Consider the following 72,089-nt stretch of genomic DNA (forward strand, 5'->3'; position numbering starts at 1 on the left):
ATCTGGAGCAATATGGGGTGTCATATTCCATCCTTTAGCTTTATATTCTGCCAGCAGAGCAGCAATACTGATAAATGCACTTCCGACTATATCTTTTGCATATGTAAGCAGTCGAGGAAGCGTTGCTTGATGTGCTTCTTTCAGTGAATATATCGGTGGTAACCGATGTGTTTCAGTTATGCTCGTGCATAGTAAGTTTTGCAACACTAAATGCAACCCGTCACATCTCCTGGAAATTAAACACCGTGCTTATTTGTGTGGGAGTTTGGCACACAAACCGCATACAAGCTTACATTCTTTCATTTCAAAATCCGAGTCAACTGCATCATCGGCAAACCAAAAAAAAGCCAATTTCGGGTCGATGGTGCACGTAGCGCCATCTTATGAATATCCGGAGAACATGGAAGAGAGGTGTGTGGGGCTTGAGCGGCTCATTTGAAAATGATTACGTGTCTTCCACGTTCGTCAGATATTCATCTCCTGGCGCCACCATTATCACATACACGAAAGCGGAGTCTTCAGCCTCCGATGCTCCAGCCGACGGGATTTTCGAATTGTCACCGAATCAGGTAAATACATCATCCAAACGCGTGTTCAAAACACAGACGGTTGCGTGCCATCTGTGTGCGCGATTTCAACTTGAATTACCTAGAGGTATAACCGACAGAAGCATTATTTCGCATTTAGCTTTGCAGCGCTTCTCAACCGCGAGCATAACTGAAGCTCATGGCTGACCACAAAAAATGTTGACTGACAACCGCACACCAGGCGACGCTTCCTTGATCGTTTACATGTGCAAAATGCTTAGTTGGAAGTGCATTAATCGACGTCGCTACTCCGCTCGCAATGTGTGAAGCTAAATGATGTAATATGGCACGAACTATGGCTCCAAATATATATGTATGTAGCAAAACTTCTAAGCCCTCTAAGACAATTTCAAAACATGCATCCACCACCATTAAATGAGGATAATCTGGGATATGGCTGCAAAGCATCGATGCAGTGCATTCCAATTCGACCCCGACAATCAGGAACTCGAATTCACTCCTGCTTACTATTTCAAATATATTGTTTTACACTATCAATTTAGCCGTGGCCTTTATCCTCGACCGTGTAAAGGCCTCTCAAAGGCGGAAGAAAGGCTTCTTTTCCGCCTATCCCAAGGAAGCGGGATTGAATCCCAGCCTCGACGGCTGTGTTTCGTTGGAGGCGAAACGGAGTGGCGTCCGTGTGCTGTGCGATGTCAGCGCACGTTAAAGAACCCCAGGTGGTCGAAATTTCCGGAGTCCTCCACTACGGCTGTAGCCTGAGTCACTTTGGGACGTTAAACCCTACAAACCAATCAACTAATACTTTGCTGTGCCAGGCACCTCTTGGACATTTTGGCCTTTTTTTCAAGGGAAACTGTCTACCTTGTGCGGAGAAGTCTTCGAATATCTACCACATAATGTGGACCTGCCTCCAACCCTGCTATCCTCTCTTACCGCAAAACACACACACACAAACGCGCGCGCACAGCAAGCACTCCCCGCACCTAGACGCGCTGCTCTCGGAATAAAGATTCCAATTAGCCTGGTGATTCAACATCATGGTCCAGAATTCGGCTTTTCCATAAACTAAATACACCCATGAACATTAAATAATCACGAGTCACATCGCAGTTCTTCAGAACAGGCAAAACGCTAATACTATTGCGTAATTTCAACGTCTCTTTCTGTAGCGTTTCTGTAATATGTCCCAAAAAAAAACGCACTCGGCTTAACCAGGGAGCAATTCGTCGGCCTTGGCACAAATATCTGCTCGGCGTAAAGCAAAGCCTTCACAAGTAGCGTTGATATGTGCACTTTAAAGAACAACGTTTTTGCAGCAGACTGAATGCACATTCGCTTAACGAGCTTTAAGAAGCGTTAAGAAACTCCTGATCATCTTGTCGATTCAAAGGTATGGAAACAGGCTCAGTATGAGCCTCGGTCATCTACCTTCTGAATAGGCTATACAGGTAATCCAAAGAAAACTTGCAGTCAGAAATTGAATCTGTCTCCAACTTCGCTAAGAAATCCACATAGATTCCCTTTAAGTGCCTGTCTATTGTTAGCAGATCCAGGCAGGGTTGGTCGTATTCATGGTTATCTAGCCTAAGTTTTCTTTTTTAGTTCACCAATCCCCCCTTGAACAGGTTGAATCTTTTTTGCTGGCCAGGATGGCCACTAACTCCCACATCTTTATAACGCATCGGTTTTTTGCAGCCAGATCTGAGATTATCCTGTCAGGGGGACGCTTGAGTATGTACATGGGAAGGGATGAAACTATTATTATTCGGCGATATTCTTGGCATTCTCCGAAATGACTTCAAGCCTAGGCTCTTCTATTACCGTTTTAAAAGTAGCAACATATGACTTAATAATGACCGTCACACTGCGGACTTGCTTTGTTTAGACTGACTGGAATTATTTAAGCCCTTAACATCAACAGCGACTACTGTTAGCACGCATAGTGTCAAGCCAGTTGTGGTAACTGGCTAGAAAGTAGGTTGTTGCTTTCTTGTTTTTACGTTTGTGTTATAACGTTATGTTTCTCTGTTCTCTGTGTGTCGCCTTCCATCGCCTTCCCGTCTTCTAGTGGTCGTGCCAAAGAGATGAACCTGAAATTTACCAGCCAATAACAGTGGCTACTGGAGCGCTGAGCTTCGGAATAGGTAGCTATACACTAGATGTACATATTTGACTAATACATTAGCTCTCACTCATTCACACACATTCGCGATTACAACTGCGTCCCAGCGTGTTTGTTTACCTAGCTTTTGTAATGACTAGATGTAGGCTGCTCGTTGTCGCGGAATAAAATGGAAGCTCAGCTACCAATACCAAAACTATCGACCTCTTTTGGCACCGGTTGCACCTTTATTTGTTCAAAAACTACAACTGGGGTGCAAGAAGCGCCGTGGATGGTAATTCCTCCTGCCTGGGCCGGATACCAACAAGCGGCGCCGACAGCTGCCGACTGTGCTCGTCGGACAGGGTCACATCAACGCTTCCCGCTCATTGTGAATGTGCACGCGCTTTGTGTTATAAGCAGTCATCGATTTAGTGTCACTACTGCCAGAACTACACTCGATGGCCACATGCGACCGCTAAAGCTTGTGAATGCGCGCTCTGCAAACGCAGAAACTCTAGGCCTGTACCCCACGTACTCGCACTAGGCCTACTTGTCACCGAAAGGGCCAGTAGTTCGGCGCCTGTTAACATTTCTGGCTGACGAGAAGAGGGAACATATAAAGCGTAGCTGCTTGTTTTCTCATTTCTGACCCGGTTAAGCTACAAACAAGCGCAGCGGTTCAAGCCGTTAACTCATTGGGTGTCACGTTCTCGGTCCGATCCGACCAAAACAGATCGGGCGACCGTTCGCTGATCAGTTCTGAAAGGCGTAGCGGAGCCCAAAACCTCACACTGTAGTTATATGCGACCATTGGCCATGTAGGTGCCGTCACCAATGTATAAAGCAACAGACCAGTACCTCCATAACCTAAGGAACTTAAACGTGCAGCTCACTGACTGTGACCGTGCCTTATTCTGAAGAAAATTTGTCTTGCTCTATATCGCGTTCATGCGGTAACATCTTCATCAAGCACTTCGGCATAAGGGACAATCACAGTGTCAGTCGTCCACAAAAGAAAAAGAGAAGGGTCCTTTGATATTGCACCCTGCATTCAGATGACGCTCCGAAGTGTAGTCTCTTGTGATTCACACGTGCAATTCAAAATGGCGGTCGTTCTCAGTGGAAGGAGATTATCGATCCCGATTTTTATCGCGTTTTTTGTAAACACTATGGGTGCACTTTGGCAGCCTAAAGTGCACAAGGCGAAAGCCTTTGCCGCACCACTTGAACTGCCAATGACTGCCACATGGCCTTGCTTTCATTCCAGGTGGATCATTGCGCCGTCGCAAACGCTTTCGTTCCGCATGTCATTGCTCGCCTTGGTCCCAGGAGACGTCTGGAGCTGCGGGTAGTGCATTCATTCATTGATATTTCACCGTTTGGTGCTGAGGGAAACTGTCTTCCTGCGCTTGTCCGAACCGCTACCGTTGTCAAATGGGTAGGGGAACTGACACCCGAAAGCGCCGTGCCACAGAGTCTCACATACCTCATCAACCCATCCTCATTCGTTCAACACTTCCAGCTGCCCCCCCTTCCCCGCCATTTCCAAGTAGGGTTTGGAGAGCATTGTTTTTTCAAGGTGAGGGCACTACGCGTTAAAGGGTGCCGCCGCGCCATGTCCTCATAGGAGTGGGCTGTATCAAACGCGACAAACAACAGCCTCAGCGCCATCGTGGCATTGAACCAAAGAGGCGGACTTTCATGATCACACATGTGTCGCCAAGGACGACCGTTCTCTGTAGTGGAATCATACTGACACAGAATGTGTTCCACCAGTAACAAAAAAATCACAGACGGCCGACACCAAATCTGCGGGAACCTCCGCTCGCCGAGAATGCGACGTTCCCGCTGCAAGTGGGGCCAGACCTCCTTCTGCAAGTTTGCAGTTACTTCATGGAGGACTGGAACTCTGCTGCTGTATGCGGCCGTGCAATGTGCCAGCCATACTTGCTACGTGCACTCCACGAGCAGGAAGACTAACTGGTTAACGCTGTGCCTTTCAACGAATTCAGACATCGCACAGTTTGGAACAGTATACCCGGAAGCCGGAAGAAGTCAGCTACATGACGAAGAAGCGCTTCAGGAAGAAGACAGTGCGAAAATATATGCACAGGGTCTGCTCCGCCGCCACAAAACGGACAAGTTGGTCGCAAGCTGGCCCATGTAAACAATAGAGCCTAAATGTGGAGGACTCGCCTGGCAAAGCAATGCATAAAGAATGCTCTGCTTGTTCCAAAACGTCTACCGTAATGTACCGCCCACTAGTCCCAACAATTACAAGATCATACTGGCCGAGGTGAGGAGGAAGAGTTGGAGTGAGGAGCCTGACCAATATCTTGAGGGAAACTGAAACCACATCCACGTCCGCCTCCGGCTTACGAAGACGTTCTGGGCAGGTGGCTGCCTGGGCGCAAAAGGGCGCTGGAGAGCCAGACCGTGTACGCAATGAGAATACGTGCTCTGGCAAAGAGGCGGTGAAGAGTACTCAGAAAACACTAAGTCAGGCTTCGAGTCAGAGGCACATCCGAGCTCAGTGCCGCTTGGGTCCACCTGACGTGCAAGGCCGAGGCTACCATGCCCAAGTCGGGGATGCGTGGCCTCCCCTACTCCTAGGCAGCTTCACCACTGGTATTTAACCTTGTCCGGGACTCCACTCCACAAGCAACGGAAAAGAATCGGTTCCAGGCAGATCTCCGTCCGTGCCGAGAGAGGTGTTACACCGGCAACATAGGTCAGCACCGAGTGCAGGAGGCACCGCGTGCTAGTGGACCGAGCAGTGAGCTGACAGAAAAGCTTCTCGTACTCTCTTGCCCTGGATGCAATTTTCTCATGAGCAAAGAACCAATTTCTGCCTGAAATACCTTCTGAATTGAAGTAAAAACCAAGGAGGCGGGCTTCAGCCTGCACGGGAAGCCAGTGAGCAGGTTGAGGGCTGGATGGTGCATAGCCAAAATAGAGGGTGGCACTCTTCGACCTATTAACTTTAGCCCCACTCGCCTTACAGTACACCTCTATGACATCCAGAACGGAGGAGACAGAAGCCTCATCCGGGACAAAAATTGTTAGGTCATCTGCTTAGGTAATGATGCGAGCTGGCGGAGAGGCTGTTGGGAATAGAAAACGAGCCATCCGACTGTCCCGGGAGAGCCTTTGTAGAAGAAGTTTAAACGCAAGCACATAGAGTGCAGGTGATAGGGGGCATTCCTGCCGAACTCCAAGGCCCAGATCAAAAGCCACTGAGGTGCGACCTAACACAGCGATGGCTTAAACTGGCCTGAAAAATAGAACTCTCACCATGCGCTAGAAATCAGTCTATACCAGCTTCCTCCAGGACTTGAAACAAATATGAATGGCTAACCACATCGAATGCCTTTTTTGATCGAAGGAACAGAGAATACCCGAAATATTTCTATGTTTAGCCCAAAGGAAGAAGTCCCTGAGGGCATAACTGTGGAGTTGTGTGGAGCGAGCCGGAACACAAGCGTTATAATGACCTGTAAGATGTGGTAGGAGCGAAGTTAACCGCGAGGACAGGCACTTAATAATGAGCTTCTAGTCGACATTTAAGAGCGTGATTGGACGCCATGCTCGCAGGTCAGTGCGTCTAGACTCATCCTTACAAAGGAGACTGATCAGTCTATTCCTTTGAGTATCTGAAAGTGTCCCCTAACCCAGGAGTCTGCTCACAGGATGGTGAAAGGCTTTCGGAGCTGCCCCTAAAGCTTAACATAAAATTCAGTAGTTGGGCCGTCGAAACCTTGGCTACGGTATCTATGGAAGGACTTAAGCGCTGCTTCGAGTTCAATCTCATCCAAGGAGCCCCTGAAAAGTAAACTAGATTTTAGGGAGTTTCGAAAAGGAAAGTAGCTGTGCTTGCAACTGGTGCTAAAATAGAAAGAGGAATAGAACTGTCGTGCTGCTTCAAGAACAGAGTCCGGCGTGCTTGCGACGGAACCAGTAACTGAGTATACCAATTTAGTGTGGAAAGTGTCCGCGCGCGCTTAGCGGCATTGAAGGAGTTGCCTTCTGCACCAATGATTCCACACCCACCGCTCAGCGTGCGCCATAATCCTAAGGCTACCCCAGCGCCGTTGGAATGATTTGCGGGGCTAGATGAGCTGCGAGGCAAGCGCTTCAGTGACTCCCAGGTCCACAGAAACAGGCTTAGAAAGCAGGAGGATGACGTCAGAGAGGATGGTAATCTCCTGTCGCTCCTATAGTGGCCACCTCATCCTTGCCGCCCTGAAACAGTTACGCACTTCAGCCTTAATTCTGTCCCATTCTGCACCGTCCAAGTCTGAATTGAAGTTCAGAGACGTGAGAATACCGGAGACATCCTTAACGATTTCCAGGTTCTCTAGAAGCCGCGAGTTCAAGCGCCAAGTCTCCTTCCCGCGAGTGACCAGAGTTTCATTAGTTTAGCGAAGGATGACACACCTGTGATCACTCAACGCGGATGTAACAGACCACATAGAATGCATATCAGGAGTCAGTGTAGGAGAGACATAGAAACGGTCAGCCTGCTCTGAAGGCGCCTCCCGGCCCTAGTCATCCGTGACTGCACTGACAGAAGCACCCTCCAGGCGTCAAGCAGATCTAGCTCCTCCATCAGCTCCTTATGTACAGGGTCGTCCACTTCTAGCTATAACACGGTCACGGCTTTCAAACCAACTTTGCGTCCAACTAAGGCGCGTCACGAAGCAAAGCGATACAAGCACAGAGGGTCCCAGAGCTTGGGCTTTTCATGGCCTGCAATTCAGGCTCATTGCGTGACCGGGTCGTACACAATGGCAATTTGAAAGACGTGGCCTTGTTATAGCTAGAAGTGGACGACCCTGTGCTCCCTGCCTATCCCGCTCCTTAGGCGGAGTGCCACGAGAAGGGAGACGATCCGCCCTGCCGAGGACACAATTAAAGTCATCAAACAGAACTCCTTGGATGGACCTACTAACTGAGTCAAGTCACTTGAAGAATGCACCCTGATCACGACCTTTGTTTGAAGCGTAGACGTTAAATGTACGATTGCCAGAATCAAGATTCACGGGCAGCATGCTACCCCCAGCATCCCTGGAGTCGAGCAAAATCAAGCCGTGGAATCGTTGCATTAAAATAATACCGAGCCCAGGAGAGGCCGACGTGCCGTAGCTCCAATAGAATCCGGTATCAAATTTCCTGTCAAAGGTCCTGATCTGGATAAGAAGAAGGATGTAGGTCTCTTGCAAAACCAAAATATCTGTTTTAGAACAAGCAAGCTGAACGATCTGAGCTTGCTTAGGGTGACGGGACTTACCACGAAAGATGAAGGTAGCTATTGTAAGCGATGCCATCATGAATGGAAAAACAGGTGCGGAATCACTGTGCTGCTTGGGAACCATCCGACTCTCTCACCCCCGTGCAACGATACCCTGACGAAGATGCGCCGTTACAGAACGTACTCAGTCCACCTGCCTGTACAGGTGACGTCAGTATAGCTGTGCGCATGCGCTTCTATGCAGCCACCTGTTGCCGAAGAGCAAGTAGGGTGTGCGCTTGTGCGGGGTAGAGTCACAGCTGGTATTTTTTCAGCCTTTGGATATAATGAACGGACGTTCAGCGCGAGTATTAGCGCTTAAAAGCTTTCACCTTAATAATATGCGCGGCACGCTAGGCACTAAAACTTTGCGATTAGAATCACAAAATATTATTCACAGAAGTATAAAACGGCAATGCATCGAACGACCCTGTCATCGTCCCTTCATGAAATGGGAAGGCACGCTTAGGTATGGGTTGGTATGGGCTTTATTTTAAGGCTTATCATTGGCAGACTGTACAGCGTTTGGAGAAGTGTTAGACGTCTTTATTGCACAACATAAAATGTGAGGTACAAATGATGACGGTTTAATCCTTTTTGCAAATAATCCTCCAACTGGCCGAGCAAATGAATGCTAAATGGGAAGCGGAATGCATTACCCTACCTGAACTCTCCGAAAGGAACGATTGCGTCACAGTTATCCTACAAACAAGAGGAAATTAGGCCACGCATGGAGGTAGAGGGGTATTCAAAATTTCCCAGGCCACAGTGTTCTCAGGAGTATAGTCAGGCAGCTGCGGCCTCTTAAAATCTCACAATACCTGTGAAGGATAGAAGAAGCATTATTCTATTCTCTGAGATAATTGTGATAGCTCTAATGGTACCTCCTCAAGCGCCAGAATATACCGACCAGAAGCAGAAAGTGTGGCCAGGGAACGCTGTACTTCCACAGTACATGAGGTGGGCTGTACGAAATGGTGCGATAAAACAGGAAGTTCTGCCACAGAGGGGCTTCTTCTAGAATTGCATGCTCTCAATGGTAGGGTAATTTTGTCAAAACTGACAAGCGCGCAAATAAAACATTAAAATAAATGTGGCGCGAATGATCAGCGATACGTTTTGGAGCGACAGAACATCGCTTCGAATCGACTTCGTAGGATTTTGTGTGTGCTTTTTTTACAATTTACTATTTACAAAATCCCTGTTTTCCTCTTTGAGAGAAAACTAGTGAGGAGAAAGAAGTTTCAGGATCCTACTTTTTAGAGATCGGAATTACATGTCCCTTTTGTGCATGCCGACAACGGCTCGACAACGGCTGCCGTCACTCACAGTAGCTATTTGCAACCAGCGAGGTCGCTGTCAAAGTTCTCGGATGATGCTTACGCCTCGGCGAGCGCAAAACCGGCTGGAGCTGTCGTACAGGCTTATCCTGCATTGATCGCCGGTCTTGTTGCTGGTAGTTGCAAGGCTGGAAAAAGTTCTAAGATAAAATAATACGACTCAATATTAAAAATAAGAAACAAGAAATAGTTAACTGCACAGAAACAGACTTGAACCTCAAACCTTCGGAGCTCAACTCAAGTGCTTGAACCATTACGTTATGACAATCGCTGAATAACGCTTCGTAATATGATAACTTGCGTAGAGTAACTGCGCTTTTTATGGACATCTATCCCAATTGTTGCAACTGTCATTGGCTTAAACGATAACCCGGTAACAATGCTGAATGTTTTGGCTCGCTGTTAGGGTGTCATCGACGTCCCGCATCCACAATAAGCATTGGAGTCTGCCGATGTATCTCAGAATTTTTTAAATGTTGAATGTTCGCTGAATTGCCGTTGTGTTAGTACGCATGGATCGAGCTATCTCTTGAATGTTCGCCTAAGCCACTGAAGGTGCAAACAGACAAGGAAACTTCGAATGGAGAGCAGCTTGCTTGGTTCATATTGAGGAATATAACACCCACCAAAAGGAAGAAAGGAGCAAAAGAGGCCTTGGTTGAATTTTTATTTTTTTCCACAATGCAGGGTCCCCCCTTGCTTAGCTCCTTACTCGTTAGTCGTGACGGTGGTTCGGCGATTTCAGTGGCCGTACGGTAGTGCCCTTAGCTTCGCTAGCTGCCGAGACTGCCAACAACAGTTTCAGCATTGCGATAGAAAGTGAGATCAGAATCTAGCCTTCTAGGATGCTTTAAGGCTCAGTTAGAAACGCTGGCCCTCGGCCACGTAGGTACTAACGTACGGCGCGGTAGAGTGCCTCTGGGAGGTGATTGTTAGAAGGCAGTGGGAAAATAATTTGCATCTGATATCTGAATAGATTAGACTATTGCAAACCATTGATTTCGCAAGTTATAGAATGATAACTGCGTGAAACGTCTAAAAACTATTTGCTTTCAGAATCCGGTAGCCTCTGCTTCCGCCTAGTGGTTAGCGCGTACAGCAACTAGCAAAAAAATACGAGTTCCACCTGTTCGGTTCAGTTCAGCTGTGAAAACATGTGACTAGTTTCCTGCATATTAAGAAATCAGTATTGATGCCACTTTTAGCCCTCCACTACGACGTGCCTGACATACACCGTTAGGTTGTAAGACAAAATGTTTAATAGCTATGAAAAGCCAGTGCTTTTTCAAGCTCGTATAAACTGAAAGGTTAATGAATGCCGCCACATTACGTCATTTTTGTAATATCTGACAAAGTGTATTTTTTAAACGGTGAATTAAACGAGCAGGATCAATTTCTACGTCACTTGAGATGGCTAAAGCAGGGTATTACTTTTGATCACGCTGTTGGGCATGGCTGCTAGCGGAAAACAGGAGAAGACACTTCTGGCATCATGGTTCTGTGGTGCACCCCTCATGTATAACATTTTAGTCGTAACAAACCGAGCGTTGCAAGAAATGCACAAGTAAGCGGAACGAGTGCACAACCTGCCACCCCCCCCCCCCCCCCCCCACTTGTGTAGAGCGTTAAAGCAGCGAGATTTTCTACATAAAAATCGTCATCTTTTCCCAGCTTTTAGCTTTCAGATTCAATATTCCGCTATACCCAGCGATATAGCCATAGAGGTTGCAAACGTTTTTCATCCATTACATTCTTCTGCGTCGTGGCGCACCAGATACTCTGATCGCCGACAGGGGTACCGCATTTAGAGCTGAAGGTCTGCAGCAGAGTTTTCTTGAGTCATACCGAACAGAGGAAGATGACAACATACCATCCTCGAAGGAACGGATTGACCTAAATGGCTGAAGAATACACTTGCTGACATGCTCTCACTGCACGTCGGCAAGGAGCACAAAAAATGAATGAAGTGCTACCATACATCACATTCGCATACAATACGGTGGTCCAAGAAACAACGAACATGTCGCCTTTCTGATTAGTCCACGGCCTCGAGGTGACCACAATGCTTCACGCTGTGTTTCTACATCTTGGCGATGGTAATTAGAACGATGATGTTCACACCTGTTCACACTCCGAGGAAGCCTGTCAGCTGGTCAGGCTACGAATCCAGAACCAACAAAGCCGAGATGATCGACGCTGTGATGCTCGATATGCAATTGGAGACTGTGGGTGGGTCTGGTTTCCTATGCGCCAATGAGACCTCAGCGAGAAACTCCGGTGCCGATGCTTCAGACCGTACAAGGTGCTAAAACCAGTTGGGGACCTGAACGACGGGGTCGTTTCTGATGCCTTTGAAAAGTCCCGACGCTCCGCGCTCCCTGAGGTGGTGCAAGTGATTGACCGAAACAGCTCAATGTTGTGTGTGTGTGTGTGTGTGTGTGTGTGTGTGTGTGTGTGTGTGTGTGTGTGTGTGTGTGTGTGTGTGTGTGTGTGTGTGTGTGTGTGTGTGTGTGTGTGTGTGTGTGTGTGTGTGTGTGTGTGTGTGTGTGTGTGTGTGTGTGTGTGTGTGTGTGTGTGTGTGTGTGTGTGTGTGTGTGTGTGTGTGTGTGTGTGTGTGTGTGTGTGTGTGTGTGTGTGTGTGTGTGTGTGTGTGTGTGTGTGTGTGTGTGTGTGTGTGTGTGTGTGTGTGTGTGTGTGTGTGTGTGTGTGTGTGTGTGTGTGTGTGTGTGTGTGTGTGTGTGTGTGTGTGTGTGTGTGTGTGTGTGTGTGTGTGTGTGTGTGTGTGTGTGTGTGTGTGTGTGTGTGTGTGTGTGTGTGTGTGTGTGTGTGTGTGTGTGTGTGTGTGTGTGTGTGTGTGTGTGTGTGTGTGTGTGTGTGTGTGTGTGTGTGTGTGTGTGTGTGTGTGTGTGTGTGTGTGTGTGTGTGTGTGTGTGTGTGTGTGTGTGTGTGTGTGTGTGTGTGTGTGTGTGTGTGTGTGTGTGTGTGTGTGTGTGTGTGTGTGTGTGTGTGTGTGTGTGTGTGTGTGTGTGTGTGTGTGTGTGTGTGTGTGTGTGTGTGTGTGTGTGTGTGTGTGTGTGTGTGTGTGTGTGTGTGTGTGTGTGTGTGTGTGTGTGTGTGTGTGTGTGTGTGTGTGTGTGTGTGTGTGTGTGTGTGTGTGTGTGTGTGTGTGTGTGTGTGTGTGTGTGTGTGTGTGTGTGTGTGTGTGTGTGTGTGTGTGTGTGTGTGTGTGTGTGTGTGTGTGTGTGTGTGTGTGTGTGTGTGTGACTTCCGTGTCGTCTCAGCTCAATGCATAACCTCTACTATACGCCCAATATCGGTGGACCTGTCCATGATTCCGCTTGTATAGCCCAGCAACAATAGAGGGCGTTGAGGGAAAATTGAAAAAAAAAGCGAACGTAACAAAAATTTGAAAATAAATGATGACGCATATAGTGTGTCAACATGAGGAACAGCGTTCGGGCTTTCTTTTTACTCTAGGGCAGGTTTGGAAGTGTTCTATATTTTTCCTACTCAAATTCGAACAACCCCGACGGGGGGTGATGTGGCTAGGCCTTTTAAGTGATGTGCCCAAGAATGCGCGATTGAATCCCGCCGGCAACGACCGCTTTTCGATGGAGGCGAAAAGCAAGGCGCCCGTGGTCTATGCGATGTAAGTGCACGTTCAGGAACCCCAGGTGATTGGAATTTTTGGAGCCCTCCACCACGGCGTCTCTTACAACCTGAGTCGCTTTGAGACGTTCAACCCTATAAGGCAAACAAAACTAAATTCCAACAGTTCTGCAAGCTCTTGCACTTTACAATAGTGCATGGTTACCTCAGTGCAGACTTCGCTCAGGTCGCAATCCATATCCACTCGACAAAAATGCACAGGTGTCAACAGGACTTGTAAATTTTCTATTCATCTCATGTATCGCTTTACCAGGGCCTGTAGTTTGACACCCGTTATGCCATAAAAAGCTAAAAGTGTTCTCGCGCATATCCTACCGTTGCATCACGTTTCATATCACACTCGTTGTAGTATCACTACTGCATCTGTCGTGAACGAGGGTGGCATTGATGAAAAGTCTTAAGATCAGATTACACGCGACATGCCTACGAAAGTATGAGACTAACCAGCTGCTGCCGGGGCTCAGCTGGTGGAAAATTGTTCGTGAAATTCGGAAGTCATCCATTCACGCTTCATGAACGACATAAGATAGCATTTTATAGTACATATTCTAGTCAATTTTCTTTCATCTGCAAAATAGTTGCATTATTTTCGTATCGATAAAAGCCACACCACAAATTAAAAAAAAACACTATCCTATCCTTTCCTTCATTTTGGTGGCTTTTGGTTCACTCCACATGCATGTCATACCAAGCCCCTGATTGCCCTGTAATCTTTAAGAAGGATTCCAGGAACGTTGACACAGTCTATCCAGTACTATCCACAACGTGTACAAGGAGGTTTTCAGAGATCTGGAGTGGAAAGAATTCGAGATGCAAGTCGTGTGCAAGAAACCTCAGACATCGGCGAATGGCTGATGACATTGCCTCACTATGCAACTTAGGTTAATTGCGAAGCATGATAGAGGACCTAGATCTGCAAAGAAAAGAGATGGGGCAAACTCTTGATTCCTAAAAAAACTCACGTAATTTTAAACATTCTTGCAACGGAACAGACGTTTACACTAGGCTGCAACCCATTGCAATTGTTGATTGAATGGACCGGCTTAGGGCAGATGGTGGCCGCACACTCAGACCAAAAGAGAGAAATAGCATGCAGATTAAGATTGGGGTGGAGGGTATTTTGCAGTTTCTCAAACATCAGGAATGACAGTTTACCAGAATACTTCATTAGAACAGCGTATGATATTGTGAACCATCCCCCTATTGTGACATTGTGATTTCCCCCTATGAAAAGGGGGAAATCAGCTGGAGAGGATCAGACAACTACAGATTTGCTGAAGGACGGGGGGGATATCGTGCTAGAAAAACTGGCCACCCTGTATACGCAGTGCCTGGTGTTATCGACGGTACCGGAACCATGGAAGAACGTAAACATTATCCTCATTCACAAGAAAGGGGACTCTAAGGACCTCAAAAATTACAGACCCATCAGCTTACTGTCTGTTACGTATAAGGTATTTACTAAGGTAATCACTAATAGGATCAGGACAACCTTAGACTGCAATCAAGCAAAGGATCAAGCAGGGTTTCGGAAACGGTACTCTACTATCGATCATATCCATACCATCAATCAGGTGATAGAAAAATACTCGGAATATAACCAGCCCTTATACGTAGCATTCATTGATTACGAAAAAGCATTTGACTCAGTTGAAACCTCGGCGGTGATGCAGGCATTGCGAAATCAGGGGGTAGACGAGCCGTACGTGAAAGTGCTGGAAGATATATATAGTGGCTGCACAGCAACCATAGTTATGCAAAAAGGGAGTAACAAAATTCCCATAAAGGTGTTAGGCAAGGAGACACGATCTCCCCAGTACTATTCACAGCTTGTTTAGAGGAAGTATTCAGAGACTTGGAATGGGAGCAGTTAGGGATAAGGGTAGATGGAGAATACCTAAGTAATCTGCGATTTGCTGATGACATTGCCTTGCTAAGCAACTCGGAGGATGAACTGCAAATAATGATTGATGACCTAGACAGAAAAAGTAGAAAGGTAGGCTTGAAAATCAATATGCAGAAGACCAAGGTAATGTTCAACAGCCTCGGGAAGGAACAGCAGTTTACATTAGGTAGCGAAATACTGGAAGTAGTAGGCGAATATGTCTACTTAGGACAGGTAGTAACCGCAGATCCGGACCATGAAAAGGAAATAACAAGAAGAATAAGATTGGGATGGAGCGCATTTGGCAATCACTCGCAGATTATGACTAGCAGCTTACCGGTATCGCTCAAGAGGAAAGTATACAACAGTTGCATCTTGCCTGTACTCACCTATGGGGCTGAAACGTGGAGGCTAACCAAGAGAGTTCTACTTAAGTTGAGGACAACCCAGAGGGCTATGGAACGAAAAATGGTAGGGGTAACATTAAGAGATAGAAAGCGTGCAGAATGGGTCAGAGAAATAACTCAAGTTACCGACATTCTAGTGGAAATTAAGAAGAAGAAATGGACATGGGCAGGACATGCAGTGCGAAGAGAGGATAACCGATGGTCGCTGAGGGTAACAAACTGGATTCCAAGGGAAGGAAAGCGTAGCAGGGGGCGGCAGAAAGTTAGGTGGGCGGATGAGACTAAGAAGTTCGCAGGGGTCAAGTGGATGCAGCTAGCACAGAACCGGGTTAAGTGGAGAAATATGGGAGAGGCCTTCGCCCTGCAGTGGGTATAATCAGGCTGATGATGATGATGATGATGATTATGATGACATTGTTATCTTGCCACTAGTTCCAAATGGAAGAAGAAAGTATAGACTAGCGAAGAGACGAACGTGAAGTAAGGGCGATTGTTTATTGATTGAGTTATTCAATATCTTATAGGCTCCCTGGCAATATCTTACAGGCCCCAGTTCGGTGTTTCGATTAAGGGGGTATCAACTGCTAACTTCTAGTGAGCAGAATTAGCCAAAAATGAGGCACCAACGAAACGCATAGACAGTAAAGTTATTTAATATTTAACAACTGAAAAACAATCTAAAAATACAATTCGTTACATCAAAAAAACATGCGGAAGTATAGCACAGGAACAGAAGCGCAACTACCAAACGCCGCGAAAGAATTATGGTATAAAATAACTCGCATAATTAAAATCGAAAAAGGAGGACTGCACAAGAGAAAAAAATCCGCGTCACAAGTTTAACGGAACCAGTCGTAAGACACAGTCACGTGGAAACTTGATGGAAGTACCTCAAAAGCTTGGACATCTGCGAATGACTGCGAAGGCGGAAGAGATATTGAAACGAAAGCGACAAGTATAAAGTTAGGAGAGTTAATGGCATGACGAAATGTCTATGGGCAAGACATGTAATGTGAAATGAAGATGAACAGTGACTTTTAAGGGTGGTGGATAGGAGTTCAAGGGAAGCAAGCCTAGCAGGGGGCGAGTAATAGTCAGGAGGGCGGATGCGGCTACGGCGCTTGCGGAGCTAAAGCGGCCGCTGCAGGAACAGAACAGGGTTAATTGAGGCGGATGACGAAGAGTCATTTGTCGTGCAACAGTGTAGGGGGTAACGCTGATAATGATGAAGACGGCAGTCGTTCAAACTAGGCAGCCTAGACCGCTCTACAAGAACCCATTTATGAACCGTCGCGATAAGCGACTGGTGCACTGCAGCAAACGACGACGAAGACAATAACCGTCAGAATATCCGAAGTCCCCATATATTTGCGAGCACCTCATATCTTTGTAAGCACGCGATTGGTTTATACATAACACATTTGTTAGGCAAGAAGGGGTTGGGTTTTGCACCGATCGTCACGGCCGGCCAGGCAGATGTGATTTCGCGAAATACACAGATATGTCAACGCTACGAAAGTATTACCAAGAACTTGAAAACTACCACCTCTAAGTGCAGAAAATGAGCGTGCAGACAGTGTCATAGCCAAATAGGTCAATACGTTTTTGTTCATTTGTCCAGTATTATATTTAATAAGTCAAGCAATTGAAATTTGATTTTCCGTACACTAGGGATGAAGCTGCGCAGTCAATTCATGTCCGCTTAGTCTTGCATATTGTGAGCAAAACCGTCTGTCTTACACTACATAATTGTTTTTTCAGATATCCTGGAATCGAAAATTTCGAGGTATTCTAGTGACGGAAAGAACACATCTCATCTCGCATCTGCATTCTTGATCATCTGTGAGTTCGATATGGTCCTTGCCTACTGATAAAAGTCGTGGAACGGGTGCACCCTCTTGTTCCAGGATCGGAGCAGGTCTTTCTACAGGGAGAGGCATCTCCCTCACATTTTGTGGCGATTGACACGATTATGAGCACAATTATGCGGCCATGTCACCTACAAACACCGCGAAGCATGGCAGCGAATGTGCTGCTGACAAGTCTGCTGGCGAAGACCTCATGGCTGGCGAACCGAGAGTTTTGCGGTGTCAACGAAAAAGGCCACTTGAAAGTCAAGCGGTTTTGCGCTGACTGTGTTAAGGGACATTGGATTTCATATTCTTCATTTGTCTTATTATTTTTCATCTTGTATCTTTATGCGCGACCAAAGGCACATGTCTTCTGAACAGTTTGAACAGGGGACGCACACAGGACAGGACTCTCACACTGAAATTCATCTAGCGCTGGGGCGCGCCGGTCGTCATCTAATATATTTCACGCGATTTACTAATCTAATGTCATTCTTTATTCATATTTCTCCAGCGGCTGCGCTTTCCCATTGATCATTAGGTAGCGATTATCCCCGAGGATATCATGCTCTGCGTCATTTGCTCCCCTTCGAATATAGCTTGAGAACAAAGCGGCAGATGCCCCTCACATTATTCTCAGCAGCCAATGATTTCGGGAGATTCGCATCGAACCTTCTGGCCCTGCTAGTTCTATATCGATGTCTACAGTGGCAAATGACGGGAATCAACCAAGCTATAATTTTATTTATTTATTTTTATTTACAGCGTGCTGCTAGCTTTAGTTCAGCCTGTCGCAGTTTTGGAAGATTGTATTTTACAAAAAGAATAAGCAAAAAGATGGAACAGAAATTGTAGGTGGCCTTCAGGAAAAAAAAACAAAGCAATAAAAAACACCGAACAATTGAAACTGCTGACTTAAAGATAGTCAATTAACGGAATGTAAAATAAAACACACACCATATTGAAGAACACTCACATCAATGACGAGATTCAAATTAACCGTCCTTACGAATCATAAACAACACAAAACAACCTAGAGATAAATAAAAAAGCATAGTAGACTTGACAATACCATTAGGCAGAGAATTCCAGTCTACAGCCGCTTGGGGAAAGAATGAAAACCTAAACGTATAATTGTTGAACCTATATTCATTTAAATGTTTACAATGTACCTTACGTGTATTGCGTGAAGTCAAAGGGTACAAGAAACGACTGGCGTCCATTTTGAGGTTACCATTTAAAAGGAAGAATATAAACTTAAGGTGCATGAACTTGGCACGAGCACTTATATCGAATGAGACATGATGTTATGTCTTATTGCGTAAGCAATACTAGGCCAGGTTTCAGCCCGTCGCGTAAACCGGGCCAGTAGCCACGTTTGACCTTTAGAGCGACCGCAGATGTGGCCCCTCTTCAAGCCGTCGGGTAAACCCGGTTGGTAGCCACACTGCACCGCAGATGGCGCGTCATTGCCATAGCAACAAGAGCGACCGCAGATGGGGCCACTCTTCGAGCCGTCAGGTAAACCCGGTCAGTAGCCACGCCGTGCCACAGATGGCGCGTCTTTGCCAAACAAGAGCGACCGCAGATGGGCCCCCTTTTCAAGCCGTCGGGTAAGCCCAGTCAGTAGCCACGCCGCGCCGCAGCTACAGCTGCGACGATGCCGTGTGGAGGCGCTGGTGTCGCTGAGGGGGAGGCGCTACGCTCTCGCCAGATATTTCGGAATACGGAGAGCAGGTGGAAACATAGTATAAAAATGCGTGCTCGCTCGCTTTGCCCGACCATTCGACATACTGGCTGATAAACAGAAAGAAGCTACGTCGGCTTGCTGCAGCCAGGAAGCAACAATGGCCTTAAGAGAGGGATGAAAAACACCAATGTAATAATGGATTTAATGCAGTATTGCTTACGCAACTTACCGGGTGTGACTAAAGCTAAGCCCCAGCTAATTGTTATAAATATTTAAGATTCCAGTGATGGTCCGTCGAGATATATGAGGTGACCGAGAGCCACTGAGACAGGTGAAGATGAATGTTTATCTCGGGAGGCTTGAGGCGACGAATATGGTGACTACTTGATTGTGTCGGTGAGGTTTATCCACGTGCATCCAGATTCGCGATAATACAGCACTATGCCCGTCAGGGGAGCATCAGAGTCTGTGTGGAGTTGGGGTAATCGTAGTCAGTAGAAAGAAGATGAGGAAGATGAGAAGGAAAGGCAGGGAGGTTACCCCGTAAAAGAAACCGGTTTGCTCACCTGCACTGGGGAAGGTGTTGAGTGGATATAAAAGTTGTGAGAGAAGGATGGATGATGTTAGTGCAGTCACATCACAAACATGCCACATCACATCACGTCGCAGTCATATATGACGTAACATAACAGCAAACTCATTGTCTTTCGATTATTCCTGTGCTTTTCATAAAGCGGAGCAGTGCCTGGGAGGCCTTCACCGCAGACGATCGCCATGGCCAGGGACCTAAAATCTTAATTTCAGTCAATAGGCGTCCATCTAGATGCTCCAGCGTACGGCACAGACACTGTCTTTCCTCTCTGTATATGGGGTACTCACAAAGACTGTGGCCTATAGAATCTTCGCCCCCCCCCCCCCTCAGTTTGTACATGCAGGGCTGTTTGCCATACCTATCATAAAAAATTATGTGGTTATGAATGCTACACCAAGACACAGGCGGCAAAGCAAAGTTTCTTCGCGTCGGTGTAGGCCAGGTGGAAGCCGGAGCTTCAGGTCAGGGTCCAGGGATTCTAAGCGGCAGTTCGCAAACTGGCCAGAATTCTACAAGGAGATCGCGTGTTCCCTCCCGAGCAAGTGCGCCAAGCCTGGCCGCTGCGTCTGCCCTGGAAAAGGGAATCAAAACACAATCGCCTTCTTGGTGGGCTGTTCGTGCGATCTCGTCCGCCCGAAGATTGCCCGTTATTCCGCTGTGTCCTGGAAGCCATTGGAAGATGATGTCATGTCCTCCAGTATTTGCAGAGCGATGAATATGCCGGTATAACCCGCATTACCGCAACGAGTGGTTCATGGACTCCACGGCGAAGAACCGCCTTTAAGGCTTGCAGCGCTGCTTTTGAATCTGTGAAAACAGACCACCGCTGAGAGCTCTGCTGACTGATATGCCTAATTGCGACACGAAGAGCCGTTAGCTCTGCAGCTGTTGAAGAAGTCAGGCGAATTGTCCTAACTTAATTTCTGAATTAATTCAGGGTATGACCATGGAGCCTGAAGAACTCTCGGAATTCACTGAACCATCGGTGTAGATGTACAAACAATTTGCATGGTGTTCATGGAAATAGTCAAGAGTAATTTGTTTTAGTTCTGTCGGCAATAGCTCGACCTTGTTCCTGATGCCGGGTATTGAAAGAAACACGTGTGGTTTAAGCAGGCTGCATTGTGGAGAGGATGGTCTAGATGCGGGTGTAAACTGAGACGGCAAAATAGCGCGATGCGCATCAATGGTCTCTGTAAACTATGTACGCGGCCTGGTATTAAGAAGACTGGCCGAATGATGACAGAGAACCCGGGAGATGTGTCGGAAATGTGCCCTCAGGGAGTCAACTGTTAGGTAGGTAGATATGAGATACTCCTGTGCATTCAAAATGGTAGCAGCCGTAGAGGCATACTTCGGCAATCCCAGGCAGGTTCGCAGAGCTTGAGCTTGAACACTCTGTAGAATTCCTAAGTTGGTTTTCCTAATATTTCCAAGTGCAGGTAAGCTGTACTGAAGAAATTCCATAAATAATGCACGGTATAGTTGGAGCGTCGACCGCACGGACGCTCCCCATGAATTTCCCCCAATAAAGGAAAGTACGTGAGCAATTGCTGTCAGCCTCTTTTTCATGAATGAAATATGGGAAGTGCACGAAAGATTTCGGTCGATGATCACTCCCAGAAAGCGATGGCTGCTTTCATAGGGTATTGCTTGCTTTACCATCAATGTGTGCGGTGTAAGGTGACATGTTCTAGCGTGGAAATGCAACTAGCGAACACTTTTCAGTTGATATCTGTAGACCTTGCAGGTGGAGGTAGACCCCCAACTATACTTGCCGCTTTTGGAAGCCTCGCTCTAACCTGTGGGCGAGGAACTCCTGATGCCCAGATACAGATGTCGTCCGCATATATTGAAAGTTGCGCCGACTGTGGTATTACGTGAACAAGCCCGACAAGAGTAAGATTGAAGAGTGTTGGGCTTAGTACTCCACCCTGTGGGACTCCATGTAAAGTGAAATGAGAAGATGGGCCATCCTCAGTCTGCATAAAGTGAGATCTGTTGGATACATAACTGCGTATCCAGCAAAAAACACGACCGCCTAGCTCGGCAGCATCCAGAGCATCCAAAATGGCCTGGTGAGTGACGTTGTCATATGCGCTCTTTATATCCAGGAACAACGCCGCGGGTAAACACTTCAAAATTTTTTGGCGTTGTATAGATGATACCAGGTCCACAACGTTATCAATTGAAGACCATCCACGTCGAAACCCGGGCTTTATATCCGGATATACTTGGTAGCGTTTCAGGTACCACTCAATACGTGTAAGCAGCATTCTTTCCAGTACTTTACCAACGCAACTAGCCAGTGCAATTGGACGGTATGATGTCAAGTCCAGAGGCGATTTGCCAGGTTTCAGGAGCGGAACTAAACGACTGCACTTCCACTCGTCTGGAACTGTACCCTAACTGCATGACTGGTTGTAATATTCCAAAAAAGCGTGCCTAGCTAATTGTCCAAGGTTTCCAAGCGCAGTGTATGTTACACCTTCGGGACCCGGCGATGATGACCGTCTGCAAGAAGCCAGTGCAGCGCCAAGTTCCTCCACGGAGAAGGGAAGGTCTATTCGTGAATCTCGTAAACCTGGAACATCGTTGAAATGTAGCGCTGCCGTTGGAGTCGATTTGCCTGCTACCCTAGCGCAGAAATCATCTGCTACCTCGACCTCACCACGTCTTTGGTAGAGTGCGAGATTTTAACAGGTAGAGCTGTTTAGGGGATGTTCGAAGACCACGAATCATACTCCAGATGCGTGATAAAGGCTTGCGGGGATCAAGCGTTTCACAGAATGACTGCCAACGTTTTTCCTGGAGGGCTTGAATTCGGCGCTGAATTCTTTTTTCTTTGCGTGCGCTCGCATCTCTGAGGTCGAGGCGCGACTTCGTGCCTCGGTTTCTATGCTCTGCGCTCCGTCGCAATGCTCTCATGCGCTGTAATTCCGTATCCAATTATCTGTAGGTAGACATTGGGGTGAAGAAAGGCATCGCGTTTATCATGGCCTCTTTAATTTTCTTCTTAATACCTGCAGAGAGGCCTGCTGTGCAAGCATCTTTCATAAGTGCTTGAAATGCCGATCAATAGATGTGACGCATTCGTGAGACAGACGTGGATGTGGAAAGGTCATTAATGATCACATATGTAGGAATGTGATCACTTCCGTGTGTTTCTATAGCTGCAAACCATTGGACGTTGCTGGTAAGGCATCGAGACACGAAAGCTAAATCAAGACAGCTGCTATAGTTGCCCCTCGAATAAAGGTCGGTGTACCATCATTACGACACTGCAGGTCATGATCAGAGGCGAAGGACACAAGCTTTCTTCCCTTGAGGTTCATTCGAACACTTCCCCACATGATGTGGTGAGCGTTAGTCTCCTATGATGATCCAAGGCCCAGGTGTAATCGCCATCAAGTCGCTCAATCGTCTGGTGTCAAGGCGACTTGATAGCGATTGATATACGCACCCACAAGTGTAAACGTGAGATTGCGCTTCTTCACTGTCAGGCAAACGTACCGGTAATCGTTGCTGGGAGAAACCGGATGGATTACATATGTGAGTTCTCGCCGAATATAAAAGATGACCTTGCTTTTTCCCTGGTGCGTTGGAGATGTATATGCCTCGTAGCCTGGCAGTCGTAAGATCTTTGGTACATTCGGCTCACAAGTAACAAGGATGGGCATGCGATTTGCGTGAACATATTCTACGCTTCTACTGTTCGCACGGAGCCCACCAAGAAGCTAGAAGTCCGACTTCAGTGATCCAATGAGACCTATACCTCTTATATAGAAGAAGTTCTTGCACTTTGCCGGCGCATAAATGACACCATGCCAGAGGCCGAGCAGGTTCGGCACGTCTTTAAAGGTATTGGGCCACTCTCCTTTAACGCCCTGGCCGTGCAGAACCCTACAACCATCGACGCCAACATATCGACTTGTCAACGCCTTTACGAACTACAGTCAATACGCCTGCAGCCTGATTCCACTTCCTTTGGTTTCACTGCCGACGCTGACCTCCGTTCGCTTATTCGCGGATTAATTCGTGAAGACCTCTCGGCTCAAGGTAATTAGTGCCGCCCTGCATCTGAGCCACATCCTTCAAGTGCCGGCCTGCGTAGCATTGTCAAAGAAGAGCTGGCCACAATGACTTCTTTCCCCTCAAAACCGGTCGCTTCTACCATCTGTCATGTGCCAACGTACGCCCAGGTCACGTCCTTGCCGCCTGCAGTTGGAGCGCCAACGCCACCGGCGCCTACCACTGCTCATGTCGCCGCATTGGCACCACCTGCCGCGGCGCCGACATACTACCCCACCTGGCGCCCAGCCCGCTCTGTTTGTTATTACTGCGGGTACCGAGGCCATATTTCCCGTCTCTGTCGTCGCAGACTCCAAAAAACGCCGCGGCTACGACGCAATTGAAGCAGACTACCCTCCTCGCTTCTACAGCTCTAACCACCGTTCATTCCCTGATTATCCCCGACTATCCGATTATCCCTGATTATCCCTGATTATCCCTGCTCATCCCCGACGTTCATCACCCCCACCAGAAAGTCCCGCTCCGCCTGGTGGTTACAGGCCTTCAAGACGCTGTTCTCCTTCGCCTTTTCGCCGCTCAACCTCGCCGCTCCACCAAGCTTCTCTGATGACCCCCCTCCTATCGGAAAACATACCACTGCAGTTTTGGGAGGGAAAACTGCACTCTTCGGCCATCCCAAAAATTCTCCGGAACGTCCCTCGAATATGATTTTAGTTTGGGTTGAAGGCTTTTCTGTTGAGGCTTTGGTTGACACGCGCGCCGCTGTTCCTTTGATACACACGGACTTGTGCTCCCGCTTGCGAAAAATGAAAACACCTTACGATAGACATGAACTCCGTGGAGCTAATGGTGCAATAATTCGGCCTTTTGCTAAGTGTACTGGGCGAGTTTTTGTTGACGGTGTCCGCCACCATGTACAATTTGCCGTGATGTCACCGTGCGCTCAACCAATTATTTTAGGCTGGGATTTTCTGTCTGCCGCATCAGCCAGCATTTCTTGCCGTGACAGGGTCATTTACATGAACGAGAGCGATCCGTCTTCTGAACCTCCCGAGCCCCGTCATCGCCTGCTTGCCGCTACTGACTCAGTGTTGCCCCCTGGATGCGAACAACTTGTCGCGCTTACTTCTACTGGCATTGACAACGGAGATGTGCTAATCGCGCCTTCTGATCGCCATCTGACCCGCGGAATCGCGTTACCATCAAGCCTTGTTCAGTTTGAGCATGGCACAGCGCTTGTCGCTGCTTCGAACACTTCCCCAGAGCCCATTGTGCTGACTAAAGGGACATGTTTTCCTTGTGCCCTGGACATTCATCCGCTGTCCCTCACCACCCTTACCGCATTCTCTTCCTCACCAGCACCTTCTTCCGATGCCTCTCTCTATCTTCTCTTTGGCACCATCAATTCTGACCTTCCTGCGGCTCAGCGCCAAGCTTTGCAGGAATTACTTCAAAAACACCAAGCCTCCTTTGATCTCATTTCTCCGGCCTTGGGCCGAACTTCTTCTGCAAGCCCCAAATTATTACAGAAGGTACTTCTATTGTTAGCCGCCGTCCTTACCGTGTTTCCTTATCAGAACGTAAAATCATAGAAGATAATGTGAATGATATGCTCCGACGAGACATTATTCGGCCCTCAGCTAGCCCCTGGTCATCTTCGGTCGTCTTGGTCAAAAAAAGGATGGGTCCGTGCGTTTTTGCGTTGATTACCGCGCACTTAACAAAGTCGCTCGCAAAGATGCTTACCCTATGCCACGAATTGACGACTCCTTCGACTGTCTTCAGGGCGCCGAATAGTCCTCCACTTTGGATTTGCGTTCCGGTTACTGGCAGATTCCGATGCACGAAGCTGAGAAAGAAAAAACCGCATTCGCTACTCCCGACGGACTTTACGAATTCAATGTCATGCCTTTTTGACTTTGTAATGCCCCCGCTACGTTTGAGCACATGATTGACACTGTTCTTAGAGGACTTAAGTGGAAAACTTGCTTATGCTACCTGGACGACATAGTTATTTTCTCTGCGAATTTTTCCGATCATTTATGCTGTCTTGATCAAGTATTAGCGCGCCTGGCATTCGCCGGTCTCCAGCTGAACACAAAAAGTGTAATTTCGCCAAGAAAGAAATCAAGATCCTGGGCCACCTCGTCAGCTGCGATGGCATTCGACCCGACCCTGACAAGCTTGCTGCCGTTTTGAACTTTGCACGCCCTCAGCGGACTAAGGATATACGCAGTTTCCTTGGCCTATCTTCACACTTTCGCCGTTTCATTCGCAATATCGCTGCCACTGCTGCACCGCTCTACCACATTTTTACCGACCATACTCCTTTCAATTGGTCTGAAGAATTCGAAAAAGCTTTTCAAACCCTGAAGAATGCCCTTCCTTCGGACCCTGTTCTCGCTCACTTCAACGACACTGATGCCTCTATTCTCCACACTGATGCCAGCAGCCTCGGTATCAGCGCCGTACTTCTACAACGTGATACCGCTTCTCGAGAAAAGGTAATTGCATTTGCCAGTCGAACTCTAACACCAGCATAATGTAGCTACACCATCACTGAGCAAGATTGCCTCGCCGTCGCTTGGGCAGCTTAAAAATTCCGCCCCTACCTCTACGGCCGATCGTTTAGGTAGGGGCGATCGTAACCGATCACCACGCTCTGTGTTGGTTATCAAACCTCAAAGATTTGACTGAATTCCTGGGCCGTTGGATTCTGTGTTTGGAGGAGTACACCTTCGATGTCACATACAAATCGGGTCGCAAACATCAGATGCCGATGCTCTTTCCCGTTGCCCGCTCCCAGAATCACCACCTAGATATTCGCGCTTTCCTGCGCGCACCCTCGACGTCCCAATGTCGTCCAGACCTCCAAACATCACCCGTGGTTCTCCTGCCGCTTCTCCAGATCACCCCGCCATTACTTCAAACCAGCGAGCAGATCCCTACTGCCGTTCCCTAATCGACCTTCTCATCGGTGCTTCTCACCCTCCTACCGCTAGGACCTGCAGACAACTCCAAAAGTTCAAACTTGACAACGGCGTGCTCTCCCGTTATATTTATTGCTCTGAAGGCACCCGTTGGGTTCCCGTTACCCCGAGAGCGCTTCGCACCCATATCCTGGCGGCTCTCCACGATGATGCTACAGCCGGTCACTTAGGCTTTCATAAAACATACCACTGCGTGAAAACCCGTTTCTTCTGGCCAGGCCTCGCCTCAAGCGCGGAAAAATACGTCGCCTCTTGTCTACCATGCCAGCCCCGATAACGGCCGACTTCTTCTGCTGGCCTACTACAACCGCTACTTTGCCTTGCTACTCCTTTCGCCGTTGTTGGCTTAGACTTATACGGGCCACTTCCATTGTCCGCACGAGGTAATCGCTGGTTGGTCACCGCCGTCGACCGCCTAACACGCTACGCCGAGACCGCTGCACTGCCTAATGACTGAGCACCTGAGGTCACGACTTTCTTTTTGGAATTGCTCGCACTGCACCATGGACGAAGAAGTTGGTCGTTGCCTTGCTGATTCGCCACGCCTGACGCTCCGCTGCGAGTTCCTCCTGAGCGGCTGAATCCATCTGGATTTACTGAATAAATACACCCCTACTATTGGTGAAGGTGCTGGGTAAGCTCCCATCCACCTTGGAACTCTGAAGCCGCACATTGCCCTCTGCTTCCGCCATGCCGGACGAGAACACCTCGACATCGCCACCCATACCAACCACGGTACTGTGTTCTGGCGTTTTACGGCAGCGTGATCCATACCTCTTCAGTGGCACGGCCGACAAAGACGTCGACGACTGGTTGTCGGCGTAAGAGCGTGTCAACAGTTATAACAGATGGGACGACAATATCAAGCTAAGTAACGTTATTTTTTACCTGGCCGACGTAGCGAACCTCTGGTTTCGCACCCATGAGGCAGACCTGCCACCTTGGTCTGCATTTAGAAAGAATTTTGCGGACGTGTTCGGCCGTCCTGCAGTTCGCAAGCTCCGAGCAGAACAACGCTTGCGTGAGCGCACTCAGCATGCCAAAGAGTCATTCACAAGTTATATAGAGGACATTGTTGACCTGTGCAAATGTGTCGACCCACTAATGTCCGAAGCGGCCAAGATCGGACACATCTTGAAGGTATCTCCGAGGACGCGTGTCAAACGCTCTGGGTGAAAAATCCTGCCACCATCAGTGACGTGATTAAACTTTGCCAGAGCTACGACGAGCTTCGAAAGCAGCTCGCTTCTACACGGCGGTCCGGTGTTAAAGACGCCACCATCTCTACACTTGCACTGGGCGGTTCTACTTCATCAGAGGACAGCCCTTTGATTCAACAGATCAAAGCCTTCGTTCGCGAAGAGGTCGCCCGCCAGCTATCCCTGGTCCCTCAATTCTAAGACACTGGTCGCCTTGTTCCTGACATGGCTCCATCCTTGGCCCCTACCATACGGCGTGTCATGCAAGACCATAGCGCTGATGTCCTTCCGCCCAGCCCCGTGCTCCCGCCCAGCCCTGTGCAGGCGCAAGTAACGGCACCATTGACGTACGCCCAAGTTACAGCCAGGCCGCTAATGCCAACCGTACCTGTTTCCTACCAGGCCGCCCCTTCCAACCATCCTTCGCCTTTGCCTGGGTCTGCGTTCCATGTCCCTATTCCAAGTGTACGCCAACGCCCTACGGACCCTTGGCGTACTGCGGACAACCGGCCAATCTGCTACTCTTGCGGACTGCCGAGCCATGTAGCACGTCTTTGCCGCCAACGCCTTCCACCTTCTCGCCCTGACCCCTGGAACTACTCGTACGACACCGACCAGTCCTCACCGAGAATTCAACCCGGTTCCGACTTCGTTTCTCGAGACAATCAAACGTATAACTCTCGCCGATCATCTTCCCCTCGTCGCCGTTCACCATCCCCGTTTCGCCAACGTCCTACTGGCGCTTTTGAGGGAAACTAACAGTCGCAGTTCCCGGGGCAAGAACTGCGCTTGGTTCGAACTCTTCAAGTCCTCCGTCTTCTCCCACTAACATAATACAAGTGTTTGTCGACGGTGTCGCAATACTCGCTGTTGTTGACACGGGCGCTGCCGTATTCATCCTCAGTGAATCTCTTTGCCGTCGTCTTCGCAAGGTGACCACCGCACTGCCCAACTTTTTGCTTCGCACCGCTTCATCCCAGCGCATTCATCCCTCAGCAACGTGCACGGCCCGTATTCTCATCGAAGACGTCTTATACACCATCGAGTTTATTGTACTGGCTCACTGCTCACACGACATCATCCTTGGCTACGATTTCCTTTCCACTCATCGTGCCGTTATTGACTGCGCCCGCGCGGAAGTTGCCTTTTTTTTCTATGTGAGATACTGTCTTGTGTGACGTCCCTACCCGGTCTGCAAAACTTCTTGTCGCCAATGACACAGATATTCCTCCATTTTCTGCGGCCCTCGTTCCACTCTCCTGTGAAAATGTTATTACTTCGACTGTCCTCTTCCCACCGTCCGATGCCGCTTCACGCCATCCGTGCCTCCTGCTTCCATTTGCTGTTCTCAAGTTCGAAGGTCTTAGTGCAATATATGTATCGACTCCATTTTCGTGCCCATCCGTCCTGCTACGCGGTGAGTGTCTCGGTCGTATTGAAGAATTTGATCCCGCGCGTGTAAATACTGTTCCTGCCACGCCTACTTCATTAGACGTTAATGTTCTCGGCTCTTGCGATATAGCGACCGCTTCGGCACTACCCGATGTTCTTCAACAAGCTATTGACACAGATCTTCCACCCGCGCAACGCGATTAACTCGCTGCCCTTCTACGGAGCTTCGCTTCTGCCTTCGACCTTCCTCACACTGCTCTGGGTCGCACGTCTGTCGTTACGCACACAATCGACACTGGTACAAACGCACCTTTACGACAGCGTCAGCCTCTGAGCGCCAAGTCATTGCTGATAACGTGGACGATATGCTTCGCCGGGGCGTCATACAGCCATCAAACAGTCCATGGGCTTCTCCGGTTGTTTTGGTCACCAATAAAGATGGTTCCATCCGGTTGTGCGTCGATTACCGTAGGCTAAACAAGATCACGTGCAAAGACGTCTATCCTCTGCCACGAATCGACGACGCGTTGGACTGTTTACAGGGAGCCGAGTATTTCTCCTCTTTGGATTTGCGCTCTGGCTACTAGCAGGTGCCAATGGCTGACGATGACCGCTCGAAAACTGCCTTTATAACACTTGATGGCTTATACGAGTTCAGCGTTATGCCCTTGGGTCTTTGCAATGCCCCGGCTACTTTCGAGCGCCTGATGGACACTGTTCTTCGTGGACTCAAGTTGCAGACCTGTCTTTGTTATCTGGATGACATCGTAGTTTTTTCTGCCGACTTTTCTTCTCACCTTCTCCGCCTAAAGCATATCCTCACGTGTCTCGCCGACGTTGGGCTTCAGTTGAATTTGAAGAAGTGCCACTTTGCCACTCGAAACTCACAATTTTAGGCCACGTTTAGGCCACAATTTTCTAAGGACGGCATTCTTCCCGACCCCACCAAGCACTACAGCAGAAACGGTGACTGGATCAGAGAGACGTGTAATATCTGCAATGCCTGGTCACGCAGCAATCCTTTACAAACGTCGCGGCACACCGCCTCGCTGTCTGAGAGTGCTATAAAGTGTAGGGTGTTGTGCCGGTGGGGTTATCACACAGTAGCCCACCGTCAACAGGGTTGTGCCAAGGAGTTGGTAACGCAGCGCTCGTCACCCGTTTCGTGAACGAGGGCTATCAGCTCCCTGGGCGGTAGCGATGAATCCGAGTCGGCGTTGGTTAGATGAAGAATTGGCTTTATACACTATTTACATACATTTACACAACAAGATCGGCTCTGTGGCCGAAAGCTAACATAGCCATACGCAACTGTTCTCGCGCAGCGACGGCCGGGGAGATTCCGCCGCGTCCGTACTGTCAGGGGGCGAACTGCTCCCGATGGACGCTATTGACGAACTCACACTCGGAGTCTCGAACGGAAGCACTTGAGACTCCGTTGCCGAGAACCGTTGACGCTCAAAATGGTCCAATCCGACGGCAGCACTTTCGCAGGGCCAATGGGAGAGCTTGCTGCGCTCTCGCTTCAAATATGCCGCGGGGCGAGAAGGGGTTCACCGTCAGGGCCACGGCGCGCCGTGCTGTCTGGACGTTCAGCGCATGTTGAAACACGTCGCTTCTGTCCCTTTGGTACGGCTCGCCTCCAGTGCACTGATGCTTTGCAGAGAAGTATCCAGAGTTTGTGAAGGAGGCGTTCGCCGAAGAAGTTTGGCGTCCGGCTGAATTTCTGGGCGGCTTTGGCCAGGCACAACAGCACCCCCGCCATCAGACAATGCGCCGGGAAGACGAGCTGCTCGCATGTGGCTCGGATGCCGGGCGCGCTCGTTCGCCAGGTTCCTCCAAGCTCACGTAAATTGTCCGGGCGCCAGGTAGCCTCACGCGCCTTGGGTTCCACTCGCCAGGTCAGGATCTTTGCCGACAGCCTTGTTGCCGGGGCACGCCGATCAACTTCGCTCGGGTCGCTCCGATGCCCTTGCCACTCGCCACTGGTAACGGTAGACTTTTCTGCGGCTTGCAAAACCGACCGACAACAGGCAACACCCAACACAAGCAAGTACCCTCGGTCACCCGTCAAACACCAGACAGAGTAAAAATTTCAAATTCAATTAGCAAAATTGTTGTCCCCTTTTTGTTCCCACTACAACAAGAGACAAGTGTATAGGATGCAGTGCACAAGGTTCAAACAACAATTTTGCACATTATGGATACATTAAACAGCAAAGAAGATTAATAATCAGTAATGGAAAAAAGTCTCCTTGAAATCACTTGGACCGTAGACCATAAGTGAGGAAGTAAGGAGGTCATTCAATTTTGCCCCGATCTGCCTAGAGCATTACCGTTAGCGACGAAGCGCTCGTCGAAGGTAGCTACGTCTCGAATGCATGGGTCAAAGCATCCGAGTTCGCACTGTGCTGCTCTCTTCCGCAAGCGGCAAAATGCGTAGCAGTATTCGTGCGGTTTGGCTCTCCTCCCTCCGCTACAGCTACGGCTGTCCATTTCTCTACTACGAGACCTTTCTTTCCACTTTGTGCGTGAAAGAACAGACATGCATAAGTTACTAGCTTTGTTGAACGATCTGTCTCGTTCCTTACGCTTTGCGCACCAATCGCGCATTTTCTCAGCACGGGTGCATTCGTGCCGCTGGGATCGCCGTTTCTTTTCCTTTCGCGATCGTTTGCGTTTTCTCACCTTTCGATGAGAACATTCTTTCATGCACCTGCCTTTCCGCTCTTTTCGGCGGCGGCACTTGAGTTTTTGCTTTCTTCCTTTTGGTGCCAGCTCTTTCAAGCTGCCTGTAACCGGAGCGGGTATGGCGCCGACATCGTCGGAGTGCGGCGCCGCGCCTGCATCGCGGCCAGCAGCACGTGACTCACTGCCAGTCGCGTCCAAACGAAGACAAGGCTTTCTCACGCCAGCCCCCGAGCTAGTCATATCCTCTGCAGGCTCGCCACTCAAGTTACACTGATCTGCCGGTGTGCCGCATCGCTCAGCGCTAACCGGCGCACGATCAAGGTCGTCCGACAGCAGCGGCGCTTCGGATCGCGTGAGGTCCATGTTCGCACCAAGGTTGTTTTCGCCAATACAATTGAGCGCGTCAGGACAGGAAGATTCATGGCTCCTGTCTAGTCGCTCGCTGTCGACTTCACAGGTGTGGTTCTCGACAGCGTCCGCGTCATGGTTCGGCCTAAGCTGTTCACCACTCTTGGGCTGCGCAGTCTCCATGAGCGCCACTTCATTTTTCCGCGAGTGATGATCTACGTCGACTCTGACTTCGGAAATTGCCAATTTGTCGTCTCCTAGCCTGACTACATCTCCGTCACGCTTGACAACTTCTGCTTCTGAGTTGTCAGGCGGTTGATTTACAGCCAGTTCCCCACTCTCGATTGGTGGAATGCTTACAGCTACGTGGGAATGCGTGCAGGACGGTGTCACTGCGGATTTCTCGCCGATGGAGTCGGCTCCAACCGTCTCAGCTGCCAGTGGCTCGACCAAGGTAACCCCAGATACTTCTGTTCGAGGCTCGATCGGCTCGCTGCTGCGGTCGCGTTGCTCGGCCGCTTCCCCAAGCTGTGTCTCATTCTCTGGTGCAAGTACAATTTGCTCCGAGACTTCCTGACTGTCTAGCATCATCAGTTACATCGGCTTTCAACTGATACGCCAAATCAAAGTACGACTTGTTACAATGTTTCTCGCTCTCATATCTCTTCCGAAGATCCTGAGGCGTTATCTGATATCGTATCAGCAATGACTCTTTTAGTTCATCGTAATTTTTCAAGCGGTCGCCAACCAATCGCTTGATTTCTTCCGACGCTTCAGCGGAGAGAAGAGCTACCAACTTCTGCGCCCAACTATCTCGCTCGAAACGTTTACTTCTGCAGACATTCTCGAAGTCTGCCAAATACACTGCCATATCCTCGGCGATGAGGAACGGTGGTGAACGATCTCGCGGTATTGAACCGTTACAATGAATGGCATTAAAAGTTTTAATCTTTTCCACGCTCATTCTATGTGCTGATATCTCCAGCTGCATCAGTTGCCATACACGGGCGTCCTCTTTCTCGTGACGTTCATCGCGCTTTTGGCGTTCTAGCTTTTCACGCTCCTCGCGCTTTTGGAGTTCTAGCCTTTTGGCTTCCTCCTTCCCTTTTCTCTCTTGAATATCATCCCAGGCCTCTGCGGCTTCCTCAACCGTCACTTCTTCTGCCTGCATGATCTCAAGAATTTCCCTTTTTCTTTTTGTTGAGCCCACATCGATGCCCAACTCTTCACAAATTTGGAGAAGTTCTTTGACCTTGTAACTCTCCATCTTTTACCGGCCTCTTGTTGTTTGCCTTTTTAGAATAGTGTACTATACGTTCGCTATCTCGCTCCTAGCAAGAGATGCGCAAGCCTTTCTCACACTGATTTCCTTCTCAGCATCCCCTGGTTTTCAAAACACTTCCTGTAGGCTTGAAACACGCAAGGTTAACACAATGCTACGCTCAGCCTTTCTCTAAGCTACCCTGTGTGTTAGAGAAGTCTGGCGTTTGAGGGAAACTTCAGGTACTCACCGCGCCGAGGTGCCTGACGCCGGTCGATCCCGCAGCTGCCACCAATGTTGTGCCGGTGGGGTTATCACACAGTAGCCCACCGTCAACAGGGTTGTGCCAAGGAGTTGGTAACGCAGCGCTCGTCACCCGTTTCGTGAACGAGGGCTGTCAGCTCCCTGGGCGGTAGCGATGGATCCGAGTCGGCGTTGGTGAGATGAAGAAAAGGCTTTATACACTATTTACATACATTTACACAACAAGATCGGCTCTGTGGCCGAAAGCTAACATAGCCATACGCAACTGTTCTCGCGCAGCGACGGCCGGGGAGATTCCGCCGCGTCCGTACTGTCAGGGGGCGAACTGCTCCCGATGGACGCTAGTGACGAACTCACACTCGGAGTCTCGAACGGAAGCACTTGAGACTCCGTTGCCGAGAACCGTTGACGCTCAAAATGGTCCAATCCGACGGCAGCACTTTCGCAGGGCCAATGGGAGAGCTTGCTGCGCTCTCGCTTCAAATATGCCGCGGGGCGAGAAGGGGTTCACCGTCAGGGCCACGGCGCGCCGTGCTGTCTGGACGTTCAGCGCATGTTGAAACACGTCGCTTCTGTCCCTTTGGTACGGCTCGCCTCCAGTGCACTGGTGCTTTGCAGAGAAGTATCCAGAGTTTGTGAAGGAGGCGTTCGCCGAAGAAGTTTGGCGTCCGGCTGAATTTCTGGGCGGCTTTGGCCAGGCACAACAAGGGGTATGTGCGTGGCGCAGTGCGCCATCGCAGAGAAATGACGGCTTCCTCTGCCCTAAAGAGATCGAGAGTGGCGCAAGCTCCCGGGGCAACTATGTCTCTGCGGTGGTTCGTAATGACTACGGCAAATATCAAGCTCGTTGCTTTGCGGCCTAGACTTTATGAGAAATATTGGAATTATGCTGTTACAGGCGTAGAACTTCAAGCACACAGCGGGTTCAAGCCAGAGCAAGCCGAGGGTGCCGCCGCATCCATTGCGTGCTTGCGTTTCCGCTTCGAAGAATGCAAGAGCGCAATTTATAAGCGCAAGTAGTTTTACACAAAAAGCTATATATCACAATACTCCACTGATCCCCACGACCTCAGTACTATCGCAGCAACCGAAAGCGAAGCCCCAGTGCGTCGCGCAGGATGCGAAGGCTACTATCACGTTCGTGTGGGTGTGCGGGCGCTCTCAAGCCGCACAGCCAACCAACGGGTTGAAGAGCGCAAAACACACCATAAAGGACGGCGAGAAAATGCGCAGAACATCTGCACGATGCAAGTCGCACGTCTGGGATCATTGCGCGTCGCCACCGACATTGTCCGATGGTGACAGAGGACCGTACCAAACGGCCCTCTAGAGCCATAAGCGTCGGCAGCACACAATCAGGCGCCGTACTTCTTTCGTGCCCGGACTCGACCAAGAATACAAGGTGCGCGCATTCACAACACGCGGTTCCCGGCCAAAGCTGGGAAACCCGGAAGGAAAAACATATGACCCTAATGCGGCAGGAGTTGACGGCGGTCTCCCCGCAAGCCTGTCGCTCGACGCCTGATGTCGAAACAAGAGCCCAAAATGTTGCCCGGAGGTGCCCCAATGGGGACGCAACGAGACGCGGAGAGCACGGAAGGGAGGTTAAGCAGCAGTTGTCAAAACAGCTTCCTTCGGGAGGGATCAGAGGCATGACTACTGTCGCTCTCTCTCCCGATGACCCCACACGCGGTCTCTAACGAGCGATTCAAACGCCAGGCGCCGCGTATTCCGCGTTGCACAATGAACACAATCGCTAAAACCTAAAGCACAAACGCACGGCATTCTAGATTGTTTTGTACTTAAACAGCCGTACCTGTTTACTCTCGTCGGGAAGTCTGGACTCCACGTTTTGAGGTATAGTAGCTCATTTGAGAATTGGTGCCATTGTGGAAAAAATATTTTGCCACTGCGGGCTCATGTCAGGTATCATTTCATTTTATTTATTTATTTGCAATATATCCTCTGGCGCCGAAGCATTTCAGCAGGAGGGTGGGTAGAACTAAGAATAAACAAACGAGAAATATTCAAACAAACCACCTATTGAAAAGGTGATGACTATAGCGAGGCATTTGCAATATCAGAAGCATTTTATACAAGCCTCAAGCGCAGTCCATTGCAAGGATAACCAGAGAATATTGATAAGTTAGGTGAAGGCGAATACAGTCAGGTGTGGCCACCTGCGCAGGTAATGTGTTCCCTCCAGATATTGTTTTTCGGAATCAAAAGAATTGGATGTATTATGTACGAGCTTTCAGTGCTCTAGTTTTACAGCCGTGATCCCTCCTGCTTTAAAGGTAGTGGCGACAACTGGTATACTTTTCAGAGCTCTAATTACAGTCAGTTTACGCTGTGTACATTACACGCTTTGCTTTGCTTTTAAATGTCACGTGGTAACTTGTGACTGCGTTTATAGTTAGTTCCCATGTGTCTCACCTTCAATTTGTAATATAAAGCGCTTTTCGAAGTGACTGTACTGACTGCCCTGTATATAAGCAGCTGTCTGCGTATAGTGCAGTCGCTGAAGGAATATTTGATGCTATCGTTTCTGTATAATAAAATAATGATGACTTTAATAACAAACTTTCTGGCACCCCCAAGTTATTTCCATAAGTCCAGATTGTTTACACAATAGTACGGAGCATTCTTTTCTGTTGATAAGTTCTTCTATAATCCACTTCAAGATATTTTGTTCAGTGCTGAGGGCTGATAATTGTGCTTGAATAATTCATGCACGATGGAATCGAATGCTTTTCTAAAGTCTATGATATGCTTTCCTTCCCTTGGAATTCAGCTTGTTACCCTAAGCGACCCATCGGTTATCCTTTCTTCGCTCTACATGTCCTGCCCATGCCCGTCTTCTTGATTTTCACTAGAATGTCAGTGCCTTGAGTTATTTCTCTGAACCACCCTACACGTTTCCTATCTGTGAAACCTTATCTCTGCCATTTTTCTTTCCATAGCCTTCTTTGTTGTGAGAAAAGGGCATCTTGAGTTTCCTCATAGAGCGGCAAACCGCTGCATCTCTAAGAGAGACCGCAATACCCGTATCAACAAGGGCCATCGTAGAGACACCCTCTACAAAACCTTCCGTTATGTTAGCGGCAGGCTTTGAAGTTTCGATGACAGCGCAGTGCTCGCCTCAGGAACTGCGGCACCTAGTGTTTCTCTTGAGTTATCGAGGGAGGATGCTGCACCGGGGAAATTGAGCGTAGACGTGGGGAAGGTGAACGGCGACCACAAAGGGCGGAGCTGTCAGAATAGAGGAGGGCTTAAGACCTATCAGGAGGAGGTAACTACTTAGTTATATAAGGTTTTATGGCGCATAAACAACTCTGGCTATGGTGCGCCAAAGAGGTAAGTAGGGATGCTGGGGCCAGTAACCGGAGACTTCAGAAGGAAAGCGAGAAACATTGATGTGTCGACAGCATTTCGACGTCACGTGACCAGGCAACCGTAGAAGTAACAGATGAACCGATTTTTTCGGTGGCGCGCAACGAGGTTCCCGGAGGAGGTGATGGCGAAAAAAAAAACCTACGAGAGCTTCAACGGGGCCAGGAGGCGGATCATAGAGGGAGAGAGAGAGAGAGAGAGACGTGCGCGCAGGCGGGAGATATGCCGTCTAAGAAGCGGCTGCTAAGCTTCCCAGAGATAGCTGTCGAGGCGGTGCGTAAATAGGTGGTCTGACAGCAACGTCTGCATATCTCAACAGGGCCGCTAGGCTGGGGAACTGAGGAGCTTAATTGAAGGCATCAGCAACCGGTTCTTCAATATTTTGCAGCAGACTGGGAGCCAGGTTGCTGAAGGTTCTTGATGGCGCTAAGAGAGCTTTCAAACAACTTCCAGAATGAAGCTGTTGCTCTGTTGCAGGAGGGAGAACTGGTCACCAGCATCTGACAGGCCAACAAACGACTCGATATGCGTGGTGTACGCGCGAGTCAGAGCCCTCTGATTACGTAACTCATTGAAGCTGAGCTTGCGAGGGACAATTTCACCGAAAATACGCAGGTCTTGCGCGCTCCACTTCTGAAATGCGTCTTAATCGATTAATTTCAGAATTTGTTTGATCCCCTCAGCTTCTGACATTTGTACGTTAATCGCTTGTAGAGATAAGAATACCTTGGTTGTAGCTGATAAAGCTCTCGCCGAGCTGCCGAGATCACGCACGTAAACGCTGTTTGGTGCGAATATTTTGAACCACAGCACGGCCGATGACTTCTGAAAAGCTTGTCTTGAGAACATTGACGTTGTAACCTGGCCTCGAGACTTACATACCACAGATTTTGTACGCAAGTCAGGCCAGCAAAAACGTTGTTATGTGTTTTTTTTCGCACACTTTTTAAGCTCTCACCCCCTCATAAGGGGGTCAGCAGTCGTCAACATGATGCTCATCGGTGCCGCTAAAGAAGGGGGAGCTTCGATGGCGAAGATAATTGGAACAATGCCCAAGGCTACTTCTATGGCCGGGTGGTTGGCATCTTCAGGCATCGCCGGAGGTAATGATCGGCTACAGAGTGCTAGAACAAGAGAATCGATCTCATCCAGCACCTTCACCAGATATAAGGTGGGTGTTTGTAAAAGCTTCAAACTGAAACATACATAAGAGTAGGCTGTGATCAGCGATACTAGCCCGGCGCGTGAACTAGGCGATGGTCATGTGGCTCGAGTGTAACCCGGTCTTCTTTACACGTTGTAAAACTATTCATTATGGAAGGGCAGCTCTAAAACATTAATAGTTCCTCTTTTTCGTGGCCTCGTAGTCTTGAGGATAGGCATGATGTGGAAACCGTGCGTTGCCTACGAGGCGATAAGTGTACTGTGTGCGCGAGGCGCGGTGGTTTTCTTGAACGAGAACCCTGCGAACTCAATATGCAAAACCTGATCACTTCAGATACAGGACAACCACCCAGGCTTATCTCGTTATGAGGAGGGATGAGGAGAAGTTTCTGTGGGTTCTCGAGCGTAGTATGACCAGAGTGCGGATTTGTCCGGGCGCATTTCATGCAGGCTTTGATTCTTATTCTTGGTAAAACGATTCTTAGGTCGCTGACCAATTGTCAAAAAAGAGTTGATGTTAAGAAACCTCTAGGGACTCCTTGTTTACAAGGAACCCTAGAAGGAAGGCCTTTAATGTGAGCAAGAAATTTGTAGAAATGTTGATGCGTCAACTAACTGTTGCTGAGTATTTTTTACTGACCCAAGAATCGTTCTACCATACTACTAACTTACGAGACGATGTTTTGTCAAATTTTATATTAATTCGTAGCCTTGGACGTGGGCGCCTCCAGTCTTAGGCAGTCATGCTTGTCCCTCGGAGGCTGTGGTCGTCCACTGAGTGAAGGTATTCACATACAAGAATGTGGTGCGATGTAAGCCTGACACTTTCTTCCAGAGTATGGGCAGCTCATCAGTGCTACTTAAAACAGCAGATGAGACAGGACAAGTAGCCGTCAAGAAACTCGATCGGCTGGCACCGCTGACTGAAAGGCCAACATTCTTGGGCTTTCCATATTGACAGGCATCAGGCTATAAGGTATTGTTTCTTGGAGTTTGTTACCGTCGCACAAGTCGCTAATGAAATCGTAGGAAACTCTAAGGGGAGTATTCAGACAACACATGCATTTCAAAATCACCTCGTTTATATCAGAATTTGGCCTACAAGATTTGATGCAAAGAGAGCATAATCTGCAGAGACTGCTACGCTTTGTCACCTAAGTTTAAAATCTATGCAGCGATTAATATAGCTACTGCTACCACTCTCTGATAATTTCATTTAGCGCACTGATTACCTACTCCATGCAGTTACTGTGCACTGTATATATTATTCGAATTTAAATTCGCACAAACATTGCAAAACCGTTCATTTCCGGTTTAATGCGAGCTTTCTTCCTTTGTGCTGCCTTTTTTATCATAAAACAGTGATTGAATGATTTTTGTTCTCTATCTATGATATTTATCACTACAAAACATTATCAATTATTCGCCTGCTCTGCCGTTTTCCTTATCTAGTAAATCAGAATCAGCAAGCGACTGCTCGCGAAAGGGGAATCTCATAAACTTGTATAACTATATATCTGTTATACAAGTCTACAGTCAAATGGCTCTGTTGAATTGCCGGCCAGGTAGCTCTTTCGAAACTGCCGCCAATTATGTGCTGAAAATGCAAAGGTAACACGCTTTACGACCTAAAAAAAGAACGGTTTTGATCTAAGATGATCCTCCACGGCTATCTAGCTTGAATTCATACCTTTCAGTGTGCTGATGCAGATGTGTAACGGGATGAAGCAATGCGCAATTCGGTGGCAAAATAAAGTACAATTTTGTATCTGACTACTGCCGCAAACCGCTGCTCGTTATCACTTAGTGTACGGCGGCGATACATCTCCTGTTGCTACGATGCAAAAAGCCCGTCCTGAAGGCCGCAGTCGCAGTCTCAAAGTATTTGTAGATATCTCCACGAGTACACTCGAGCACGTGTGGGGCTCAGAATGCCAGTGCGGTCAGAATCGTACCAAGGTCATTGGCTTGTGACTTTAGGGACTGAGAGTGTTGCTCCTGACGCTGACATCTTCATGTCATTTTTTTCTTATGTCGTTTTTCCCTAGACACAATTCATATTTGAAAATTGCAGCTGAATGTTTAATGTGGGTATGAATGCAACTAGGTAACTCACTCATATAATCAATTATTTATTAACAAAATAAATAAAACTAACGTACCCTATCCTTAAGGCGAATATATGGTACACGATCGGAAGAAGTAAAGCAATACTACATCAGGCTTAGCCAAATAAGAGCACTCCGTTCCTCGTTTATGATTTAAAGCTATCTGGCCATCAGCCACCGACAAACTGAGAACCGGAAGAGCAGACACATCAGGTTAAGGGAAGCTGGACAAAGAGCAACTCTTCACTTGACGTTTAATTTCGCAAGAGACCCTAAAAAATACAACGTTCCCCGTATTTCGCTTACTCGCCAGCATATGACGAGGAAAAAAAGGAATGTTTTGCCCTTCAGTCATAGCAAAAGAAATTTTGAAGTTATAGGCTCGAGATTTTAGAGTGCAATTACAAATCACACATCGTTTACGCCTCACCCGACCCTCCTGAAACGCTATAATTTTAACGACTTTCTTACAAATATTTTACACCTCCTTTGAAAGCGATCACAAGTGCTTCTTTTTCTTCTATTCGACACCTCCACCTGGCGCGTAAGATAGACGTTAAAAATATTCTTTCAGCCTCTGGAGTTTAATGGAACATTATTGATGACGCCTATGTTGATGTGCATAACTGAGGTGAACTAGGTCTTTTCAGTAGGCGAAGTCTTGATGTTTTTTTTTTTTTTTTTTTTTCAAGCAAAAGGGGCGTATTGTAGCAATATTAGAAAAAGAAGAAAGATTTTGCTCATGGAGCTCAAGTCTGCTGTTGGGAAGAAGAAGAACGAGGGATGAATCCTGCGTCTCAACGTGTGGCTGGAAGCTGCGCTTCTCGAACTCGTCTAAAAGTGAAGAAAGGGGGCTCATGGTGAGACTATGTTTTGCATAAAACTCGGAGGACCTCGTCTGAGAAGTGAAGAGATGCTATGAATAATTCGTGCTATCATTTGGTCCCACTGTTTTCTTCGTACACGCTGAATTTGGAGCCAAAAAATGCTGGTAGCTAGTTTTGAACGACCTGAAAATATAGTTCAGAAAGGAGGCTCCCCAAGTGACTAAACATTGTGACAACGTCCATATGCATTTCTAAGCATACTCAGAGGTGTGCCTGCCAGCACATTAGTAGAATAGGTATCGGCAGGTGTCAACTTTGGCGATAGGTAGGCTTTGCTCCGGCTAATTTTTGATCGCCTACTAGACTAGCTGTTGTTATGCGTGTTACTCTATTGGGGGGGGGGGGGGGGGGGGACTTCATTGCAACATTTAACATCGGACCACAAACAAGGCCGAACCTGCAGTTTCTTCTCTTGTGGTGGTGGTGTTGAAATTATGCTTGCAGCTCCAATTAGCCCCCGACATTTCTGATGTTGTAAAGTTGACAGCCCGACAAAGAGAATAGTGTAGTGTGCATGCCGATGCACAGGGGCTATACAGACTGTGATGACCAATATTGGACTACATTCTTTGGGATGCCACTTTCTACTATAAGCGGTTATATATCACTGCATAAAACACTGAGGACGCGCTGTCATGGAAATGTGTCCATTTAAGAATCTTTCCTCAGTTTCGTTCTACGACGTATACCACACTTTCAAATATATGGGCATATTGAGTTGATTGTGCGAGGGCATGTGATTGTGTTCGTATATGTGACCATAAGAGAGAACAGCACCTACAGACGAGGAACGATGCTCAGAAAATGCGCGGCATTTCAGCTGCAGGCTTTAGGAGCTGTAACAAGAGCGTGGCGCAGATATCCTATTCTTCTTTCATCTCTAGTCCATACCCTTTAACTTTTAACATTTTATAGGAAAGTGTTTGTGAACGCTTTAAAGGTTAATTTTATTCTAACAATTAAATTATCCGTAGAAATTCCCTCATCATGCTTATATGCGATGGGGCCGAGGTGATTCATTGTTTCCTGTCGAAGTTGAGGTACTTTACGCTGTATATGGAAATGGGGTAATTCACGTCCACGCTGCAAATCCTCATGCCAAAAGAAACCACACAGAGTGGCCTATAGCGTACACACCATCGCTATCATGTTATCAACCCCAGCGTGCACGCCTACTTTTTTTTCTCGTGCACTGTTGCCATGCTATATAACTGGCATTGGATTAAGTGACCTGCTGCCTTGCACTAACAAGTGGGCGTGGAAGGCGGTGAGCGGTGACACATTTCCCCTTAGGGCTTTTAAGTTAACCAGTGCTTGGGTAAAGTGGAGTCGCTTCATTGTAGAGGTCCGCGGACCAAATAACCTTTATGGGTTGGCTGCTAAATTTTTCATTAATGGTTGCATTAATGCTTATTAAGAAGCACCATAAAAATAGTCGTCACCGAAAATTCCACTAGTAGAGCACAGAGGAATTTCTGGCAAACAATTACCCACAGTAATCGAGCCCAATTATCCTGCTTCTCACCAGTTCTGGAGGAGCTTTCGTGCCGCTGCAGTGATATGGCCGTACTTTCTTCAAGATAACTTAGAACAATAGGTTGACCGAACGACCAGCCGACCGACTAGCCGACCGACCTAGCTACCGACCGACTGACTGAAAACGTTTATTTTGAGATAAGGAAAGGGATGTTTGGATGCGGTCCCCAGTCTGGGAATGCAGCGGCTACCGCTGTTGCCTCATGCTGCTGAAATTTAGCCACTAGGGCGGCTCGTCATATTGAAAAGTCCTATATAAATTTCGTGCCAGATTGGTATGCCGATTTATTGTGCAGGCTGAGCCAGCGTAAATTTGGTGGAGCTGCGATTCCAGAACTTCATGTATTTACTGTGACTGTGGTTTCTGAATACAACAGCAGCCCAGGCTCAAAAAAACGTGCGGAGCTATAAATTAATAGTGCTTCATTACAAAAAATTAAAACAGCAAAAACAACTGGCGCACCAACTATGTTTCGAACTACGGTCCTTCTATACCACATTTCGTTGCTCTAACTACACCAGATCAAGATATGTTAAGCCGGTAATATTTCTTTTTATCTAGCATAACATTTCTGTTTCGCATTTTGTATCTTGTTCTCGGATATAGGAAATGCTGTCACCGTTCACCTATCACCCTTTACGCTCTGTAAATCTTTTTCCTCGCTATTAGGAGGGATCACCAGTGTCCCACATTTTTATAACTAATCAATATTTCACTCCATATCTCGCAACATTCTCATTTACTCGTGCTGGATAATTTCTAATTGTCTTAGAATGCTTGTAATTTTTGCTACATACACAGATATCTGGTGCAATAACACTTGTCATAGCGCATTGTTTAGCTTCGCATGCTGCCAGCGGAGCAGTGACGCCAATGAATGCACTTCCGAGTGTTTTGCATTAATAGACACTGAGAGAAGCGTCGCCTGATATCCATCTATCAGTGCATATTTTGGGGGTCGGCGTTGCGTTTCACTTATTCACGAGGACATTTTTGTAGTCGCTAGCGAAATACTACGCTCTTTCTTGCACTTTGGCGTCGAAGGCTGTCCTTAATTGTTGATATAAAAGTACGCCGCAAGATCGGACAAGCTGAATTGATTGTTGCTTGGGATTAACGAAACGCTCTAGGGACAGAACGCGAGAAACAGAGGCAATGCGCGTATGCAATTGCTTTAGTACGCGGCTCTGACTAGCATTGAGGTAGTTAGAAAAGGTGCGTATCCCACATGTGCACATACGTTTTAATGCATATGTTTATGTGTTCACACATATTTACTATGCTGGCATGATTTTTAACCATGCTAGTATGCTTCGCTGTGACCTCTCTTTGAAGCTTCATCGACCGGTCCACGGCGTGAGTTGAGAAATGACAATAATATGTCCATAATCAATTTCATACATGCTGGTTTCTCCGGTTTGAGATCCGATCTGTCCATGGCGTGCCTGGTTTGAGTTCTGAACAGGACAGGGTTTGTCCGGTATGTGTGCTCCATTACGGACCTGTCCGACCGGTTCAAGATCTATACTGAATTGTTACGTCTGGTTTGAGATGCATGCCGGTAATGGTCTGGCCGGTTTAGCTCCATACCGAACCTAACCGTCCGCCTGATCCGAGAGCAATACCAAACATGCTCTGTCTGGTTCGATCGGTATACCGGACGTGGACTACCCGGTATTATATATGGTTGATCTGTTCAGTTCGAGTATTATACGGTCCGGTATAAGCCTGTTTAAATTTTTAGAGTACGAGGCGCACCATTGGGATATTTTACAGTAACATGCAAATCCGGTAAAAACCGGCATTTTTCAGGAGGCTGAAGCTATTGGAAGATTATGGAGTGGGTTGTGTGTGTGCGGGTGCCTTCGTATGGGGCTCCAGCGGCTGCCGCTACCGCCTGATGTTGCTGCAGTTTAAGGAGCACCCTATATGGCCGCTCTATAATTGCGAACACCCAACACCGTCACCGGCAGACACAATTCCGAATCTTGATGTCTTTGTAACTAAGTATCTATGTAACCAGAAAGCAAAATCTGCACCGTTGTATTTACGGCGCAGGATGGAGCTATTTTAATACCCCTCCCCGCTGTGACGCCCAGAAGCTGCGTTATTTTTTCCCACCTCCGTGTGAGACAGATAATGCAAGAACTCGTAAAAAAAAGACAGATTAGAATCATAAATAACCGCCGCGCAGCTATGGGGTTAATAAAAGTAACTTTTGGAAAAACAATGTGAATATAATATACGAATGCAATTTAGAAAAAAATAACAATAAAATAAGCTTCCTACGCCACTACACGTGATAGTAGACATATTACTTTGAGAGTTTTGCATGTTTTATACGTACAGTCGTGAGCAAACATGGTATACAACACTCAGCCGCTGACAATGCTCATAAAAACTGCTTTGAAATGCTGTATAGCGACAGCGTCAGGGACAGCGATAGCGACACATTCATGAGGATAAAATGGGGCACCGTCACTATTGCCTCAATCTCAGATAGCTGTTGGTAGATGAACTTGGAATGGTTTTCCGGAGCTCCGCCACCGACTGTGATGTATACCACTTTTGCTCACGACTGTACATACACAGTTAAATATGTATTTCAGTTTTCACTGATCACTGATCATTAATGCATAGCCGTTAGACCACCGTAGAGCTTCGTCAGCAGAAATCTTCATGCTTAGGTTTCAGCCAACAAGCGTGTTTCTAACATTATGTAAATTCTGTCCTCAGTTAATTTTCTTGACAAAACTTAATAATTTCATTTCCCTGTTTCAGGCAGCATCTCCTCGTCGATATTCTGGGCGCTATCATCTTCATTACCATCGTTGTATTTGTGATTACCAAAATCAGGTCACATGGCGAGAAAGACGCTTCTAAGGACTGCCTCATCATCCGAACGCCTTCCGGTGTAATTGAGGGAACCCTCATTAGGTTTCGTATAAAAGGCGAAACATACAGTACGGTCGCATTTTATGGCATTCCTTTCGCTGACCCACCTACAGGGGCAAACAGATTTGCCGAGCCCATGTGCGCCAAGCCTTGGAGCGGCATATTTAACGCCACGTACATGCGACCGCCCTGCGCCCAGTTGGACAACATGTTGCCAAAAAACTACACCATCGACGCGTCCAATACTACCGAGGACTGTCTGCACATAAACATGTGGGTGCCGGGGTCTTGCGTACGCAAGGCGCGTCGCCATGCTATCGTCTTCTGGCTCTACGGCGGTGCGTTTGTAGGCGGCGGCAACAGCTACGACTATTACGACGGCCGCTTCGTAGCGGGTCTCGGAGACGTGGTGGTGGCTTCGCCCAACTACCGCCTCAATCTCTTCGGCTTCCTCAACTCGGGCACGGATGATTTGCCCGGAAATATGGGGCTGCACGACCAGCTACTGGCTGCGCGTTGGCTCCACACCAACGCTGAGTACTTCGGCGGCGACAGCGACCGCATTTTGGCCATCGGCCAGAGTGCCGGAGGCATCTCTTTCTCTCTAATGATGATCAGCCCACTGTTGTCACAGTACGGCACGTTCCGCAGATTTTATCTCATGAGTGCCACTGCGAAGATGCCATTTCCCTCAAACCAGGGCTCTTCCGCAAGAAAAAATTTCGCGTACATAGCTGAAAATAGTGGATGCCGGGCGGACTCCGTGGTGGACAGTCTGCGCTGCCTCAAAGAAATGAACACGTCCACACTCTTGGAGGCCTTTAAAAAATCAGCTGTTTGGTTGGTTCCCTCCTTTGTAGGTCCGTTGCTCCCGGGTAGCGCAAACGACCTCCTGAAGCGCTTCCTCCCGTCCCGAGCTGGGGACGCAGTTATTACAACCACGCTTACAGAGGGGGGGTCCTTCTTCGAGTTGCTCATGCCCGGCTACATAGGATCCGGGAAACCTATGACCAAAGAGATGATCATACGCTTGTTCGAGCCCCTGTTAGCTGGCGTGGATGAATCTCTAGTCCAACAACTTCTTTATTTTGTTGGAATGCACTACGACCTTGAGCATTCGAACTACAAGGGCTTGATTGACCTAATCGGCGACCTGCTCTTTCGATGTCCGACGTTCAACTTTGGGAAGACCCTAGCTGGAGTGGGAAGGAACGTGTACCACATGGTGTACGCCTACAAGCCGTCCTTCAGTGTGTTTAGTGTGGAGACTGCGACGCATGGGGACGACCTGGGGATGCTATTCGGACTACCGTTTCTGTACCCGCACATGTCCAATGATAAAGACAAAGAGGTCTCCTACCGCATGATGCTGACTGTGGCTAACTTCGCCAAGAATGGGTAAGCATTCTTCGATACCCTAATACCCCATTTTGTGAAGGGAAGTTTTGAGCGTTCTCTAAACGTGTCAGTACTGAATCATACGAAAACGGGGCGCTTTGCATGGCGACCTCGTACAGTGTTTAGGTTCCGGAAAGGGGGGTGCTTCACTTTTGCCATATAATTTAGGCACCGATTCTAACAAGGGCACCAAGGCGTCTTTCGTGCACGAAACATCTCTAAAAGTAAAATGTAATGAAAAATTTCAGATGCGGGACGCTCAAGTAGCTAGTGTTATTTTCGGAGCTCACCAAAAGCGCAGTATCTAATTGAAATCTCGCTTTCACCTATGCAAGCGCTCTCACGTAAGTGCGTGCAGGTGTGATCCTGGCCACCATCGACGCAAGTACCGCAAAAAACAATCATTTTTGCCCTGAACGGGAATCAAATTTAAGTGGTATTTTTCTTCTAGCTTAAGAAAAGCTGGAACTTGAAGTACAGGAATAAGCCGATGAAGAAGTAAAACATTTTTTAGGGCAAACACTGAGGCCCAGTGAACGAGCGCTTGAAGGTCAATTCTTCATCTGCGGAGCTTGAATGGAGCCAAACGCTCTCAGAAGGACAGGGAGGGCAAGGAAAATAAGGCAAATTAATAGCAGTGCTAAACCAAAGGATCAAGGAGATTTTTGAAAAGGGTGCTTTAATATCCATCATGTCCACATTATCAACCAGGGAGAAAGACAGCGTTATACATGCACTCATTGATTGCGAAAAAGCATTTGACTGAGGCGAAACATTATCAACACTAGGGAGAAAGACAGCGTTATAAATGCACTCATTGATTGCGAAAAAGCATTAGACTGAGGCGAAACATCGGCAGTCACGCCGGCATCGCGAAATCAGGGTGTAGATGAGCCGTTTGTGAAAGTCCTTGAAGATATTATAGTGACGGCACAGCAATTATAATTCTGCACAGAGAAAATCATAAAATACCCATAAAGAAAGGCGTTACGAAATGAAACATGATCTCCACAGTACTATCCACAGCTTGCACAGAAAACGTGTAGCGGAACGTGGAGGGGTGGGGGGGGGGGAGTCAACTGGGTGGATGAGGTTAAGAAGCTCACAGGGATCAGGTCGATGCAAATAGCACATCATCATCACCATCGTAAGCCTGACACCCACTGCAGATCGAAGGCCTCTCCCATATTTCTCCAATTAACTCGGTTCTGTGCTAGCTGCATCCACTTGACCCTTACGAACTTCTTAACCTCATCAGCCCACCGGTACTTTCTAACGCCCCTTGTCACGCTTTCGTTCCCTTGGAATCCAGTTTGTTACCCTAAGCGACCATTGGTTATCCTCTCTTCGCACTACATGTCCTGCCCATGCCCATTTCTTCTTAATTTCCACTAGAACGTCAGTACTTGAGTTATTTCTCTGACCCAATCTGCATGCTTCCTATCTCTTAATGTTACCCCTACCATTTTTATTTCCATAGCCCTCAGCGTTGTCCTCAACATAAGTAAAACCCTCTTGGTTAGCCTCCGCGTTTCAGCCCCATAGGTAGTACAGGTGAGATGCAACTGTTGTATACTTTCCTCTTGAGCAATAGCGGTAAATTGCTAGTCAATATCTGCGAGTGCTTGCGAAATGCGCTCCATCCTAATCTTATTCTTTTTGTTATTTCCTTTTCATGATCTGGATCTGCGGTTACTACCTGTCCTAAGTAGACATATTCGCCTAGTACTTCCAGTGACTCGCTACCTAACGTAAACTGCTCTTCCTTCCCGAGGCTGTTGAACATTACCTTAGTCTTCTGGATATTGATTTTCAAGCCTACCTTTCTACTTTTCCTGTCTAGGTCATCAAGCATTATTTGCAGTTCATCCCCCGAGTTACTTAGCAAGGCAATGTCATCAGCAAATCGCAGATTACTGAAGTATTCTCCATCTACCCTTATTCCTATCTGCTCCCATTCCAAGTCTCAGAATACTTCCTCTAAGCAAGCTGTGAATAGTGCTGGGGAGATCGTGTCTCCTTGCCTAACACCTTTATGGGAATTTTGTTACTCCTTTTTGCATAACTATGGTTGCTGTGCAGCCACTACATTTTCCAGCACTTCACGTACGACTCGTCTACTCCCTGATTTCGCAATGCCTGCATCACCGCCAAGGTTTCTACTGAGTCAAATGCGTTTTCGTAATCGATGAATGCTATGTATAAGGGCTGGTTACATTCCGAGCATTTTTCTATCACCTGGTTGATGGTATGGATATGCTCGATAGTAGAGTACCGTTTCCAAAACCCTGCTTGATCATTTGCTTGATTGCAGTCTAAGGTTGTCCTGATTCAATTAGCGATTACCTTAGTAAATACCTTATATGTAACAGACCGTAAGCTGATTGGTCTGTAATTTTTAATGTCCTTAGCGTTCCCTTTCTTATGAATGAGGATAATGTTTGCATTCTTCCATGGTTCCGGTACCGTCGATGACACCAGGCACTGCGTATACAGGGTGGCCAGTTTTTCTAGCACGATATCCTCCCTGTCCTTCAACAAATCTGTAGTTATCTGATCCTCTCCAGCTGATTTTCCCCTTTTCATAGTTTGCAATGCTTTCTTGACCTGGTCCTTCGGCACTATTGGAACGACTGACTGTTTTTTCCTACGGCCAATTTCATTACGGTCCTGACTACTTTGGCTATTGTAGAGATCTCTATAGAACTCCTCGGCTACTTTGACTATCTTGTCCATATTCGGGATGACGTTGCCCGCCTTGTCGCTTAGCGCATACATCTGGTTTTTGCCTTTGCCCAATTTCTTCTTTACCGCTTAAAGGCTTCACCCGTTCTTTACAGCATGCTCAATTTTCTCCATGTTATACTTCCTTATATCGACCACCTTGCGCTTTTTAATTAGCTTTGATATCTCAGCAAATTCTATCTGGTCTGTTGGATTGGACGCTTTCATACTCTGGCATTTCTTAATCAAATCTTTCGTCTCCTTAGACAGCTTACCGGTATCCTCTCTAGCTATCCTACCGCCTACTTCCACAGCATACTCAGTAATGATATCTCTGAAATCATTGCTCATTGTTTCTAGGGTAATGTCGGAATCCTCGGTTAGAGCTGAATATCTATTCTGTAGCAAGAACCTGAACTCTTCTGCCCTCCCCCTCAGCGCTAATTCGTTAATGGGTTTCATTCCTACTAATTTTTTGCGTTCCTTCTTCAGATTTAGGCTAATTCGGGACCTCACCATCCTGTGTTCACTACATTGCGCTTACCCGATTACCTCTACATGTTGCATAATGGCGGTGATTGAACACAGTATGAAGTCAATTTCATTTTTAGTCTCCCCGTTACGACTTTTTCATGTCCATTTCCGGTTCTTCCGTTTGCTGAAGAAGATATTCATGATTCTTAACTTATTACGTTATGCTCTGCAAACTCAACTAGTAACTCCCCCTGCTATTCCTAGTACCAATGCCCTTGTCACCTACTGCCTGGTCTCCTGCCTGCTTTTTCCCTACCTTGACATTGAAGTCGCCCATTATTACAGTATACTGCGTCTTTACTTTTCGCATTGCCAATTCTACATCTTCGTAGAAGCTTTCAACTGCCTGGTCGTCAAAACTACATGTATGTACATAGGCCTGTACAACCTTCAGTTTATACCGCTTATTAAGCCTAATTACGATGCCTTCCGCCCTCTCATTAATACTATATAATTCATCTATATTACTCGCTATATACTTATTGACAAGGAAACCTATTCCTAGTTCTCGCCTCTCCGGTAAACCTTGATAAAACAGTACATGCCCATCCTTCAGTACAGTATATGCCTCATTCGGCCTCCTAACCTCACTAAGCCCTATGACATCCCATTTCATACCCTCTAGTTCCTTTAACAGCACTGCTAAACTAGCTTCACTAGCTAGGGTTCTAGCGTTAAACTTTGCCAAGGTCAGTTTCTAATGGCGGCCTGTCCAACGGAGCCAGGAATTCCTAGCACCCCCTGCTGCGTCACAGGTCTGACCTGCCGCCGTGGTCAGTTGTTCCGCAGCCGCTGGTGACTTCGGCGACGCTACAGCTGTGAGTCTATGGGAGACACCCAAGCGCCGTCTCTAGGCTACCGTTAATTGCTCACGTCGGTGGCTCCCCTTGCGTTCCCTAGTTCGTGTATTGTATTTGCAGCGCGCTTTGCTACCAGTCTTGACCTCGTACCTCTAATGTCTCATACTTTCTTGTTAGCATACAGTCCTAAGCTACCATGCTATTGATGTTCGTAATTGGGCAACCGACATATAAGGCACCGCATTAATGAAACCGCGCAAACATGCCTGCGTGGCCTAAGCAAACAGCACCATCCCAAATGCCTGTCAGATCGACTGTTATCTCATCCATCTCAAATAACCAATCCGAGTTGGCAGCTCCTCTAAACTTTGTGACAGCGTGTGGTATCGTTACGTCGCGCAAACCATCAACGATTTGTTGCTCGGCCATATGTCACATAAGTGCTACCCGCTGGAACAGTGCTCTGAAATATATCACAAGCATGGCGGTAAGCAACGTTTACGTATATTAAAGCCTCCATTGCAAAATTGGAAAAACTAAGCAAGTACCTATTTAGCCACCAGGCTTCAGGTGGGTGCTAGGTGGCGGCTGTTTCAAACTCGCGCTTACTGAGCTTCCTACACTCTTCGACGTGGCCGTCTAGCGCGGATCTCGTCAGAGACGACAATTTCCAGAGTAGAAATTCCGCCCTCTGTACGTTGCGCCGGTGCCTTCCTAGCTGCTTTAGGATCCCACCGCACCTTGATCTTTATATCGTCGATCGGCTTCTCTCTGTTGCGATAAGCAACTTCCTTTTCTCTACACCAGCTGCCAGCCTCCCAGCGCTTTTGCGGCCACCCGCGGACACAGAGTTCCCTCACGCCAACGCTTTCGGTTCCGAGCTACTGTTATTTATGTGGGTGATACAAGGATTAAGACGCGAAACTATGAGCGGGATAGCGTCACTCATGTCAGCGTTAATATCCCTCGTGAGCTTGACGCGATGTCACTGGCTATCGGCGCAAGTGATGGGAATGAAAGCCGTTGCGGGAGGTTTATTATACTGATCTTATTTTGATTTTCATTTCTCCGTCGGAGAAAGCGCCTCTTCATTTTCTCCGCTTATTTGTTTCCCTATTTCCCTTATCGCCGCCAATCTCTGTTGTGATCTTTATTTGTTTTTGAGGCCGCCTCGATCGTCTGACCATGGCTGCGTATTTCAGCCGTAGCAGCTACAGCGGCAATATAAACACACGTTCAAAAAGAAACAGCTCATTGTATTGATCAAGCGCCGTGGCGCCCTCCTGCATGCCATCAACGAAGTATGCATTATCATCATCATCAGCCGAACTGTGCCTACTGTAGGCGGTTGGCATGTTCCATACTGCTCCAATTAACCTGGTCATTTGATAGCTGCATCCAAATGGACCTTGTAAACTTCTTATCATCACCCGCCCACCTAATATTCTGCCGCCTCCTGCTACACTTCCTTCCATTTCAAACTAATTTGTTACTTTTAAGAATGATCGGTTATCCCCTCTTTGCACTACACGGCTTGCCCAGGCCAATTTGTTCTTGGTTTCTACTAGATGCCATTAGCTGTAGTGAATTATCGGACCTGCTATGCACGCTTCCGATCTCTTAACGTAACAGCTGCCATTTTTCTTTCCGTGGCTATCTGCGTTGCCCTCATCTTAACTAGAACTCTCTTCGTTAGCCTCCGGAACATCACTTCACAGAGGATAATTGCCGTCAGCAGTCCGGGATCGTGCAACAATTACCGCACCCACCGTCACTTCCAGAACGTTCACCCCCAACTTTCCCTCGTCTAGATAGGGTACTGTCACCTTATGCGCACGTCCTAACTACCATCCATTTCCAGAAGAGAGGCCTCTATTCCCTCTGGAGACAGAAGGCCGCCTCCATGTATCCTCCATGTACCCCCTCGTCAGCCACCGTCACCTTCTAAAAGCGCTACGTCTACTTCCGCTAGATAGGATGCTGGCTCTTTCTGCACACTTCTCCTATCGTCATCCTCCAAGAGGGTCACCCCCCCCCCTTGTTCACCTCCAGAAGACCCTCATGCACAGCACTCACCACAAGAGTACACGGACCTCACCCTACAAGCGCACAGCAGGAAAAAATCGACTGCTAATTAAAATTGGAAAATATCATGTGAGAGCAATGAACATTTCACTGAATATTTAACTACTGCTGCTGCTTGCTCAAATTTCGAACATGACAACGTGTGGCCAATATCTGAAGAGCGCTATAGTTCTCGCCAGAACTGTCCGGAGATTGCCGCCGACTCCAAGTTAGACATTGATCTTTCAAATTAGTATGCACGCAAAGGCATCTGTTAGAAATGACGCGAAAAACTTTGTATTTTTATTTTCTTGCATGCGACAACAAATTGCAAATATTTTGCACCTCTGTTAAGCGTCACTGAATGTTTCGAAAAAAAAAAAAATGTTAGTCCAAGCTTCTTTGCGATCAGACCATTCAGGCGTCCTGACATTCGGGATAATGTGCGAAGGTTTAATTGGCATGCACACATTTAAAATCCACCACTAGAGGTACGTAGCCAATAAGAATAAAAGAGAAACTGTAATTGCAGGAACCATGGCTGTCACGCAGAGTTGAGGCACAGCGGAAAGCGCACACAATCTGCTCCACATATCACAGTGGCTGGATCACAGGCTAGCCTAATATATCGAAGCAACACCTGGCGCCGTCTAATCTAGCACGACGCGTCTAAAGTAGGAGTGACGCTACAGAGATTTTTGCGATCCCCTGCAGAGAAGCGGGCGCCTTTAGAGTGCGCGCAACGCAGTTTTGCCAAACTCTAAGATGTACCGCAATATTGTGATCGCAGCAGTGCTATCACAATATTGGATCACAATAGGGATAACTTGAATCCAAGGGTCCTGGCAGGCTGGTCCACACCAGCGGACGGCCGCCGACGCCAGCCGCGGGCGCCAGATGTTCGGTGAACGGAGCATTTACCGTCTTCTTTCCATTGCAATCTGAGTTGTTACCGCGCTTTAACCAGTCCTTGTGAATGTGCCTGCGTGGCCTAAGGGTAAAATGAATTCAAATGACCAGACAGCATGACTCGGATATCATCCTCTCATATGAAAGGACAGGCCCAAGTTGGCAGGTCCTACCACACGTTACATTAGTCAGCGCCTACGGCGAGTCAATGCTCGGCCATGTCAGCTGCCAGCTACCGCCTGCCAGCGCCATGCTCGTAATTTTTCGCTCGCAGCGCGTAATTTCGGTGACGGGGTCTTCACACTCTGGCGTTACACCGTTTCAAGCCAATACTGTGATTCGCTTCTTTCTTTAAGTACATGCCCGAACAATCCCGGCCATAGTTCTACGGACCACGCCTCGGCGATAAAAACATTTGTCAAGTTGAACCTAGCGATTATTAGGAACTATCTTAAACACGTAAACGCATTCCACTGGTTCGGTAGCGTACGGATCCAATTGACCATCAGATATTCCCTACGAAAGGCGTAAAAAAATTCCAAACACTAGAAGCTTGCACCATAATATTACGACCGCAAATGTGCGTTTGTGTGTGGTCTCTGTGCTGTACTATCTACTAGGCTCATTTCTATGTTCCTTTTGCTGCGATCAGACCTCCTACACCTCATGTTGCCGGGCACTTTCGCGTGCCGCTCTGGCAATCGTGATTTTCGTGGAGAATAACGTAAATACCTCTCTCCCGACGGATGTCGTGACGCACCAGGTGCAGCTGACACTGCGCTGTAGCAAACTGCGTCGCACTGATCGCTTCACTCGTTCAGCTCGCGTAAAAAATACCCTAAGCCTACTGCGTCTTTGCGTGCGCGCATCTTGACTGGAACGTAGACAGCATTGTCAAAGGAGTTCGCTGGATTAACTGGGAGCAACTCAGTAAAGCGTCACAATGTAGGACACAAGAGACAGTTCTCTAAATTGTAAGCTTTTTTTTTTCTTTTGCGAACTCAAATTTCGTGTCGTTTCGCTGGCCACGTTGCCCTTCTAACCGAGCAGAAGCTCATTTGCCCGGACCGAAACGCTTAGAGCTCATATTATACAGGGGATCAAAATACGTCGAAAGCTGATATTTTGATTGATTATAAAGAGCCAATAGGGGTGGAAATTATTCCGTATTTCTCCACCACAGAATACCTCGTTACATCTTGTAGTTTCAGCACATGTATTAGTTGCTAATATTAGAGAACAAATAGCAGTGAAAAACAGCGAGGTCCCCCGTCTGTTTAGTAGCGATATTAAACAACGGCAACTTTAAAGGGAGCTCGAATGCGCAGGAAAATTCGAATAGCAGCTGCAGCTCACGTGTAACTACGCTCACCTATGGCTGAGGTTAATCGTACTTGGCTGAACAAGCGGTAAAAAGAGCAAGTTTATGAAGGTCTATTGATGTCTTTAACATGACCTTTCCACCATTTATGTCCTCTCGGTGAACAAGAACGGTAGTTGTGCTCGACGCTTTTTCCTCTGTGCACGTTATTTGTACCATCAGGCCGGATTTTCTTTTGTGCTTTCAGGAAGCACAAAACTTGGACCAAATGTTGGTACTATCTCGGTAACGACCGGTCCTACAATGGCCCGGACATTGCCAACTCCGTACCAACACTGGGCTTAAGATTTGTGCTGCCGGGGCTCTTTCTTCTTAAAAACAATATTTCAAACGGTGCCACCCTCCTGTTAAAGCCGAACGCTGAGTGGAATGAAAGATGGAGTAAAAGTATTAGCCTTATTTTTGCAGAAATAGTTCTTACTTCGCGATGAAAGCAATTTTAAGTCCATCGTTTCGTCTACACACATATAACCTGTAGGAAAAACGCTGAAGGCATCCTTGATTTGCACCATATAACTTGGCAGCTCTTCAAGATAAAACATCAATGGGGTGCTCACCTAGTTCGGACAAGTCTAAATAATGCAGCTCTGCTCTGCCAAACAAAATGGTTGTGAATAGCAAAAGATATGATAGAAGTGGGCCAGTGCGCCCCATCACGTCTTATAGCGCCTGCGTTTGCACCCTCAAATGGGCCCTTTCTTACTCGCAAGATAAGCAACAATTTGTCGCAACTATTTTTGCTCCAATGTTCGCGTGTGAAAGCGCAGCGCTTTAAAGAGCAGCAAAAAAAAAAAAAAAGTTTTTTTTTTTTTTTACTTCCGCGAAGTGGGTGCGAGGGTGATTATATTAAACTTGGTTTCAAGCAAACGAAAAACCTAGGATAAAGTATAGAATCATTTTTCAGAAAGTAAAGCGCGATGGCTTTTCTTCACAATGCGAGGAGTGTCCAAAAAGTAATATCCTTCGTTTCGTTTCCCCAACTTTTCAAAATTTATCAAATCCACAAAGGATGCAGCTACATACCAGCTGAGGCTAATATTATTTTCCTTGCAATCTCAGCAGAAATATATACCTTTGCACCACCGCCCGGCTACTTTCAATATCGTGTGTCCTATACCATCGCTTGTGAGTGTAAGAATAGACTTAGGACGGACGTAGAACCTGTTACAAAGTATTAAAGTCAGGGATCAGTAAGGAACGTTATCAAGCGGGAGCCGTAAAGCTCTTGCGGCGTGGCAATGATGTCTGCAATGAAAGATGATAGAGTAAACATTGTTATTTCGATTTTTGTTCCAGGTCTTTACCAACGCTTTCAGACGGCAGCCCTTGGCCGCTCTTCTCGAAGGCTACCGATTATTCCATAGTCGAGCAAACAAGCTCCGGTTACTCCCTCAGCGGCCCCAGCCACGACTGTACCGTGCCGAACCTCATTGATCAGTTCATGTCTGGCAAACCGTTGGTAAAGCGTGAAGGTACCTCCATCCCAAACTCAAGTTTCCCTCAAAACTTGAAAGAAATGCTGGCTTCATTACCGGCACTGGGGCACTGGATCCCCGGCGGCCATGTCGAGGTTGCCCGCATCCACTGATATTCTACTCTCATGTTTCGAATGCAAAAAATATTCAGAAAAGTAGTTTGACGAATCTCTTAAATATACACATCATGTTGAGCCTCCTCAAAATCGCTGCACACGGGAAAAGCGTTGGAACAAATGCGAAAGATTTCCAAACGCCAAAAAAATATATATTTCTTTTGGTTATTTGACTCTTATAAATCGCCTATCTAAAGTAAAATAAAGACACATTAGAGGATCATGCCGATGTTTTGGCAAAAGCCTAAATACGCCGTGCGTATACAAGTGCGCGCGGCGACTGTTGTGTGGGTTTCCGTCCTTATGTGGTAGGATCTCGATAGATAATTACATATCTATAAGTGCGCATCTAATCACAAAAAGCCAGGTGAGTGATGCAAGAGTCAATGCAAGCAAGCAAAATTATAAAACCATGTGGCTCGTTTTCTAAATGTCCCCTTAACTGTGAAAGGCAAGGACTCATCTGGAGGACGTGAATAAAGTTATTAAAACATTTTTACATGGTCATCAATGACACCCAGTTTTAGCATTTGATTCTCTGCTGCATTAAGAAGAGCGGTTGTGCGCTTTAAGCACCAGTAAAATCATAGATCAGGGAGAATGGCCAAGCTTATAGCTAACTCTAAAAATGGTATCTTCGATAGTCCTCCGGGATACTTTTGCAAATATTTTAGCATCGATAAAACACATGTATATATAAATTATTTATTTATTTCAAAAATGACATACAAATACGAGCCTGTCCAAGCCAACAATGGGCTTGTGGGGCAGCGCTCGGCAGAATGGAGCAAGCCAGGGGCGGCACAGTAAGTCAATCGCACAAGACTCAAACTAAAAACTAAAGAAAGGCAGTAAGAAATGACGGGGAAGAAAAAAAAATAAAAACAAAGAAAGAAAGAAAAGAAACAAAATTACACATACAGATCAAAGATATAAGATTTTACTTCTTTCCGCGTGCTGAAATATAAAACATTATCTGGCAGGTCGTTCAACACATCAGGTACATAGAAGGCACGGACACGTTTGCCGTATCTTGTCCGTACTCTTGGTAAGGTAAAGCGGTCGCGTAGACGTAATGTTCTGGCGGTTACATACGGAAGGCAGAACTCATTGTTCCATATATAGGAAAGGACTACTGTTTCTTTGAATAACAGCCTGAACGAGGGCATGTGCGAGCATGAAAAAAGACCGGGATTGTTAGTAATGTGCACACCATACATCACCGCCCGAATTATGGATTTTAGTAAAGAATCAACTTTATTGCGCCAAAACACTGAACAGAAATAAAAAGAAATTCCATATCTCAACACACTGTACCCCAATGCATGTGCTATTGTTTTCCTTACGTAAATTGGGCATAGTGCTTTAATAGAATACAGCAGGCAGGCTATTTTGCGCAGCCTTTCACAAACGTTAGCCAAGTGAGTGTTCCAGGACATGTTAGAATCGAAATGAACACCGAGATAATTGACACTTGAGAGGTACGGAATAGGAGAGCAAGAACAATTGTTACACAGAGGAGAATGAAGAAACACTGGAGTGATGACAGGAATAGATTTCAGCGGATCGTGAAAACATACTAATTTAGTTTTATTTTGGTTAATAGAAATTAAGTTATTATGGTACCAACTGATAACATTTGTAGTGTCAGTTTGTAATTCAGCCACGGCTTTATGATAATTAGTATGACGAGATACTAAAAGCGTGCCATCTGCGTATTGAAACACCCGACAGTGAAAAATTGCTTGACTGAGATCATTAACGTACAAGTTGAATAAAAGGGGAGCTAAAATCGACCCCGGGGTACTCCAGCGCTCAACTGTCTAGGTTTGCTTTTAATATTTCCGAGAACTACTACTTGGATTCCACCGTTCAAATAATTCTCAAGGAAAGTTAGGAAAGGCCCTCGGAAGCCATAGCTATGAAGTTTACGAAGTAAAATTATATGGTTTACGGAGTCAAAAGCTCTTGATGCATCTAGAAATAATGCACAAGCGAATGCACTAATTTCAAGAGTACTATTAAGGTAATCGGTTAATTCATCTAATGCTAATCTAGTGCCACGCCCACAAGTAAATCCGTACTGATTAGGCGACAGTATGTTGTGCGCATCAATAAAGCTCTGCATTACGTGAAAAATATGCTTTTCAAGTATAAGAGCAATGCACGAAAGTATCGAAATTGGCCTGTAGTTTGTGACAACATTGACCTGTCCGCTTTTGAAGAGAGGAATTACAAGCGCTTCCTTGAGGCCAGGTGAAATTTCTTGCGTGGTTATAATGCTATTTATAATTGCTAAAAGAACATTCTTCAGGACCTCGAAATTTCTGCGAAGGACGTCCACAGACACACCATCTAATCCAACAGACTTGTGCTGTTTTAAGTTAAATAAAATATAGCGAATATCATCCTCGGTACACTCAGGCAGGAAGGCAGACTCAACTACCGATTGTGGCATACAATAACTAGCCGTATTACCGGACAAACTTGCTGCAGTAGACGATAAAAAGGAATTAAATTGGTCTGCTAACGTTATAGATGGTGAACCGAAATTCTTGGCAATAGTTTGGTATGCGCCTTTCCGGGGACGAGCCCTTAATTCGTTAACCACGGACCAAGCCTTGCACGGGTTATTTCTAAATTCAAAAAATTTACCTTGGAAGTGCTGTCGCTTGGCACCCCTAAGCGCAGCATTGACTTTATTGCGAGCCATCTTATAAGCTTCACGAAGATACTGATTATTAGGTGAGCGACGACAACGCGCCAGGCTAGTTCTTTTTCAGCTATCGCGGTTAGAGCACTTCCATTTATCCGCGGGCATTACGGCTTTCGTTGCTTTAAGACGACTACGTTTTTGCAAGAGTGCACTGTCTGCGTATAAACGGCAATAAAAGATTTATAGAGGTGACTGGCAGGAACTTCTGCTAGGAAAGATTTCCAGTCGTAGCGTTGCAACAACGAGTCCAGCTTTCTTTATCAACAACCTCTATCTGTGATACTGGGTTGTTAGCCGCAGCATGCTGAGACGATAGAAAGCTACACCCAACATAAAAGTGATCGGATAGCTTTTGCTCAACAATAAACGGAAATGCCTGGTCGTTCTCAGTGCGAACGTTGACGTGATCTATGCATGAAGACACAAGTGATGTACCCAAAATTTCGACATGCGTGGGAAGGTTGATAATAGATTCTATCCCAACGTCAGCAAGCGTGTTCAGGTAATCAGCTACAGTGTGTCGTTCTTTCTTCAGCACGTCAATGTTAATATCACCTATCATGCACACGTGACCAGATGGAAAAGCAAGTAGACGCAATTCGTCGACAAACTTTCTGACACTTTGATTTGGCGGCCTATAAATAGCGAGTAATGTGATGGCAAAAGATTGTGTGTGAATACGAAGGGCTAGCGATTCAGCACTTGTGAAAATTATGTTTAGAGGACTTGAAATCCAACCATTTTTAATGAAAACGGCAATTCCACCGCCACGGCCATCCTTGCGCGTCAAAAAATTATTCTGATAACCTTGGAGTTGAAAGAGACCAGTATGTTCGTGCCCAATATTAATTTCAGTTAAAACGAAAACATCAGCTATATCACGTACTGCACCAGCGTGGACACAAAATTCATTCCAGTGCTTGCGAATACTACGCACGTTTACATGAAAAACAGTGAATGTGCCTTCACCTGGTTTTAAAAAAACAGAAAAAGAAGGAAAGTCTCGAAATTGTTCGCACGAAGCCATGAATCAAGGAAAAAGATTACAACAGACAAAGCAGGGAAAAGAAGAGGTCAGACTAGCCGAGACAAGTCACAAGGGCTCATTATGCGCACAACTGGGTCGCCCTCCTTCTTACGGGCATAAATTTTGCCATGTTTCACCCATACGAACTTGAATTCGGCCTCCTTGGCCTTAGTCTGTGTCTCCCAGAACAGTTCTCTGTTTTATTTCGTCAAGTTTTCGACAAAGAAAACCGAGGGCTCATTTTCCTTCGCCAGAGATTCCAGTTTCTTTCGCTTTGCCAGCCAGCTGTCACGTATGCCCGCCGAAAGGAAGCGCACTAAAACTGCAGCTGTTTTACTCTTCCTGGGCAACCGGTGCACAGCTACTACATGACCTGGCAGGAATGAATCAATGCCCAGTTGAGCGGCCAGTTCAGCAACGGTAGCAGTCAAGTTTTCACTAGGAAGTTGGGGTAGGTTATGAATTTCGAGGTTTGAGGACCTACTATACTGTTCAGAGGCATTTATTTCGCCTCTAAGATCTTGAATGACAGCTGCCTGAGAAGCGACCTGATCCTCAAGTACCAGCACTCTAGAAGACAATTCAGTGACCTGTTTCTCTCGCGTTGCTGATTCTTTCAGCAAGGAATCATATTTATTTGAAAGAAAGTCAACCGAGTCGTGTATTTCCTGCGTTTTTGTTTTCACTACTTCGATCTCGGACTTGAGGCACAACAGTTCGTCTATTTTCGACGGAACCAGGGAAATAGATTCAACTTTTTCGCGAATAGAATCCAGCAACGATAGCTTTTCAGCAATAGATGTTAACAGGCTAGAACTGCCTTGGGAAGAATCCGCTGATCTGCATGTTTTGCACCGCCACTTTTCTCTCTTTTTCGGGCCCATCGACGATAATGTGCCTTCAGCCACGCCTGAGCACTCCTGACCGAGGTGATACAATGATGCACAGTTGGAGCATTCCATGCACCGGCCTTCGTCAGCAAAATCATCCCCACATTGAGCACAATTTTGTCCCTCCATCACACATGCGTACAAGAGAACACACGCGGTAGATCAAGCAAATGGCAGTTTTGCAGTTGGCGGCATGGAATGTACAGAAAAGTCGCTACAGCGAAACCAGCTCACCTGCAGTAACAGAACAAATCGTTCAGGGCCGGCTCTGGACGTGCCGCCAACTGCGCTTGCTGCTTGCAAGCGATGCGCTTTTATGGGGACGATGACGGCGCTTGTTGATCAGAGCACCATCTTGTGACGTGAACCGAAGTCAAGAAGAACTGGAAAAGTTCCACATATTTTCAGCAGAGCTGCCACACCTACGAAGCCATCCGTGCAAAAGAGCATCCGACGTCCGATGACCACTTCAAACTGTTGCGACGTAGTTGCGCACCTGCAGTAACAGAACAAATCGTTTAGGGCCGGCTCTGGACGTGCCGCCAACTGCCGCCAATGTAAAGACCTCCTATAAATGCTGCACACACCACGCTGTAGCGCAACGACCCTGTATCGCGGAGTATGCGTGTCCAATCATAGCCGAGTACTCTGATTAGCCTTAGAGAACAGTCGGAACAATTCTGGGATAAGTCCAAATAAAGCCACAGTCGTCAAGAGGGATCCTGTTACATAGAGAAACAGGTATTTTGAAGAACAACTTGATGTCAGCTATGGTGGGGATTGGCCGTCGAACTGAGGCCCCCTTTGGTTGCGAAAGGAACACGCAACTCATAGGCCGAAAAAAGGTTCCTTTTGAGCGTTAGCTCTAATGCGTTCATTGGCAAGATTCACGTTAGCCGGGCATCGACCAGATAACCATCCGTATCTAACGTTGTACCACACATGTAACGAATAAGTATGCATACCACGTACATTTTTATATACCGAACACGTGACCGAACATTGACGCGGCTGGGCTTCAAATCCGCACCAGAACGTATACAGTTAAGCTTCCCTGGTCGAGCGCATTACGCTATCGCCGCAGCCTTCCTTTCTTTATTGCATGGTAGTATACAAACGCTGACAGGTTTCAAGCCAGATTTAACCTGGTCACATCTCGAAACTCGTCGTACACAATCGCACCCACATCTAGCTGTTACTGCCCACAGATCAAAATTCCGGGAAATATATACATGTATCGAATGAAGGGAGCTAGGCAGGTGGTCGATCCTACGCAGCATATGTCCCCTGCATCATAGTACACTGTTCTCTGAAAAAAAGACTACGATGAACGCGGTGCCTCTCCTTGGCAATCTGTCCTGCAGCTCTTCCACAGGCTAAACAGTTCCATGAGCACAAAAAGATCACATAGAATCATAATCATCCACTGTATGCAAAACGCTTATAATATAGGGCGGAATTATCTTTTTTTGAGCGCCCTTGAAGGATGTATCGAAAAAGACTGCATCAATAAAATACACAAAGCACTGATCTATAGTTCCCAGCCCACTCACACGGAAGATAGTCCACTGGCCATAGCATGAAGGTCATTTTTGCAGGAAGCCACGTTTGGACAGAAAAGGTTCACGTGCGAAATTTAAAAAAGAAAGCCTTAGCGGCGCATTGAGTATATTTTCGTTGCAGCCGCCTTAATACACTGTTGTCTAGAAAGGAGAGGAAAGGGTTCCAATATATTGGTAAAGGAAATAACGTCTTATTCAGAACTTTCGCAATTTGCTTTCTGGATAGAATAGTTACTATAAGGATGACTGTGCGGTGAGGAAATAGATGCTGTCGGCCATTTCTACTAAAACATTCCAGAAATGCTCCTCAATGCTATTACCAATGGGCGCAAACTGACTAGTCAGATCGGCTCTTAATCGTCTAGTTAACACAGCTAACAAGACGGGATGGCTTGCTATAGATAAACCTTGAAAAAAGCTGATGAACAAACTAATTCTGGGAGAAAAAAAAGGAAGAAACGAATTGTCCCGACGCATAGGCTCCCATTGAGAATGCCACACAAAAGTAACAAACATTCTAGCATTGCCTGCACTTTTTTCTTTGCATAATGTAACACCTGTGGAATTTAGATACGCTTGGAAACCAAGGAGGCATTGCAAAATTGTGATCGTGCAAATAAAGACAGGTCCTTAAAAGTCAGAACCTTGCCTTATGTCCTAACGAGATCTGCGAGTCCCAGTAAGGGCCATTATTACAATTCCGGTGCAAAGAAACCCCCAAATACTGCAAACCTTACCTGATAACTAATACCGCCAAAACACTGGGTTTGTACCTCCGTGACCCAAGCAGAACCCGTTTGATTTATCAAGGATAAGAGCCGCACCCGAATTATTTCAAAACTTCTCTGTCATACGCAAAATATCCCTCACAAGCTTTCTATCAGAACAAAGAAGGCACTGCCATCAGCATAAATCAAAATCTTAATTTCACATCGCGATAGTGAGAAACCACGGATGGCTGTGTTATCAATGATATTGTTAAGGGAAACTTACACAGCGGTAAAGGCCAGATAACTCTCAAAAGCGCACACCACCAGCACGAACCCAGCTTAGCCTGAGCGTCGTCTTCTTCACAACACCACACTAGTGTGTAACCGTCATCTAGATATTGCGCACCATAACAGTATTCCCCGCGCGGGAGAAGCACCATCCCGGTGCTGCCTACACAGGAGAACTTGAATGGTATGGTTTCAGACCGGCGACGTGCACAATTTCTGTATGAGGGGTTGTGGAAGCATATTTGGGCTGTAGAGGGGCGATCTCATAGGTCACATCGGCGACTTGTCGCAGGACGCAGTAAGGACCCGCGTAACGAGGCAGAAGTTTCTCACACATCCCCACACAACGGGCCGGAAGCCAAAGAAGCACGAGAACCAGGAGGGTAGTGGACGTCTCGGTGATGTAGGTCATAACGACGCTTTTGTGAGCACTGAGACGCCCCAAGCCGGTCTCGAGCAATGAGGCGGGTGGCATCAGCGCGGGCGATGGCGTCCGAAGCGTAACTACAGGAAGAGTTGTCAAGAGGCAGCAAGGTGTCGAAGAGGAGTAAAGGGTTGCGGCCGAAAAGTAGATAAAAGGGAGAGTATCCGGCGGTATCATGGCGTGAGGAGTTATAGGCGAACGGGACGAAAAGTAAGGAGATGTCCCAGTCACGATGGTGATCGGACACATACATAGATAGCATGTCGGTCAGTGTGCGATTAAGGCGCTCAGTAAGACCGTTTGTTTAAGGATGGTAGGCCGTGGTGAATAGGTGACGAGTAGCGCATGAGCGGAGAAGGTCATGAACCACTTTAGAAAGAAACAGCGGCCACGATCTGTGAGCAGTTGACACGGAACGCCATGAATCAAGATTACGTCCTGCAAAAGAAAGTCGACAACGTCGGAAGCGCAGCTGGTGGGGATGGCCCTGGTTACAGCATATCGAGTAGTATAATCAGTCGCCACAGCAATCCATTTGCTTCCAGAAGTCGACGTCGGAAAAGGCCCAAGAAGATTGAGGCCCACACCAGAAAATGGTTCAGTCGGCACTGAGATTGGTTGCAGGGGCCCACTAGGTTGAAGCGAGGACGTCTTACGGCGCTGATTTTGTTCACAAGTGGCGACGTAGCAACGGATAGAGCGGTTAAGACCAGGCCAGAAAAATCGGCGCCGCACACCGTCGTACGTGCGTGATACTTCCAAGTGTCCTGCTTTAGGGCGTCGTGGAGTTGGGCGAGGACAGTAGAGAGCAGATGAACCGGAAGAGCCAGTAAAAGGCCCGCGCCATCTGAACGCATATTGCGTCTGTATATTGTCTCGTTATGGAGCACAAACATGCTGGCGGAAGATTTGGGGTTGTTGCGCAGCTGGTCTATTATTGCTTGCAAGGCAGGATCCCGACGCTGTTCGTAGGCGATATTTATAAAGTCCGAGATGGACAAAATGTAGTCGTCAGCAGTATGGTCGGACAAATCGGGAGGATCTACGGGATGGCGGGACAAGCAGTCAGTGTCTTGGTGTAAGTGGCGGGACTTGTATACCGCAGTAAATTCGTACTCTTGTATTCGCAAGTCCCAGCGATCTAAACGGCCAGTGGGGTCCTTAAGTGAAGACAGCCAACACAAAGCATGATGATCTGTCACTACACAGACGGACCGCCCAAACAAATAAGGGCGAAATTTGGTCAGTGCCCAAACAAGTGCAAGGCATTCCCGCTCTGCAATTGAATAATTGCGCTCAGAGGACGAAAGCAGGCGGCTGGCATAAGCAATGACGCGGGAGGACCCGTGATGGGATTGGGCAAGGATAGCACCAATACCATGGCCGCTAGCGTCGGTGCGCAGTTCGGTAGGTGCAGAAGGATCGAAGTGCGCCGGAACAGGTGGTGTAGTGAGGGCGGAAATAAGCGTCGTGAAGGCATAGGCTTGGTCACAACCCCATGTGAAAGGTACGTTTTTCTTCAAAAGAGAGGTAAGCGGACGAGCGATGTCTGCGAAGTTCCGAATGAAGCGGCGGAAGTAGGAGCAAAGGCCAAGGAAGCTTCGCACGTCACTTAAGCTACGCGGGGTAGGGAACTCGCGCACGGCTCGAACCTTATCAGGGTCGGGCTGCACACCATTTGCATCAACCAAATGACCCAGGACTTTGATTTGGCGCCTACCAAAGCTGCATTTTTTGGCGTTCAGTTGAAGACCGGCGCGGCGAAAAATGCCCAGGACTCTAGAAAGTCGATGAAGGTGGGTTGCGAACGTGGAAGAGAAAACTACGACGTCATCTAAGTAGCATAAACATGTTGTCCACTTGAAGCCACGAAGGAGCGAGTCCATCATGCGCTCGAATGTCGCTGGAGCGTTACAGAGTCCAAATGGCATCACCTTGAATTGATAGAGTCCGTCGGGGGGGGGGACAAATGCGGTTTTCTCGCGATCCCGTTCGTCGACAGCAATTTGCCAGTAGCCTGAACACATGTCGAGGGAAGAAAAATAGCTGGCACCATGCAAGCAGTCAAGCGCGTCGTCCATTCGTGGAAGAGGGTTAACATCTTTCTTTGTTATTTGATTAAGTTGGCGATAGTCCACACAAAATCTCCAACTTTGGTCCTTCTTTTTGACCAATACGACAGGGGACACCCAGAGACTGCAGGAAGGCTCAATAATGTTTTGCGTCAGCATCTTGTAAACTTCTTTCTGTATAGCATTCGGCTCAGTAAGGAAAACACGATAAGGCCTTCTGTGGATGGGGCTGGCCTCACCCGTATTGATTCGATGGGTCACAACGGATGTTTGGCCCAATGGTCGGTCCCCGAAATCAAATATATCAGCGTACGACAGCAAAAGGTCGGAGAGAGCTCTGGCTTGGCCATCTGGCAGATCCGCAGATATCATGCTTGAAAAGAGGTTCGAATGTGAAGAAGCTGATATATGCTGCTCCGACAGATGCTGAGGTGTTAGAGCAGCAACTTCGCAGTCCGCCAAAGGAACCAGATCAGCAAGTGAGGATGCCATGGAGTAAAACTTGGGTCGAGCGGCTGAAGTTAAGGACGGGAAGAGAGGTGCGGTTGTCAGTGACAGTCACAACGGTATGACGGAGTATGATGTTGCGACGCAGAACAACATCGGTAATTGGGCAAGTGACGTATGTGCCGTCAGGAACTGCGGGGAACGGGGCTATGCAGTTTCGGGTTGTAGACGAACAAATTCGGCGGATCGGAGGCGGGGCATGGCATCGGTGTTTTCGGGGCAGTAGGGCAGGTCTAAGCGAAGAAGGCCAGTTAAGCAATCAATCAGGGCAGAATGGGCCGTTAAAAAGTCGATGCCGAGGATCATGTCGTGGGGGCAGCGGTCGATAACAGTGAAGACGACAGGGGTAGTGCGACCGGAAATACTGACGCACGCAGTGCACAGTCCCACGACGGAAGCGGCGCTTCCATCGGCGACACGAACGGTGGATGAAGCGGCGGATGTGACAATCTTTTTGAGACGGCGGCGAAAGGATGAGCTGAGGACTGAAATTTGGGCAACAGTGTCAATGAGGGCAGTAACAGGGGCACCATCCACACAGATGTCTAGAAGGTTGCGGCGATGAGCGAGGGTCAGCAGAGAATTTTCGGGCCGGGTCGTCAATGCAGCATCACCTCCGGGAGCTGCATTGGTTAGTTTTCCGGAAGAGAGCCAGAGAAGTGAGGAGATGATGGACGGTGAGGTAGGGGCGAGCGGGACCTTCGGGTCTGAGGTGACGGTGAGCGGCTGGACATGCGCGGGGCTGGCGAGTTAAAGTCACGAGAGCGCTTATCCCGGAAACGGTTTGGGTGTGGATATTCGGCGCTGCGATCAGGAAAGTAGCGGGGTCGAGGTGGCGGAATCCAACAGCGGAATCCTTCCACAGCCTACTTGATACCAACAGATGCCACTGAAATTAAGAACTGCTTGTTGGCTCTGCGCAACAGCAGATCACGGGACATAGATGACCCTAAAATTCTGCCGGTAAAATATGTAGTCGATATAATTAGCCCAGTATTCGAATACATTTTTAATTGCTGCATCGAACATGCAGTCTTTCCCGAAGGAGTGAAGATTGCCAAGGTAACCGTTCTCTTCAAAGGTGGAGACCAAAATCAACTGTCAAATTATCGTCCATTATCTATTCTGCCCATATTTTCGAAGTGTTTTGAGAAAATTCTGTATAGGCTAATGTGCACTTTTTGTGATAAATATAACATACTAACATCTTTTCAACATGGCTTTAGGAAAAACTTTTCGACAGAGACCGCACTTCTAACCCAAAAAGAACTAATTTTAGAGTCATTTGAACAGCAACTTCTTACACTCGGCATTTTTGTTGACTTTTGATAGAATCAGTCACAAAACAATGTTAGCCAAACTTGAACATTATGGTTTTCGCGGGAAATATCTTGAAATGATTACCTCCTACCGTAGTTCCCGTGCGCAGCAAGTGACCATAAACAATGAATTATCAAATTTCAAACGCCTCTCTTCTGGCGTTCCGCAGGGTAGCGTTTTAGGACCGTTGCTTTTCCTCCTTTATGTCAATGACATCGTATGCATAAGTAAGATTCCAAGCTTTGTAATTTATGCTGATTACACAACTCTATTCTTTAAAGCCGCACACATACAAGACCTTGAACAGCAAACCATAGCTTGTCTGCACCTTCTTTATGAATGGTCTGAATGCAACTCGCTAATTATAAACACCGAAAAAACCAAGGCTGTACTCTTTAGGCCTCGAAATAAACTGATTTCTTGTCCGCCATGTCTCACACTCCACTTAAACACTGGTTCATCGCTGATTCAAATAGTCCATTCGGTCAAAAGCTTAGGTGTGATTTTTCATGAAAACATGTCATGGGATGAGCACGTCTAAATGGTTGGGGACAAATTGTCGAAGGTTGCTGGTGTTGTACCCAGAATGCGATTTTTATTGCCGCAGCGTATTAAACAGATGTTGTACAATGCACTATTTTCTTCTGTTCTTTATTGTTTTTTGGTAGGGGGTACCACGTCATTTACCAATATTAAACGGATGCATCTCATTCAGAAGAAAATTGTTCGTAGTGTTACCAATTCTTCGCGATTTGATCACACTAAAACGATTTTTGGGGCACTTGGCATCATCTTCATTCACCAGCTGTATGACACCATACTTTTTAGGAGGTACAAGACTAATATTTTAAAACAAAGCTCATTCATGACGCAGCTGTCTCTTTTAAAAGCAAAAGACCAAAATTATTCTACTCGCGCTCGTTTCACGTGGACTGTGCCAAAAACTAGAACCAATTTTGGTCGCCAAATGTTGCGCTATACTCTTCCTTATTTGCTAAAAAATGTACAAGTAAAATAATGTATACAAAACACTATCAACAATGTTGCATCACTGTGATTTCTACTTGTTTTTTTTTGTATTATTGGTAATGTAAGTGTTTCACGTTCTGTTTTATACACTATTCATATACACCTAGCTGCTATTATTGTATTGTAGAGATTTTACTTATTATGTACGTAATGCTTGTTTGTGCATACTGCTGCCAACTCTTTGTAGGGTGCGTCGACCTCTGCCAAGCCTTTTTCTGGCTTTTTGTCGGCGCACCTAACATATTCGCGGTGTTGACTAAATTGAATTGAACGGCTGCGGCAATGACGAGAAATATGGCCGACACGTGAACAGTTGAAGCAGATGGGTCGGTCATCCGAGGTTCGCCATTCGTCCGGATTGCGGTAGCGGTAGCGGTATCGCGTCGGCAAGGGCGCAGTTGGAGCCGCAGCTGCTACCACCGGAACGGTGGGTTGGACAGATGGCTGTGCGTTAGGTTGGAACGAGGGCTGTGCAGAAGACTGGCCAGAGTTGAAGGCAAAGTTCGCGTTGAGGCCCACATTTGCGAACTCCTGGCGAACGACAGATTGTATTAAGGCTATAGTAGCAACTGCCGACTGAGGAGCGAACGCAACGGGCACCATAGCTTCTATCTCTCGGCGAACAATCCTGGTCAAGTTGGAGGGCTGCTGCAGTGTTGGACTGTCTTCGCACGTAGACGTAGCAGCTGTGTTTGGCAAGCGGTCGAAGCGGGGAGTAATGCGACGGTGTTTTTCTTGCTCAAACTGCCGGCAAACTTGGATGACTGAGTCGCCCGTCGGACAGTCTTTGCAAAGCAGCAGATTGTAAACATCGTTTGCAGTGCCCTTTAATATGTGGCCCACTTTGTCTGACTCGGACATGGCGCTGTCCACTTTTCGGCATAAGGCTAGAATATCTTGAATATAAGACAAATATTATTCCGTGGAAGACTGGGCACGGGATGCGAGGTCTTTTTGTGCGCCGAGCTTGCGTTCGATCGGCTTGCCGAATAGATCGCGAAGCTTCTCTTTGCACATATATCCCAGGATGTGATATCATCTTCATGCGTCTCAAACCAGACGCGCGGCGTACACGCCAGATAGAAGATGACGTTTGCGAGCATGAGGGTCGCGTCCCAATTATTGTGCTTGCTTACGCGCTCGTACATACCGATCCAGTCTTCTACGTCGACATGGTCGGTGCCGCAAAAGGTGCCCGGGTCACGAGGCTGCGTCATGACGACTGTGGAAGCCGATGGTGCAGCTGAAGCTGATGTCGCGTCGGATGGCATAGTAATGGTACCAATCTGGCGGCCACTACGGAGATCAAGGTTTCCTACGGGGGCACTTCCAGCAATCCTCCACCAAATGTTAAGGAAACTTACACAGCGGTAAACGCCAGATAACTCTCAGAAGCACACACCACCAGCACGAACCCAGCTTAGCCTGAGCGTCATCTTCTTCACAACACCGCACCAGTGCATCGTCGTCATCTAGATATTGCGCACCGTAACAATATTACGATATACGGGCTCGCATTCTGAAGCGAGTAACAAAGGCGATAGCGGGAATCCTGTCAAATAGGTGATTTAAGAAGAAAAGGTTTGAAAATTTTTTTATTAATATCAATATTGCCGCGGCCGCTTTAAACAACTTAATGCGTTAAGCAGTACATTACCAATGTTTACACTTTCCACAAAAAACCGGTCATAATATTTTTATCAAAGTTTTCGCCAGATAAATCCGAATAAGAACCACTGATTGACCTCATCTGACGCTTTCTCTAAAGTGGAACATGCATTATGGATATGATATTGAATTCTGCGGCATTTAGTGGGTCAAAAATATAATGCCACAACCTGCAGACAAAAAGAAACAGTTTTTGCAAATATCTTATAATCGACGTTTCATAAGGATGTCCCCTTCGAAAGTTTTCAACCGATCTGCGTCCATGCTTTTTGGGACTAGCGTGGTGTTACCAGTCGAAAACGTGGGAGGCGAAAAGCCCATATCTTATGCGGCAATGAAAATTTCCTGTAAGACAGCTGCTATACACATAAACACTCTGTAGAATCACGCAGTGCAGTAAACGTAGTCGTCTTCATGAAGTGTCTTCTGCACTGCCCCATCATCCACCAGGCGGCTCCACAGCCACAGGGGCCACACGCCAGGCTGAGTACGTCTACGGCAAAGCGTCGCTCAATCGCCACTTCAGACGACCTTTAAGAAAAGCGACTCTGCGATGCTAAATGAACCAGAGATATGGATAGGAAGCGTAGTAACATAGCAGCAGAAAGGGAGGAAGAGCGCGAGGCTCGCCTCGAGTAACAACGCTTCGCCCAATCAGAGCATGGCATGCGTATACGAAATTCCGAAATCGCAGCTCACGTTAGTGTCACGCCAAAACTTACCAAAGCTACCAGTGCGAAACGGAAGTTGACCTATTGTTCTCCAAGACTGCAGCTGAAGATTGTCTTAGAGTGGCCGAAATGCAAACCATGGCCAATTACCACGCAGGTCATCGCACATTATTCACCTTAGTACGAACATTTGAATAAATAATTAATTCACAGTTGAGGCAGCATAAAAGCCAACGTATCTCGGCTGGCTCGTACATATTTCATG

The 72,089-nt window shown here is 47.3% G+C and overlaps 1 protein-coding gene across 1 annotated transcript; it reads left to right on the forward strand.

Moving 5' to 3' along the window:
• Nucleotides 1-21,448: 21,448 nt before the first annotated feature.
• LOC146172121 (acetylcholinesterase-1-like) lies at nucleotides 21,449-56,937 on the forward strand. Its single transcript, XM_084585974.1, has 3 exons — nucleotides 21,449-21,456; nucleotides 45,426-46,937; nucleotides 56,646-56,937. Exons 1-3 carry the CDS (start codon nucleotides 21,449-21,451, stop codon nucleotides 56,935-56,937), a joined length of 1,812 nt encoding a protein of 603 aa, XP_084442100.1.
• The last annotated feature ends 15,152 nt before the right edge of the window (nucleotides 56,938-72,089 follow it).

Source organism: Amblyomma maculatum, unplaced genomic scaffold (genome assembly GCF_055883805.1).
Source record: "Amblyomma maculatum isolate TAMU_Amacu unplaced genomic scaffold, ASM5588380v1 scaffold_13, whole genome shotgun sequence".
Taxonomy (NCBI): Eukaryota; Metazoa; Arthropoda; class Arachnida; order Ixodida; family Ixodidae; genus Amblyomma; species Amblyomma maculatum.

Coding starts and splice junctions, on each gene's coding strand:
- LOC146172121 (XM_084585974.1), top strand. Junction 46,938..56,645: donor GCTAACTTCGCCAAGAATGG/GTAAGCATTCTT, acceptor TTTTTGTTCCAG/GTCTTTACCAACGCTTTCAG.